Source organism: Zingiber officinale, chromosome 9B, assembly GCF_018446385.1.
Source record: "Zingiber officinale cultivar Zhangliang chromosome 9B, Zo_v1.1, whole genome shotgun sequence".
Taxonomy (NCBI): Eukaryota; Viridiplantae; Streptophyta; class Magnoliopsida; order Zingiberales; family Zingiberaceae; genus Zingiber; species Zingiber officinale.
The window spans coordinates 50,894,451-50,966,539 of NC_056003.1; the positions used below are offsets into that span (position 1 = coordinate 50,894,451).

Genomic DNA, 72,089 nt, shown 5'->3' on the forward strand with positions numbered 1-72,089 from the left:
AAAAAAAAAGAACACTATATCGAAAACAAATTCGAAACTCTAGAATTGTATGCCTCTTGTATTTAGTATTATTTCCAAAAATAACTAGTATGATGCGGAAACAAAAATTACTAGTTATACCTTTTAGAAAGACCTCTTGATCTTCTACCGTATTCCTCTTCTAACCTCGGACGTTGTGTGGGCAACGATCTTCCGAGATGAGAACCACCAAGCACCTTCTTCTTCCTTACAAGTTTCGGCCATCAAAACTTCTCCTAGGATGAAGAGGTTCGGCCACCACCACCATGCTCCAAGGGATGCTAGAAAAGAGGCTTCTTTTCTCTCCTTCTCCTTCTTAGATCCGGCCACCAAAGTTATCTCCACCATGAGAAGGTTTCGGCCACACAAAGGAGAGGAGAGGAAAGAAAGGGCCGGCCACACCCAAGGAGAAAAGAGAGGAAAAATAGAATAGAGTCGTTAGCCTTGAAGCCTCCTCTACCACCTCTTTTATAATCCTTGGTCTTGGCAAATAAGGAAAATTTAATAAAAACTTCCTTAATTCTTTTGCCATTGAAAAGGAAAATTTATTTAATTAAAATAATTTTCTCTTTTCAAATTATAATGGTCGGCCACTCTTCTCCCCAAAACAAGGAGAGTTTTAATTAAAACAAAAATTAAAACTTCCTAATTTGTTTCTAGAAATTTATAAAAAATTCTCCAATAATTTTAATCCCTTCATGATTGGTTAATAAAAATAAATTTTATAAATTAAAATCTTTCTTTTAAACATGTGGATAATTTCCAAAAAGGAAAGTTATCTCTAAAAATTAAAATCTCCTTTCAATCTACAAATAAGGAAAGATATTAAATCTTTTCTTAATCTTTTGTAGAAACTAATAAAAGAGAATTTTTAATTTTCAAACTTTCTTTTAAATCATGAATATAATTAAAAGGAAAGTTTTTACCAAAATTAAAATCAACCTTTTAATCTACAAATAAGGAAAGAGATTTTAACTCTTCTCTTAATCTTTTGTAGAATCTTATAAAAGGAAGGATTTAAATTTTTAAACTCTCTTTTAAATTATATTATCCACATAAGAAAAATTTTAAAATTAAAATTCCTTTTTATTTTAATAGGGACGGCCACATGAATTCACCCATGAACATACCCATGGTCGGCCCTAGCTTGGTCTCCAAGCTAGCTTGGCCGGCCCCTATATGATGGGTAAGAAGGTGGGTATACGTGGGTATAGTACTCTATAATTAAGAGGCTACGATAGGGACCGAGAGGAGGAATTAGTTTTGGTCTCCCGATAAAATTAAGCATCCCGTGCTCGCCCCGAACACACAACTTAATTTTATCAATAATAATTCATTCCACTAGAGAACTATTATTGAACTACCGCACCAATCCCAAATTACATTTTGGGCTCCTTCTTATCATGAGTGTGTTAGTCTCCCTGTGTTTAAGATAACAAATGTCCACTAATTAAGTAAGTTACTGACAACTCAATTAATTAATATCTAACTCCAAGAGTAGTACCACTCTTCATCGTCATGTCGGACTAAGTCCACCTGCAGGGTTTAACATGACAATCCTTATGAGCTCCTCTTGGGGACATTCTCAACCTAGATCACTAGGACACAGTTTCCTTCTATAATCAACAACACACACTATAAGTGATATCATTTCCCAACTTATCGGGCTTATTGATTTATTGAACTAAATCTCACCCATTGATAAATTAAAGAAATAAATATCAAATATATATGCTTGTTATTATATTAGGATTAAGAGCACATACTTCCATAATAACTGAGGTCTTTGTTCCTTTATAAAGTCAGTATAAAAGGAACGACCTCAAATGGTCCTACTCAATACACTCTAAGTGTACTAGTGTAATTATATAGTTAAGATAAACTAATACCTAATTACACTACGACCTTCCAATGGTTTATTCCTTTCCATCTTGGTCGTGAGCCACTGTTTATAATTTATAAGGAACCGATAACATGATCTTCTGTGTGTGACACCACACACCATGTTATCTACAATATAAATTAATTGAGCAACTACATTTATCATAAATGTAGACATTTGACCAATGTGATTCTTATTTCTAGATAAATGTTCATACCAAAAGCTAGGCTTTTAGTATACACTCTAACAATCTCCCACTTATACTAAAAGACTAAGCTGTCATATCTGCTGCCATACTTCTGATTTCCAAGCCTTTCAAAAAGCTCTTGCCTTAAGGACCTTAGGTTATCATCTGATGCAATCTAGGCGGCAACAACTTCTCCTCGTTATACAATTTCTTGTATTGGGTAGTACTTGCGCTCTATTGTGTTTTCTTGCCTTATAGACTCATGGTTTCTTCGAGTTTGTTACTGCACCATTATTATTACAATAAATTGTAATAATCTTTGGACAAACTAGAAATCATATCTAAGTCTATCTTGAGGTAATTAAGTCATTCAGCTTTTATGGCTACCTCAGAGGCTTGCCATATACTCAGCTTCTATGGTGGAGTCCAGAAAAAACACCTATGCTTATCACTCTTCCATAGTTATGACTTTTCCTCCTAAAGTAAACACAAAACCCCGAGGTCGACTTATTATTGTCCCTATCCGATTGGAAGTCAAAATCCGTGTAACCCACAGGGACCAAATTAACTGCCTTGTAAGCTAGCATATAATCTCTAGCGCCTCTAAGGTACTTTAATATATGCTTTACTGCAGTCCAATGTCCTTGTCTAGGGTTACTTTGATATCTGCTAACTATGCCCTTGGTAAAACAGATTTCTGATCTCGTGCATAGCATACATTAGGCTTACGATAGCCGAAGCATAAAGAACTGCCTTTATTTCCTTTATCTCCTTTGATGTCTACAGAAACATATCTTTAGATAAAGTTACTCCATCCTAAAAAGTAAGAAACCTTTCTTGGAGTTTTGCATGCTTAAAACGAGCAAGGATTTTTCCGATGTATGAAGCTTGGAATAAGTAAAATATTCTTTTCTTGTGATCCCTTATTACTTTGATCTCAAGAATATATACATTCTCCCAAGTCCTTTATATCGAATTGTTTGGACAACCATACCCTTACTTCTGACAACATTTTGATATTATTTCCAACTACCAAAAATGTTATCTACGTATAGTACAAGAAATACCACCACGCTTCCATCACACCTTTTGTATACACAAGACTTATCCAGTTACTAAATGAATCCAAAGGTCTGGATTACTTTGATAAACTGGATGTTCCAAGACCTTGAAGCTTTGTATCAGTCCATAGACTGATTGAGCTTGCACACAAGATGCTCTTAGCCCTTTGCAATGAACCCTTCTGGTTGCTTTATATGGATGCTTTCTTCAAGACTTCCATTAAGGAATGCTGTCTTGACATCCACTTACCAAATAGATAAAAGAATCCGGATAGACTTAAGCATGGCTACCAGTGAAAAAGTTTCCTTTTTCATCTAGCCTTGCTTTGAAAGTTTCTACCTTCCTGTCTATCCCTCTTTTCCTATTATAGACCTTTTTATACCCAAAGGCTTTTACACCATTTGGTGGTTCTACAAGCTTCCAGATTTTATTAGAATACATATATTCTAATTCTGTTATTCATTACTCTTTGCCAAGATATTGCATCTTTATCTTGGAGTGTTTCGTCATATGTCCGGAGATCAGGTTCATGTCCTCCAGGGATCGAGTCCAAAAACTCTCCCAAAACATGAATCTTTTTAGGTTGCTTAACAACTCTCCCATTACGACAAGGCACTTTCTGCAATTGTGTATCATTTGTGATACGTGTTGCAGTTTCCTTGTGATATCTCATCTTGTACAGTTGGTACTAGATTAGACATGCCTTTTAATATTTCCTTAAGAACAAATTTTCTTATGGGCACGTGGTTTATTACATAGTCTTTTTCTAAAAATCGGTTATTGATGCTAACAATGACCTTCTGATTTTTAAGACTATAAACCTACTTTCATTTCTCTAGGATAACCCACAAACAAGTGAATTCCTGTCCAACTTATCATTGTCTCTCTTCAGCATATGTGTTGGACTACTCGTATCCAAATATGCTTCGAAATAGGCTTACGCCTATTCAGCAATTCTATATGAGTAGAGAGTTCTGACTTTGGAAGGTACTATATTCACTTCCGTTTCCAGAGTATATCCTAAAAATGATTTTGGTAATATTCTAAATAACTCATCAATTTACTTATTTCCATAAGAGTCCTATACCTTCCTTTTTCTTCACCATTCTGTTGGGGTGTACCAGGTGCAGTTAGTTGGGATTGAATCTCTACTTCTGATAAGTGATTCCTAAATTCTCCCAAGAGGTACTTGCCACTATGTTCTTACCATAGTGACTTTTACTTTAACATTTCTCCGCATCAGCCTTGTACTATTTGAACTAATCAAAGTACTTAGTCTTGCGGTACATTAAGTAAATTTATTTGTATCTTGAATAGTTGTCTATAAAATAGATGAAATATTCAATACTACCTCTTGTCTGGATAGTCATAGGATCACACAAATCAGAATGAACCAATTTCAACATATCTTTGACTCCATACCCCTTAGACTTAAAAGCTTCTTGGTTATTTTTCCTTCCAAGTAAGACTCGCAGGTTGGAAAGATTTCCACTACTAATGAACCCAAAAGTTCATCAGCTACCAATGAATCCTACTCAAGTTAATATAACCTAGCCTTAGATGCCAAAGATATTAATGGTTCATTTCCGAAGGTTGCTTTCTCTTAAAATTAGAAGATGTGTTACTAATTTTCATTTGTTGTATCGTGAGAGTTATTGGATTTATAAATTGCCAACCAACGTACCAGAACAGATAACTTCCCTCTTTTTATTAATAACAACTTTGTTATTAAAAGAGGCAGAATATCAAGTTCTTTGAATAGTTTAGAAACTGAAAACTAGTTCTTTCTAAACTTGGTGCGTAAAGACAATTACTCAAAAATTCATGTTTTATTCTTATCTAAAGATAAACATCTCCCACTGCAACAACTACCATTTTTACAGTAGTGCCCATGTGGACGGTGTTTTAATTTCATTTAGTTGCCGGGTTTCCTGGAACCCTGCAATGAATTGCAGACATTATTGATGACATCTGTATCTACACTCCAGGTTCTGGTAGATAACACCACTAAACATGTTTCAACTAATGAATTAAATACACCTATATTGTTCTTAGTTCTAAGAAGACAGTCTACCTTAATGTCCAAGTACTATTTCCAATCATTACAATTGGGACTACTAAGTCTTTTCTATAGTATGACTATTAGGGATTGACAAACATTTTAAATCCTAAGAATTACAAAAATATTTGGTCAAGATCAACTCCTTAAAATTTCCATGAATTTTGTGTATACAAAATCGAAGAGGAGATTTTATTCATTAATTTTATTATCTCGTCAACTTTATTTTATGACGAATAAAATTAATAGTTGATCTGTCTTTGATCAAATATTTGGTCAAAAATTTTTGAATTTAAAAAAATATTGATTCCTCAAATAATATTATTTAAATTCACCAATACCTCAAACACCGTGAATTTTGCATGCCACGTTAGTGTGGACGTATACAAATTCAACATTTGTAAAAGGAGGGTTTTAACCCATTAATTTTATTATCTTGTCAACCTAACTTTTTGACAAATAAAATTAATAGTTGGTATCATTTAGTCACACAAATAATAGCAATGACTCCGATGGGGAGGATACTATTAGATGTGTCTAAGTGTATACCATTTCTTGACACGAAGTCCATTAATAAGATTATGCCCCTTCCGTTGGGGAAGATCACACGCTCTTAATTAACTTCCTATAGTCATCCAAAAATGGAAGTCTGTTCTAGTGATCCACAAACAAGCTCATCCGTTATGGAGGAAGGCACTCAGAGCCAACGCGCAAACTTGTTTGTATCACTTACAAACCAGTAATGGAGACCATGGGATTTACTTAAAAATCCCTCTCCCACTTAGTTATTTATAAATGAGGAATTTTAACTATGCTAGCCTACTAAATATGTAAACTAACATGCACACAGACAATATAAAAGCAATAAATAGAAAATCTAATTTTCAACTATTATGGCTTTTATCTCTTGTTATCCTCCGTGTGTTGTCATCCCAAGTCGCTGCCATATTTGCCACCGGGTCTAGCTGTCGCATCCATCTTGCTCCTAGTTTCGCTGCGCCTCTGGTCCTTAGAAGGTTCCACGCTTTGCAAGATTCGATCCGCGACATAAATAGAATTTTACATTTTGATCCTATATTCCTCGAAGGAATGTACTAGATCGAACATAAAATAAAATTTACATCCATCGATCCTATATTCCATAAAAGGAATGTACATGTAACTAGATCAAAAATAAAATCCTAATAAAACTAAATACAGCTCCTGCTGTATTTTATAATACAATCATGCACACACAATAAAATGCCCTTGACATGTCCAAGGGTCCAATCACACACATAATAACTATAAGCCATAATAGTTGGATATTGCATCCACAAAGTTAGCACATCCTACTATTAACCTGCCTAAATTATGTATGACATGTGCATAATTAAACTAATACCAAATACACAGATGTAAAACCCTAGCTCTGATACCAATTGTTGGTTGCTACTCGGAAAACCTAGAGGTTCCACTGTACAAAAATTTTGTACAAAGGTTTGAACCTTTTCCTAGCTACCATGTGTTCTTTTAAATTAAATTTTGGATCACCTGCGGAACTTAACACGTTTGATCCAAAACTTAATCTATTCGTTCTTTTAGGTTTTGGCTTGGGTCTCCTGCGGAACTTAACACGTTCGACCCAAATCACCTTAAGTTATTAATTCCATTAAATATTAATTTCCATAATTGGTTCCCAGTACTGACGTGGCGAGGCACATGACCTTCTTGGATATGGGAGCAACCACCACCGACTAGACAAAACCTTTTATGGAAAGCTAATATTTAATTTCCTAAAATAACTTTAGGTTAACCGAAAAGAACAATCAAATCACAAGGAAAAGAAAAACAAAAGAACACTATATCGAAAACAAATTTGAAACTCTAGAATCGTATGCCTCTTGTATTTAGTATTATTTCCAAAAATAACTAGTATGATGCGGAAAGAAAAATTACTAGTTATACCTTTTAGAAAGACCTCTTGATCTTCTACCGTATTCCTCTTCTAACCTCGGACGTTGTGTGGGCAACGATCTTCCGAGATGAGAACCACCAAGCACCTTCTTCTTCCTTACAAGTTTCGGCCATCAAAACTTCTCCTAGGATGAAGAGGTTCGGCCACCACCACCATGCTCCAAGGGATGCTAGAAAAGAGGCTTCTTTTCTCTCCTTCTTCTCCTTCTTAGATCCGGCCACCAAAGCTATCTCCACCATGAGAAGGTTTCGGCCACACAAAGGAGAGGAGAGGAAAGAAAGGGCCGGCCACACCCAAGGAGAAAAGAGAGGAAAAATAGAATAGAGTTGTTCACCTTGAAGCCTCCTCTACCCCCTCTTTTATAATCCTTGGTCTTGGCAAATAAGGAAAATTTAATAAAAACTTCCTTAATTCTTTTGCCATTGAAAAGGAAAATTTATTTAATTAAAATAATTTTCTCTTTTCAAATTATAATGGTCGGCCACTCTTCTCCCCAAAACAAGGAGAGTTTTAATTAAAACAAAAATTAAAACTTCCTAATTTGTTTCTAGAAATTTATAAAAATTTCTCCAATAATTTTAATCCCTTCATGATTGGTTAATAAAAATAAATTTTATAAATTAAAATCTTTCTTTTAAACATGTGGATAATTTCCAAAAAGGAAAGTTATCTCTAAAAATTAAAATCTCCTTTCAATCTACAAATAAGGAAAGATATTAAATCTTTTCTTAATCTTTTGTAGAAACTAATAAAAGAGAATTTTTAATTTTCAAACTTTCTTTTAAATCATGAATATAATTAAAAGGAAAGTTTTTACCAAAATTAAAATCAACCTTTAATCTACAAATAAGGAAAGAGATTTTAACTCTTCTCTTAATCTTTTGTAGAATCTTATAAAAGGAAGGATTTAAATTTTTAAACTCTCTTTTAAATTATATTATCCACATAAGAAAAATTTTAAAATTAAAATTCCTTTTTATTTTAATAGGGACGACCACATGAATTCACCCATGAACATACCCATGGCCGGCCCTAGCTTGGTCTCCAAGCTAGCTTGGTCGGCCCCTATAGGATGGGTAAGAAGGTGGGTATAGGTGGGTATAGTACTCTATAATTAAGAGGCTACGATAGGGACCGAGAGGAGGAATTGGTTTTGGTCTCCCGATAAAATTAAGCATCCCGTGCTCGCCCCGAACACACAACTTAATTTTATCAATAATAATTCATTCCACTAGAGAACTATTATTGAACTACCGCACCAATCCCAAATTACATTTTGGGCTCCTTCTTATCATGAGTGTGTTAGTCTCCCTGTGTTTAAGATAACAAATGTCCACTAATTAAGTTACTGACAACTCACTTAATTAATATCTAGCTCCAAGAGTAGTACCACTCAACTTCATCGTCATGTCGGACAAAGTCCACCTGCAGGGTTTAACATGACAATCCTTATGAGCTCCTCTTGGGGACATTCTCAACCTAGATCACTAGGACATAGTTTCCTTCTATAATCAACAACACACACTATAAGTGATATCATTTCCCAACTTATCGGGCTTATTGATTTATTGAACTAAATCTCACCCATTGATAAATTAAAGAAATAAATATCAAATATATGTGCTTGTTATTATATTAGGATTAAGAGCACACACTTCCATAATAACTGAGGTCTTTGTTCCTTTATAAAGTCAGTATAAAAGGAACGACCTCAAATGGTCCTACTCAATACACTCTAAGTGTACTTGTGTAATTATATAGTTAAGATAAACTAATACCTAATTACACTACGACCTTCCAATGGTTTGTTCCTTTCCATCTTGGTCGTGAGCCACTGTTTATAATTTATAAGGAACCGATAACATGATCTTCTGTGTGTGACACCACACACCATGTTATCTACAATATAAATTAATTGAGCAACTACATTTATCATAAATGTAGACATTTGACCAATGTGATTCTTATTTCTAGATAAATGTTCATACCAAAAGCTAGGCTTTTAGTATACACTCTAACAACTTCGCCACATGGAAGCACAAAATGGAGGTATTTTTTAAAACGGATTTTGATATTCTTATTACAATGAAATATGGTTTTGCAGCACCGAAAGACAAAGAAGAAAACACATGGAGCAAGAAGGAGCAAGCCGATTTCGTCGCCAACGGAAAGGCAAAGTTCCACCTACTCAGTGTGCTGGCGCCGCAGGAGGTAAATCGAATCGGAAGCTACGACTCAGCGAAAGATCTCTGGGAGAAATTCCTGGAGCTTCACGAAGGTACTTCCGAAGCGAAGCTAGCAAAGTGCGACATCCTCCGGAACCAGTTAACGAACCTCCGGATGAACCAAGGCGAGAAGGTAGCGCAACTCCAAGCGAGAATCAAGGAGTTGATAACGCAACTAACGAACCTTGGAGAAGAGGTAACCAACCGGGACTCTATGCGGTACGCGCTCAACGCCTTCTGATCCAGTAGTGAGAACAGGGGACCTCGCCTTGTGGAGTCAACGCCACGTGGAAGTCAAAGTGGCAGTTGTCCATCCGGAAAGGGCTGGGTCCGACCGGACGACCGGCCGGCCGTCCGGTGGAATCGAACGTCCGGAGAGGGATGGGTCCGATCGGCTGGCCGACCGGATGATTTTCGGCTGATGGTTAAAGGCGCCTTGTCGAAATCAGGGTTCCGGCGCTCAGTGGAAAAGGTCGCAGGGCCGAGCGGACTGCACGCTCGACCAAAGCCATAAGGTAACATACTGCTAATAGTCTCCACAAAGCACGTGAGGGAGAATCTCCCCAAGTAAACCACCGCATATGTCCGGCCGGATGTTGGGGGAGCTGTCCGCCCGAACGCCAGATCTGGAGCAAGGGGGAAAAGGACAAGGGACGTCTTTTTCTGACAGCAGGTATGTTTCACGTGTAGGCCATGCTCCAAATCTTGTGACAGGGGATTCCGCTGTCCCATCGAGGACATGCTGAGACTGTAGCAGTATGGGTTAGGGAAGCTCACTTACAAGCCCTTACTGGGGTATGGGCCATGGACACGTGTACACTTCGGTAGGTGTACACTCACTTCTTTGCTGCCCTATGTAAAGGCCCTCATTCTTCGCCGGAGGTACGCTTTCGATGAGTTTTGGAGCCACTTTTTCTCTCTTGAGCTTCGCCTGACTTGAGCGTCGGAGGGTCGCCGCCGGGAACCCCTTCCCGGCTCGACTTTTTGTGCAGGTTCACCGGAGCTTCGTGTTACCAGGCGAAGATCCACGTCAACAGTCGAAAAGCGCCCCGTGCCCAGCGTCCGTTGATTCAGCATTCGGACAGGATCACCTTCCCTAGAACTCCAGAGTGGGCTTCCTTAGTAGATGCGTATTACATCTCTAAGGACCTCGAGGTAAGTACTTTAGAACAATTATTTTCCACTTTTGAACTTCACGAATCTCGAGTTTCAGAACCCATCGGAGCAGAGAAGACAAGTCAGAACATTGCCTTAAAGGCAAAGATGAACAATTCTGACTCCGAAGCCTCAGTCGACGAATCCGAAGCGGCACTACTGGTAAGACGCTTCAATAAATTTTTTAGTACTAACAAATTTAAATCGCAGAGGCAACATCGAAAGAAGAGGACTGTTCGCTGTTACAACTGCAACGAAGAGGGGTACATCAAAGATGACTGCCCAAAGCTAAAGAGAAAGGAGAAAGAAAGGGAAAAGCCAAAATACAAGAAGCCAGAACCCTCCAAACACAAGAACCTAAAGGCAACGTGAGATGATTCGTCATCCTCCGAATCGGAAGTCGAAGAATTCTCGGGACTAGCACTGATGGCCAACCATCAGAAAGAAGAAACGTCCAGCTCAGAGATGAGCATCGATGAAGGGAGAGGAACATCAGAAGAAGAAAGCAACAGTGAAGGGGGAGCGTCACCAGACCAGGTAAGTAAGGTACGCAATCTAACCCCAACTCAATCTTTCAAATTTATCAAGTCTCTTTCTAAAGAGTTAGATCAATTAGAAAAAGAGAATGTTGAACTAAAGTTGAACTTAGCAAGAGCATGCCCGTTAGAAATGTATGATCATCTAAAATCAGAAAATGAAAATTTAAAATTAGAAATTGAAAAATTGAAAAATGATGCATGCTTAAAGAAATTTCCAAAGTCAAAAATTAGAACTTATGGTAAATTAAATTGGTATATAAGGAAGCATCAAAGTCAACTTAGAAAAATACCAAGAAACTATGTACCCCCTAGATTTTTGAATAATCCTGTAGGAAGGAACCTCTATTGGGTTCCAAAATCTGTGCTTAATTAAATTTTCAAAAATTAAAAGCTTAAAGTGAGAGAATTAAACATTGAAATTCTTTATGGAAGCTTTGTCTAAGGAAGTGGTTGTTCCTCCAATAACCAAGAAGGCCTAGTGCCTCGCCACGACCTGGAAGCTAAAATATTGGAAGAAAATGTTTAATTAACTTTTTTGAAAAAGCATTAAACTAGAATCAAATAATGCTTTAAAAGTTTTTAAATCTTTTTAAAATTCTAAAAAGTCAGATTGTGAAAATAAAAAAAAATATTGACTTAGAAATTTTTTATTGACTTAGAAAATTTTTTCTGAAAATTCAAAAATTTGACTTAGAATTTCTTTTGGGAAAAATTCATTTTGACTTAGAATTTTTTTTAATTCATATTGAGATAGAAAAATTTTTTTCTGAAAATTCAAAAATTTGACTAAGAAATTTTTTAGAAAAAATTATTTTGACTTAGAAATTTATTTTTTTATATTGACTTAGAAATTTTTTTTGGAATTCTTTATTTTTTTTTTTTTAGAAATTTTTTTTCACTTAACTTAAGTTATTTGTTTCATATTCTCTTAACCCTATTTTTGCTGTGATCAAAGGGGGAGAGAAAGGTACAAGTTCAAAGGGAAGTTAAACAAGGGGGAGATAAAATTTTAAATGTTAAGGTGTTGCAATTTTATTTATTGCAAAATTAAACTTAACCTGTTAGTCTAGTAATTTACATTTAAAATTTCTATTTATGTCTATGTTGTCCCTAACTTGTACTTGGGTTGATGCACATCAAAAAGGGGAAGATTGTTGGACCCCGTGGTAGTTTTGATGTGATCAACCAAGTTGGTTAGGTCCTGCGTTGTATTTGATCCCTGTGTCTGAGTGTGCAGGAGCTTAGGAACACAGGAAGTCGAGCGGAAGACGCAGCTAGCGAGAAGGACGGCACGGGAAGGGAGCCGACGGGCTCGGTGCGTCCGAAGGACGAGAGAGCTGCGGAAGAGTACTCCGGTGGGCGTGAAGAGCGTGCGCGACGTTCGAGGGACGTTAAGCCGGGACGGAAGGCTGCTCGAAGAAGGCCGGAAATTGGGTTCGGGTGATCCCTATTTCGGTTGGCCACAATCACCCAAAAGATCGGAGCATCGGAAGTCGCAACAAGCTGGAAACGAAGTCAAAGGAGCTGAGTTACCAGCTTGGAGGTGCCTCCAACCTGACTGGAGGCGCCTCCAGCTTGAAGGCGCCTTCAACCAGGTTGAAAGCGCCTTCAGCCAGGCTGGAGGCGTCTTCAGCCTGATTGGAGGCGCCTTCAACAGGTCAGATTTGACCATTTGCGCTGCGGATAAAGTTTTATCCGTTGACCGAGCCGGAGGCGCCTTGGACCCTCGGGATAGACTTTCCAGGAGCTATATAAAGGCCCCTGGAGCTAGGAATGAATCAACAACTCAAGCATTCAATCTGTAGTGTTGAAAGTGTAAAAGGCTTCTCCGCCTTCAGGAAAGGAGAGTTTCTTTTAGTGCGCTTCTATTGCCCTGGATTAACAACCTTCTTGGTTGTAACCAGGTTAATTTTTCTATGTTTTTTTTTACTGTTTTATTATTTTGTTAACTATTGCACTAACTGAGTTGAAAGTACGAGGAGGGTATAGTTTAAATTTTGTTTTCAGCAATTCACCCCCCTCTTGCCGGTCTCCGCAAGAAATAAGAAACATGCATTTAAATAGTTGAACCATATAATTATGTATGTTGGTCACCATGCATAGGCATTACTTTTGCTAAAGGCATCTTCCTGTGTAGTTTATTTATGCTTTCTTCTAACTTCTTGTAGGGTTAGGAAGAATGTGAAGGCCTTAGCAAAGAAAAGTAAGGAATTAAGGGTCATATTAGAGTGAAAAACAAGCAGGACACAACTGTTATCAATGATTCTCTAATTAGAATAGTGATTATTTTAATAAATTTGTAAAAAATCTCTTGTAGTTTTGAGATTATTTAATTAATAATTCATATGTAGGAATTAGTTTGGATAATATTTCTAATAACTAGGCATTTGATACTTCCCAATTTGACAATATTCTTAAAAGACTAAAAGTGGTAATATTGTTGTTCATATGATGTAGATTTGGAGCATTTTTGTTACCTTATTTTTTGAATTTTAAATACTATTGCCTTTTTTTGTTGCTCAAACTAAAAGGACCCTTACTGATGTAATTTTAACTTGTTTTACATGATCAGGATTTGTTGGTTAGGGTTTCTCAAATTTTGGTTGTTTGATAGGTATCCATGAATCTGAACAAAGTAAGCTTGTACGTGATGCAAGTGATATTACTAGGGAAGGTAACAGAGAGAGCATCCTTTGTTGCTAAAGTTGTTCTTCTAACACTTTCTTTTCTTCCAACTTCCAAGATCTTTGATGGGATGCCCTGTATTATCTTTTTGCTTGTAGTCTTTTCTTTTGAGCTATTTATAGTTAACCCTCTATTGAGATATGTACAGTTAATTTTGTAGATCTTAGTTGGTATATTTTTTATTTCTTTTACATAGCTACATTATCTTCCAATCCATATGTGTATAGTTAATTTTGAGATCTTGAACATAAGCATAGCTATGGATTGAATGTAGTAAATATTTTATTTTTGATTGATTACTTTTTTATATTTAATTATTATCTTATATATTGTAAATAGATAACGATTTTTCTTACAAAGATAACAATTTTTAACTATTGGAAAAAATGATTAAAGACAAGGATTTTAAAATATTGAGAAAACAATTCAAAGACAACAATTTTTAATTGTTGTCAAAATATTTTCTAATCAAAATAAACAACAGTTTTTAGAATGTTATGAAAAGTAATTAAAGACAACGATTTTAAATTGTTGTCGAACCATCATCTAACAATGATATCCTCAAGAAAGATTACAGTGATTAACTGTTGTCAAAAGTATCTAAAGATAATAATTTTTAAATGTTGTAAAACTACTATCTTTGATATTAAAAGATAACAATTTAAAATTGTTGCAGAACTATTATCTATCATGCTCAAGATTGATAGGCATAATAATACTCTGAAAATTCCTTAGAAGACATAGGGCCTAGTTTAGAATGAATTTGATAAACTTAAATTCATCAATAAATTTTGACTAAAACTTACTAATAACTCAACATGGCCAAACTCAAGAGAGTGTCAAAAATATATAAGTCTTGTTTTAGAGTGAATATAATAAACACAAGTCCATCAATCACTCAGGCTAAATTTTTTCAATAAAATTAGAGGAGTTTAAATAGGGTTTAGAATCAAAGTTGATGGGCAAGGCCACACTCAAGAGAATCCATAGAAGGCATGGATCCTAGTTTGGAATGAATTTGATAAACTAAATCTATACTTTTGGCCAAAATTCAATGTATTTGATATGTCTAAATCCATTAGTGAATTTTAGTTAAAATTCACTGATAGAGCTTTACATTTTAACAAGTAAAAAATTTTAACATATGAAAAAAAGTGTTGGCCGGGAGTTAGGAATGCATCTACAATGATTAAGATTGAGTACTATGCAACTTTGGACATTAAACACTTTTGTTTAATAGAGGATCAAGAAAACCTACATATGAAAAGTTTTCTTTAGTGTTACACAAATGGTAAGACAATTGACCAAGATTGTGAGTTTTAGAGATTGCCGGTGTTACAAGATTATGGATACCTATTTTAGGATGTAAATGTATTTTTCGTTCGATAGTAGGGGTGACAATTTAGTAGCTCATATGAAGAAATTCTAGTTCAATATAGATATATAGTTTCAAATCAAAGGGGTATTTTGAAAATAAATATAAATTCAGTAAATTACCAAATCATATAGACAAGTAAGAATATTTTATCATTATATAAATATCCATTGTTTGTTTTTTTTTAAAAGGCAATTGCCCTATAATTTCACTTTTTTTTGTTTCCTTTCATTCACGTGAATAAATAGTACAATTGAGCTAGAAGAAGACAAGATATCATTATATGAATTCTTAATAATTTCTGACTGTACTTTCCTCAATTAACTTACCTGCAATATGTCTTCTATCATTTTTTTAAAAAAAAAATTAAATTCTTTTTCCAAATTTTAACATAGTAAAAACTATTTAACATTTCTAATGATGATAAATATAATAGTTCTAGATAATAATCATAAATTGATTTCAATAAAAAAATTTATCATATTTTATAGATATAAGGTGCTGATCCACTGCGTACTATTTACTGTGTGACAGCGTCTGTGATTGAGACAAGCGACCATGTGGTGATGAACCCACTGTTATAAATAATCTGTTGTCGGAGATTTTAGGGGACTTAATTAAATTTAAAACTTACACGGAATTTAAATTCAACTTACAGCCCAACACAACGAAGAAGTGTTAAATATAATATTTTACCACATATATCTTTAAAATTTAATTAGTGATAAAGTCTTCATATTACACTAGCTAAAAATTATAGTTGCTACAATACCCATAATATTTTATTAGAGTCAAAATATTATTATAATATAATTAATTAATATTAATTAGAGATGAAGTACCTATATTGTAGCAGTAATGAATTCTACAACATAGTTTATTAATAATAATTAAAGTTGAAATATTTATGTTATACTGCTACGGATTCATGATTGGTATATTGACATCACAAATACGAATAATTTTGAGAAATAAAATGTGACAGACTGACAGTGATGTAGGATAAGACTGGTGGTGAAGTGGAGCATCGTTCGATTAAAAATAAAAACGATGCCTTTTTAATCGTTCCATATTTTGATATTTTTTTAAAAAAAAAATAATTAATTTTTTTCCAAATTTTAAAATTGTAAAAACTATCTTAGCGTTTCTCCTCCAGCCATTTGCCTTAGGAGGCTATAAAGCCCAAGCACTCACCACTCTCCATTAACCATGGCCAAGATCGCTTTGGGAGACCACCGGGAGGCGGTGGAGCCCGGCACCATCCGTGCCGTGCTCGCCGAGGTCGTCCTCACCTTCCTCTTTGTCTTCGCCGGAGTTGGTTCAGCAATGACCGCCGGTGAACACAACTCGCCGATCCCCCTCCTCTCTAAATCAATTAACTAATTAACTAAAAGTGCGACGTTGTTTAATTTGCTATACGAGCAGAGAAGATGTCGGGAGGGGAGTCGATCATGGGGCTGACGGCTGTGGCGATTGCGCACGCGCTGGTGGTGGCGGTGATGATCTCAGCGGGACTGCACATCTCCGGCGGCCATCTGAACCCAGCAGTGACCCTGGGGCTGGCGCTGGGGGGCAACATCAGCGTCGTCCGGTCAGTTCTTTACATGGCGGCGCAGCTGCTCGGCTCCACCGTCGCCTGCTTCCTCCTCAAATTCCTCACCGGCGGACTCGTAATACATTCTTTCAATTTATAGTATTTATTTTACCCCCAAAAAATGATTTTTCTAAATTAACTAATAGTTTTTTAGGATAAAAAAAATCAAAAGGCATTTTTTTATTATCATAAAAACTTAATAAAAATAAAAAGGGCATCTTATATTTTAAAAATATTCTTATCTAAATTAGTAAAGTTATTATGATATAATATAAAAGTCAGGATTGAAATAGTATCTTGTAATATAGAATAAAACGGTATATAAACATCATCCAATGTGATCCGATTCCTCTTAGAATCATATTAATCGAAATTTCATGTGCCATAATATCCTTTAAATAGTATTTGAATAATTTTAATCCGTATTTGAGTCCTCTTGACTAATGTTAAAATTATTAAAATATTTTTTATTTAAAACTACTACAACAATTTTGAAATTTATTTGAATAGATTTTTCATGAACCAAAAGAACTTGATAGCTGGCATTGCTGTCTCATGTCCACATTATTAAAATTATTGTACCTTCACTAGTTCTTCGCTTTACCTTTCACATCTATATATTAATTAAATTATTTTTATGTTTCATAGTCCTTTATTTATTTATTAATAATTTTTTTAAGCATGCACATGAATATCGTTGAAATGTAGGACCCACCAATCCACACTTTGGCTACCGGAATAGGTGCGCTCCAAGGAGTGATAATGGAGATTGTCCTCACTTTCTCTCTTCTCTTTTCGGTCTACGGCACCATGGTGGATCCAAAGAAGGTCATCCCGGTCGGACTTGGGGCCTTACTGGTGGGTCTAGTGGTTGGAGCCAATGTTCTTGCCGGTGGTCAATTTTCCGGTGCATCAATGAACCCAGCCAGGTCATTTGGACCGGCATTAGTTAATTGGAATTGGACGGGCCATTGGATTTATTGGGTCGGGCCGCTCGTCGGCGGTAGCCTAGCCGGGATCTTCTACGACCAAGTGTTCATGGTAAGATCGACTCATGTGCCTCTTCCAAGACACTCTGATGATTTCTAAGGAGCTGAATTAGTGAAAGCTTGAGATGAGATAGTGTGTTTTATCTAGTGAATAAATTGTTGTGTATGTTTTCCTTTATCAAATTAATGTTAGATTTATAGTTGCACTAGTAATGAAAATAAGTTGGATATATTTTTTTTTAAAAAAAAGTGCTAATTAATGGCACTTTAATTTGAATAAAATCTTAAATTTAATTTTAAAATATACATATATTTTTATTCTAATACTACAGTACTAATTTTTGCTAAATGAATATTTGTAATGACCCGACCCCTCAACTCCTTGGGCGGTCCAACTGGCGGCCCCTTATGTCGTCGACCGACGATCCTCGGTCGTACCGTTACTCACTAGGTCTTCCCACCCCTGGCCAGTGGATTCATAAACTCTAGTACTTAGCCTAGAGGTCTAGAGTTCGAATCTTGGGGAAGGCAAAAATCCACTGGCCAAGGGTGGGAAGACCTAGTGAGTAACGGCACGACCGAGGATCATCGGTCGACGACATAAGGGGCCGCCAGTTGGGCTGCCCAAAGGACCGCCAAATGGGTTGCCAGTTGGGTCGCCCAAGGGGTCCAACATAAGGAGGCCATGTGGAGGCCATACAATCGTGTCACGGGTCGTGTGGTGCCCGTGCCCTGCTCTATAAAAGGGATTTTTCTCCCCTTTTCACTCATCTTTCGCTTGGGGCTCCTCCCCAATGCATGGGGAAGGGTTCTCCCCTTTGGGGAGGTCCTAGATCTTCCATCTTCCTCGATCCGTCCTCCTCCAGGGCAAAAGAGCGCTTCCAAGGACGCTACGCCTCAAAGATGTTCTCTTCTATCTCCATGTATTAAGTTGTAGATTGTTTTACTTATTGTCTTTTGTTGTAATTCCCTTGTAATGGAGTAGATCTCCAAATCTAGGATGTAGGAAGTAGGTGTGATGTGTTATGATGTATGAACTATGTATTTGGATATTTTTCCTATACCATGAAGTGTTTATATAATATTTTATTGTGTATTGTGCCTTGTATGTGTTTGACGAAATATGTGTGAGGATAATTCATGTAGATATAAGGGATTTATCTTTATGTTAAGGTTGTTATTAGATTGGATAACCGGGGGATCCTTGTGACAGAAGGATACTCATTCAATTGGACATATTATGTCCTTTGTGATAGAGGACATTGATACTTAACTAATTTCTAGAGTCAAAAGATCTTAACATAGGGATTGATCCTTGTTAGGAAGATTAATTAGAGTTTAGAGGGTTCTCCCAAATTAATGTTAGGAAGTAATCTGTGTAATCTAGGAACGTGGACCGAAGGCCCTGGTGATAGAAGGATAGCCCTATAATCGGACTTCCTAAATTACCTCGTCTACTCAATTGCATTAATCTACTATTAGAAAGTGACTTGTGTAATCTAGGAACGTGGACCAAGGGCCCTTGTGACAAAAGGATGGTCCTATAATCGAACTTCCTAAATTACCTCTTCTACTTAATGGCGTTAGAACTTGGGTAGACTCTTCAGTGCAATCTTCATGGGGTTGTATCGAACTCTAGTTAGAACTCCTACACGAGTGTAAACATAGAGTTAGGGAGATGAACAATGCATAGGGACATTAACTAGCATCACAACGAACCCCAAATCCTAGTATCTATTCCCCTTCATTTACTTACGCTTTTTGCTGTCTCTCCTCTCTTTTCTTTCTCTCTAGCATTTGCGAACCATTTTAGATTGCCTAGATAATTCACTGTGCAAAGTTAACTAGTGCTTAATCAATAATCCCTGTGGGATCGATAATCTTTTGTATTACTGATGATGTAACCGTGCACTTGCGATGACGTAACAAGTTTTTGGCTCACACGGCCAACCACTGCTTACTCTCTGGAAGTGTTGCACGGTCGTGTGGATCTCACACACCCCTTGCATGGCCCTTCGCATGACTCTACATGGCTATGTCTCCTTACATCATCTTTTAGACTATCAAGATGGGGTTTTCTCTGGTTAAAGTTTTCAGAAAAGTTGTAGATCTTGAAGTTATCTACATTTGATATAAAGAACAACCCATAACTCCAACCGAGCACAAAGTTATGCCCATTTTAGTTTCAACCTACAGTGCTAAAAATTCCCCACGACTTTCACAGGACTGTGTGGATTCCACACAGCCTCCACACGACCCCCACATGGCCTCCACACAGCCGTGTGGATTCCACATGGCCAGAACATTGAAAAACTTGATTTTCACATACCCGTGTGAGTTCCACACGGCCCAGACACTCTGAAAGCTCTAAACTTCATTTAAGCTCCGTTTTTGCTCTAAATCGTGTCTTATCAATCAAAATAAGCAAAGAGCAGATCTCTGAATAGAATATAATGGATGTATGACATTATAATGAAATAGGGTGCAATAAACATAGATTATGCTAATGAAATAATCTATGCACATCACACCCCAGACTTAAATCTTTGTTTGCCCTCAAGCAAAACCCGCAATCTAGATTTATGTGCGTGGATAGCATGTAATAATCCCTAATGAATCAATATAAACCTATCATATAGTTTCATTGATGAGCATGATACAAAAATTATTTGAGTGTGGCCTAAATAGAAGTTCTCCTTACTCAGTGTGATAAGTGGCTTAACTTTCTCAAGTGTCAATCTCTAAGCCTAGTCAATTTTTCATTTAACTGTGTTCCTCGTACTTCCAGCGATAGGCACTTACCTGCTACACGCAAGGTTTGTTCCCCACAAAAATGTTATGCATCGTCTACACAAGGTCTCAAAGGAATACTCAGTATCAAGAGAAACATATCATTCATTTCCCCAGTAACATAACTCGGTCTCAAAGGGGTGAATTACTAGTTTCTACTCACGATAACTATTTTTTTATCCCTTATTTTTTTTTCTTTGAATGTTTGCAAAGTATCAAACTTAAACAAACCTTCATTCATCATTTTTTTTAGGGATTGATTTTTCCAAATGAGCTTGCATGATCTAAATTTATCCAGTAACCAAAATGTAGTTGAGAGGTCACCATAGAAGTAAGAGTACCAGTTTGGTTTTATGAATCATGACTATTTCAAAAATATCTACCATCAAAGTTAAGTATAATGTGAAGAGATCCTAAAACTAGGCCAACATTAAAATTCTTCTAGTAATAATAATGCTCACGTCATGCTATTTGAATAGGAAAGTATAGATCGATAGACATACTAGCATACCAAATCACACAACATAAATATCTAGATGAAATGTGCTAGAATTTTGTACTAAGGAACAAACAATCATGATGTGATGAATGATACAACTAAGAAAAATTTCAAAAAGAAATGTGTAAAAACTAAGAAATATTACAAACACTAACCTAAACTCAAACATGATGGCACTCACAAATAATCAACTGATCAATTGGGTTCAACCCTAACTAAGTCTAGGGTTCTCTTGCCCAATATCCGATCAACTGTGATCTATTGGGACTTCCTCATACCTAGCATTCAGTCAACTTTGACCTGCTGAGACTTTGTTATCAAGTATCAGGTCAATCCTTTAACCCACTTGGACTTTTCTCCTCGTGCCAAATGTTTGGTCAACTTTGACCCAGTTGGACTTACCGTCTCGTGTCAAGTGTCCAATCTTCATAATCCACTTGGACTTTCAAACATCAGATGTCCAATTAGCCTTGACCTATATGAATTTCCACATGCATGGCTTCACTTATCAAGCATTTTCACCATTTGGCTTCACTCATTAGGATTTCTCTCTGCCTACCTTCACTCACTAGGGGTTTTCACCTGGCTTCACTCACCAGGACTTCCCAGTGCCTAACTTCACTCACTAGGGCTTTTTACCTACCTTCACTCATCAGGACTTTTTCCATCTACCTAGTTTCCTTTGGATCTAGGAGGCAGTAATCGTTCAAGTCAAGCGGTGGCTCAAATAATAGAGCACGCGGTCGAGAAGGAGAGTTGTAAAAAATACTAATTGTCTAGTTAGTCAGACTTATAGCCTCCTTCAACTAGACTTGAGGAGAATTCTTGTAATACGGTGATAAAGATGGGCCTCCCAAAAAGTGAGTCAAAGTGGCGAAGATCGGCTGATGTGGCGGTCAAAATCAAATGGTCAATGTCGTTGTAACACCCGTAAAATTTCCTTAAGTTCAAAAGAGCAAAAGAAAGAAAAATAAATAGATTTATAAATGACTTTAGGTTAGGATTGAATCCAAGACCTCTTATATATGATTGGTTAAAGTTGCCATTAGGGTAGTGGTAAAGCATCACATGAGCAATATGAAATAATTCATTTTATATGGTGGTTGTGTGAAGAGATGCTTCAACTTCCACATAGTATAAAAGGGAGTTGAAGAGATGAAAACCTAGTTTTTATCTTCTTCTTCTTCTCTAGCCGAATTCTCTCCTTCCTCTCGCTCAAGTTCGGCCAGAATTTAGGGTTTTATGTTTTAATGCCTTCCAAGAGAAGAATCTAGGAGGAGGATCTCTCCCAAGGAAGGAGTACGCTTAGAAGGGCTAACCAGGGAGAGTAGAGCGTACAAGAGAAGTCGTTCTCCCTAAATTCTAGCGGTGTAAGAGTAAGAAATAGCAAAAGAAAGTAAGTACCTCTCACCTGCAGTATAAGTTGCTTCGAAGAAGTATTTAGTAATGTCTTTTAGCATGATTTAGAAGATTTATGTTGAGTTATGCTTTAGACATGTTAAGGAAGAAGCTTATTATATTATGTAAGAAGCCCTCTAAAGCTTTGGGGACTAAGAGCATGTGTAGGGAGTATCGAATTGCTTCCCATTTAGTTTGGGGCTAAGAAGCATATTCAAAGGCCCTAAAAGTGCTTCCTTATAAGTGTGAGGGGATAAAAGTGCACATCAAGTGTTTGTTGGAATGACAAGCAAGTGTAAAGTAAAAGAAAATGATATTAGAAGAAAGTATTTTACTTTGAAGTGGCATGTACTGGACCAAGGTCCTTGGGATGAGCTCCTAGATTGCCCTTAGACATAAGTTCACCTAGTAGTACCTTAATAGATTCGGGATTAGCTACCTCAGATCTTATTAAGGATATGTGTAAAGTGGTACATTGCCGGGCCCAAGAAAGTTGATTATTATGTTCACTAGTATGTATTATAAAGTTTTCAAAGTTTATTGGTTTGTTAAAGTGAAACCATCATTAAGTGGACAACTTGAGTTCTAAGTGTAGTGTTGATGAACTTTACGATATGCTGAGATTTCTGTTCTTGTTACATCACTAGCATGGTTTAAGTTGATGATTTGCATGATAAACTGGTTTAAAAATACATATCATGTGCATATTTGCAAAGCATGTGTTTTAGCGTGAACTATACTCAGGTGCATGTTTGTTGTTTTCTTTCCAAGCAGTTTTCTTTTTAAAAAGCATGATCTCTTTAATGAGTAGTTTGTGAGTAGATGATACTTACTAAGCCTTTGCTTATAGATTGCATTTCCTTATGCTACAGATAAAGGTAAAGGAAAGCTCGAGTAGGAGGGGCAGCAGGAGCAATGGTTGTTGGTGTGTGTGACGGAACAATGGGAAACGATCTTGGAGGTTGCTAGTGCTTGATTATGTTAGAGTTTGGTACTAATGGATATGTTTTATTATCTCCTCTTAGTATGAAAAATACTATTAAAAGTAGTGTATAATGAATTGTAGTTTGGTAGTGATTGGTGTGTCAAAGATTCTCCCTAAAGGTGTGGGATAAAGTGGTAAACCAAGGAGGAGAACAAAGGGGAAGAATACCCCATTTTGTGTAGCAGAGTGTGATCCCGCACGATCGTGTCATGATCGTGTGGAGTCACACGGCCACACCCCTCCTCCTCTCGACCCAAAGTGTCACGGTCATGTGAAGTCACACAGCCGAACACTTCCTCCTCTTAGCCCAAAGTGTCACGGTCATGTGGAGTCACACGGCCGGACACTTCCCCGTCTCGGCCGAGGTGACACGGCCGTGTGGAGTCACACGGTCGTGCACCTCTTCTCTGCTGTTCGGGGTGACACGGTCGTGTGGTTCCACACGACCGTGCCCCACTTCCCTTCGGTCGGGGGTCATGACTGTGTGGTTCCGCACGGCCGTGCACCCCTGGGTGACATGGCCATGTGACTTTCACACGGCTGGGCCCTGTGCTAGCCAGGAGCGCTTCACATCTTGATCAACGATCGAAACAAGTTTAGAGTAGATCTCTAAACTATACAGTAAGTTATGTGTGAAGTAAGATACAGAAAGGAAAATTAGATATGTACGGAATGTAACGTCGGTCCTTGTAAGGTAAGTTACGGTAGTAGAAGGGCGGTCGTTACAGTCGTAGAGTCAGATAGAATTGTAGACTGCGGACCGGGCAGGGTTGATCGAGCGGGCTCTCAGAGCCGGTCGAATGTGAAGGGCTGACTAGACCGTCCAAACGGCCATCCTCCGTAACTTGCAGATAAGGTTAGGAGAAAAATACTAAGTTATCCGGCTTACCGTCCTTGCTGATCAAACCTAAGGGTTGATCGAACATAGTGTGCCTCATTGACGACATGAAAGCTAAGTGAAGAACATGTTAGTAGCTGCATTCTATACGGTCGAGCTGATGATATTCGGGCCGAGTGGTGGCATGTTGGCCTATCGGCCTATAGCGGGACCCACATCCATATTATATCATACTCTTTTAGAAGTTTGTATTGCCGACAACAAAGAATATCTTATAGATAAATCATACTTAGGAAACTTCTACACTGTCACATTACAGAGATTTGCGTGTTTACTTAACGAAAGATGTTAGAGACACTTTTCGACTTGTCTTTTTTAGGAAGGCTTTGGAAAATATGTATATGCTTTGGGATGAGTACATAGGCGCTACAATGACACTATAAAAAGGGGCCTCCATTTACAGACGGAGGTATGCGATGCTCCATTATGTTGTACACTCTTTGCTACTACTTGCTTCTACTACTTTCTTCTTGAGACCGAGTACTGAATTTAGTGTCGGATGGTTAACGTCGAAACCCCTTCCTTAGCCTACACTGACGCTCTTTGTATTACAGGATAGTGCAGAGTCTTTACTAAGTTAACAACAGAGCTACATTCCTAGCTGACCGTTACTTTATAGTGCTACTTATCAATGAGAACCAAATCAAATCTTCTATTACTTGAATACTCCTACGTTTTTCTTATGTTCAACTGTGCTCAGACTATTATTCTAAATTGTTTAGTTTTCTATCAAGTATTTTAGCTTCGTAGCAACATTCTTACTTTGCCAAATCTATTAGGGCGTGCACACATGATCATGGTTTAGCTTTATGCTCATCCATATCTAACACTGTATTACGAATCTAGGTTGGTTTATATTTTCCACCAAGTCAGACAAAAAACAATTTCAAATTGTATTGCCTTTTATTATTTTCATATGTTTCATCTTCATAACATTTGGATGAATTTTCATCCCTTGATATTTTTATTGTCAAATTACATCACGTTCTCGGTACTCATTTTGGATATGTTAGAGGACTTAGAAATGAACTAAAGCCAGTTAGATGAACTTCTTTATATGCTATCTCATCCAGATTAAGTAACGCAGCATTGCGTAAAAAACTTAAATCCATCGAGCAACGACTAGAAGATACAGCAAAAGAGTTGGCAAACACCCAAGTTCAGTTAGCAAACATCCAAAATGAGTTGACAGTAGTGAGATCCGGATAAGATATGTTTGAACAAATTCTCAACCGGTTGACACTTGGAGCATTACAATCCTCCTCGATCTTAGATCTTGATGTTGCAAGCTTTTGTTGAAGTTTTGGATTTGATGTTAGATTTGTGAACTTAATGTTATGAACTTGATGATGTTAAAGTGTGTGTTATAAATTTGTGAATGTGTTGTAGATTTGTGGATGTTGTGAGTTATATTTGTGAATTTGTAAACTATTAAACAGGATACGAATACAAATAAATAAAACTGGTTTAAAAAAATGGGGTTAGCGACAATTTTATTCCAATTCGTCGCTAATAACACTGGTTAACGACGAATTGGGTTAATTTTGTTGCTAACATTGATATATTCAGTGACGTTCTGTTCAATCACGATTTAGCTTTAGCTTTTAGCGACGACATTAAGGTTTCTTAATCGATTCGATCCCGAAGATTGAGCATTAGCGACGAATTTGAGATCCACCCATCACTAATCTTAGCGATGATTAATTTCCATTCGTCGTAAATTATAGTTTACGACGAGCTTATTACGACGATAATAGTGACAAATTATTTTCTATAAAATAATTTCATCGGTTTCCTTGTAGTGGCAATTAGGTCAAATGCTTGCCATTATAATTTCGTTTTCTAACAATAAGTAACATATTAGAAACATGTTGCTTATTCTTGTCTTCTTTTTATATATATATATATAGAGAGAGAGAGAATTGTTATGCTACTGACCCTATTTTACGGATTGCTGCAGACTAAAGTCCATGTCATTTTTTTATTTTAATAAAAGCTTTTTCTCTTTCGATTTTCCTTCGTTCTCGCCACCGCGCCTCCTCGCGTCAGCCACCGCGCCTCCTCGTGCCAGCCACCCTCGCGCCTCCTTGCGCCCCGCCGCCGACCGGCCTGCCCATTGCCGGTGGCCTCCGGCCACCTGGACCCACCCACGCTATAGGCCAGGGGGTGAACCCGTCGGGGATCGCGGCATAGATTCCGGCTGCTGCCGCCTGCCCACCGCTGAGTTGAGAGCCGCCTGCCCACTGCCGAGATGAGAGGAATTCTCGCCGGCGAGGGGATATAGTCGCGCCGGATTCCGGCCACAATCGCGCCGAAATTCGGTCGCGATCTCACCGGAATCTGGCGCGATAGAAATCATGTTGAAGTTTGATCACGGCCGGAATCCGGCCGATCGCGGCTGGAATCCGACGCGATCGCGGCCGGAATCCGGTCGCTGCCAAACCCGTGTCGGTTCGCAGCTAGATTTCAACCGGAATCCGGCCAAATCCAGCCGCGATCTGGCCACCACAAAAGCGACCGCAATCGCGGCCAGATTTTGGTCGGGATTCCGGCTGTCGATGGGTGGCCGGCTGGTGGGCTGCCGGAGGCGAGGAGTCGGGGCGACCGGTGGGTGGCGGCCGGCCGGCCAGAGGCGAGGAGGCGAGGCGGGCACGCACAGACGAGAGAGGAGAGCGCGTCGAGGATGGTAAAAAAATATAAAAAAAACCAAATTACGTGGGTTGCATGTGTGGTCGCAGACAAGTACGCATGTGCATGTCCGTATTTTAACAAATCGTGTGTGTATATATATATATATATATATCAATGAGAATAGAGATAAAAATAAAAATAAATATAATAAATAGCAATAGAGACGAAAAATGGAATCCGATTATCTTAGATGGTACACTTTTTCGGCCCACAGGCCCATTTCCCATTGCCATATAAAGACTCCAACAGAGAGAGGGTTGACATCTTCTCCCATCGTCCCTTTGGAACCGTTCCTCTTTTCTTAGAATTCTCTTTTACCTCTCACGTCAAGGAAAGTTCGATCTTCTTCTTCCCTTTCATACATTCTCATTTGCCTCAACGGATAAATCCTTTTTTTTTTTCTTCCTTTTGGCCTCGTGCCCAACTCAGAAGGTTCTAATACCTCTGCGGATTTCCTCCACTCGTTGGATTTTTTTTTTTTTAATTTTTTATAATCATTGAGGTAGACGGCCTTTCCCTGATTCATCTACTAGCTAAATCCGAAGCACAGCTTATGCACAGATCAACTTATTATTGTACCTAATTGGTATTTCTTTAAGCCTTCTGTTAATTGTTCACTTTGATTGTCTTTATGTTTGCTTAGATCCTTTCTGCAATTAGGTCAAATGCTCGCATTTATAATTTTGTTTTGCAACAATAAGTAACATATTAGAAACATGTTACTTATTCTTGTCTTCTTTTGCAACCATACCTTAGTTTTCAGTGTCTAGTAATGGTAGTAATGATCGCTAATTAATTTCGGTCGGAGACTTATCATATTAAGCTTTATGATCACAACTATCATAATTCTTATTGTTTCTATAATACCATATTTGGCATGATATTTTCCATATACCACTTAGATAAGTTGGATAAATATGCATATTGGAGTATAAAGAGCAACCCAGTACATGAAACTTCCATCAGAGTATATCAAATTAATTGTACGCAGTCTTACCTTGCATTTTGTAAGAGTTGTTTCCGCAACAACCCCATGACCTCAAGGTACAATAACTTTATTAGTTGCGTCAAGACTCCCTTTCATATTGGAGTATATAGTAATAATATCATACAATGGTTTCTTTCTCTTTTCTTTTTCATTTATTGCTTAGTAATCTTGTATTGTTCCTTATTGTTGTATTTATTGTATACTTATATGTTTATCTTCTTGTTTAAAAGTTAGTTGTACTCCAGAAGCAATTTGCAAAGGTGAAAGTGTAGAGGGAATGTAGAAGTGATTCACCAACAAGTTATAGGCCGTAGAGTAGGAACCTGGTCTTCCAAACCACATAAAGGATAAATGTTTGTTTGTTTGTCTTTCGTGCTTGTATTTGATATATCTCTTGCATACTAACTCTATTATAGACAAGAGCAAACAAATTAAAGTGTTTGGCTATTCACTTCCCTCTCTAGCTTTACTATCGAACTAACAAAATGTTTTGGCATGTCCTTGAAAAATACTTCGGATGTTTCACTAACTTAATACTTGTTTCCTATTTTACTTTAGCGCCATATTGCTAATTATCAAGGAAAGAGCTAATAAAATTCTCCACAATGACTATGGAAAAGGATTTATTTGATGTAGCGGGACCGGTACATCTTACCTCTATAGATTGGTAACTATGATTTTATTTTATTTTTCTTTACGATTATATTTCATATATTTCAAGATTGTTGCATATTCTAAATATTTGAGGAAGAAATAATTATTGCTTTATTATTGTATTAATAGAAATTGGTACTTGTTTTATTATTGTATGCTTGTTACTCCTAATTCACATTAGCAAATGCTTAAATTCATACGATAATGAATATTCATCTATAAGAGTATCTAATATAAGGATGATCTTCTATTTAATATATATTATTGTTGAGATTTTCGAGCCGCAAAAACCGCTTTTTGCGTTGCGGAAACCTCGAAATCCCATGCCACCGGATCCGTGCGAAGATTAAAAGAACAAAAAAATTTCGTGTACATGTTTTTCTATCCTAGATCTACATTAGATCTACATGGTTAAGAGATTACCCTTGTAGCGAAGCCCTTCGCGAATCCCGCTCGTCCAAAAGTTGCCGAATCTCGAGTGTGTTCAAGTGGACACACCTCTATACGTATCCACACGAACAATAGAGATGGAGAAAACACTTAGAGTGTGCTAGCACTCTAAAGGTGTTCGGCCAAGGAGGAGGAAGAAGCAAGGAGGAATAATAATGATCGATCATGAAAATAAGAGTAAAAAATGGCTTAAGTATTTTCATCTAATGAAAATACGTAATGCTCATTAACATCATTAATGAGCCTCATTAATGAGCCTTAATGAGTATTTAATATTCTTCATTAAATGACCATTTTGAAACTCATTCGAAATTTGAATCTAAAATTCAAATTGAATTCCATTTATCATTGAATTCAAAATTCAATGAATATCATCATTAAGCCTCACTTGAGTCTAACTCAAGTCTAGCCTCACTTGAGTCTAACTCAAGTCTAACCTCACTTGAGTCTAACTCAAGTCTAACTCAATCGAGTCTTACTCAATTAATCTAATTTGGATTTAATCCAATTAGGTTCATCACATGAACCTAATCCTCTAGGTACATCAAATGAACCTAATCTCCATCTAATTGTCCTTTGTGTTTGACCCTATAGGTTCTTATAACGTTGGCAATGCTCCTAAACCCATTTAGAAGCATAAGTAATGAGCGGTATCTAGCAACACATCATTACTACCCAAGTTACAAGAATGTTGAGATCCAATATCACCTTGTGACTACTAATTGTGACTCTTCACAATATATGATAAGTGTCCTTCTATCCTTGACATCTAGATTGATCAATTTGAGGCATAGACGGTGGCATCCTCTGATCAATCTAAATCTTGAACTCCAAGTAGACTCATTCTAATCAAATGAGCTCAATATCTCATATTAACTCATTTGGGCATGACCATGCACTTAGTGGTCTCACTCTATCAAGAATAAGAATGTCACTCCCGTTATATAGGAGGAATAGATCTCATCTACATCACTCACATCCCTCCGCATAATTTGTTACATACCCAGTAATCGCCTTTATAGTCCACCCAGTTACGGGTGACGTTTGACGAAGTCAAAGTATGTAACTCCTTATGTAGGGAACCATGGTGACTTCAGGTCCAAGGACTAATAGCCACATGAGAAAGTATATGACACTCATATAACGATCCATGATACTTTCTCATGACGGGTCATTCAGTATACATTCTCCAATGCATACTCATGTGTCAACTTGATATCTTTATATCCATGACTTGTGAGATCAAGTCATCAAGTTGACCTACATGCTAGTCTCGTCGCATTAACATTGTCCCTGAATGTTAATACTTGACTAGGAATGATTAAGAGTAGTGTTCTCTATACCATCTCACTATCGATTCAACCAATCGATTGATATAGATAAGAACCTTCTACTCAAGGACGTTATTATACTTAGTTATTTGGCACCAATACAAGTAAGTATAATAACCAAAACAAACGTCTTTATATACATAAGAATATGATACAATGAGTCCATACAACAATCATCATATGATTGGCTCTTAGGGCTCTAACTAACAATTATAAAAAAAAAAAAGGACAACCTAGTGCACGAAACTCCAGTCATAGGAAAGGGGCTGTTTTTGAGATTTAAACCTCTAGGTCTCACGGCAACAACTTTACCATTGTGCCAAAACTCCCTTTCTATTTAATACATGTTATAGCATCTATAAATACTCTTGAATTTCATGATAAAATGTGTTCTTAAATCAATTACATTCACTTCAACTTTGCATATGTATTTTGGAGATATGAAGTTCACCATGTGACGCCTAGTTTTTAAACTAATTAAATTATATACCAACATTCTAGTATTTTTCATAGTCATTCGTTGCATTCTTATATAATGGTAGAAAAACAAGTGTCCTTTTTTATCCATATCGTCAAAAGAGCACCACTCTTTTAAAATTTATCAAAACAGTGCTCCACCCATAATTCGATTTCCAAAATACCCTTCTGTGTTCCACCTTGGAGCAACTATGACCAAAGCTACTCCACTTTAGGGTTTTAATTTCTTTGATGTGAAAAAATAGTCTTTTAACTATTTTTTTATCTAATCATTATACAGGAATTGCTTGCACCATCGGAGATCAGTCATTGCATGTTTGGTACAAGGTGCCTATGTCTTAGAGCTTGATAGGCAATACGATCGCAAAGACCATGATGCCATTGCACCTCCTTGGTGGGAGTCATTTGGTTTTGAACTAACCGGAACACTTATTGATGATGTTGATTCTTCAATATTTGGTGCCATTTACAAATATAAACCTCCTGCCTCCAAAGATTCCTCAGTCGAAGATGCTCCTAAATTTGTCATCGCGTTCAGAGGTACAGTACGTCGGAAGGAATCTTTAACTCGAGACAGCTTGTTAGACCTGAACATCATCAAAAATGGCCTTCACAAGACATCCCGTTACACAATTGCTATGCAAGCAGTACGAAATGTAGTCTCTACTGCCAGGAGTTCCAATATATGGTTAAGCGGCCACTCTCTGGGATCTGCCATTGCAATACTAGTCGGCAAGAACATGGCTAAGTTGGGGATGCTTCTCGAAACCTTTCTTTTCAACCCACCCTTTGTCTCAGCTCCGATTGAGAGCATCAAAGACAAAACCATAAAGCAGGGAATCCGTATCGCAGGCAGTTTGATCACAGCTGGTCTTTCCATCGCCTTGAAAGACAAACTCGAGGAATCTTCGCCGAAAGACTCCTTCGCCATTCTAGCAACATGGATGCCACATCTCTTTGTGAATCCAAGTGATTATATCTGCTCTGAGTACATCGGCTATTTTGAGCACCGAACTTTCATGAACAAGCTTGGATATGGGAATATTGAGAAGCTCGCGACTCAGAATTCCATCGGGTGCCTATTCGTAAGAGCATTTGGAAACGACTCTGACCCCTTACACCTGCTTCCATCGGCAAATCTAACGGTAAATCTGAGTCATTCCCCTGATTTTACAACTGCTCATGCTGTACACCAGTGGTGGCTGCCTGATCAACATTTGCAATCCAAGCAACATCATTATCTCGAGATGCATCGTTAGAATTGTTCTTGTTCTTGTTCAAGACACCGATGGATCATTCATTCATCACAACCAATTGTTCTTGTTCTTGTTGTGATAAATGCCAATTTGCTTATGTATTCAGTAATCTAACTCTCTAATTCGGTCTGTGAATATACTAAATGCATTTGTTGCTATTAAAAGTGAGAAGATCAAGTTGCAATAGGGCTTCATCTTTTGTAGCTTATGATATAGAGATTATATTGCGATTAGTATGAATCAATCATCTTACTTTCTGGCTCACAAACTCTTCTCAATTATTCATTGTTTTATACATTGTGACTTCGACTTCGGAACTTGATTGGAAACCTTGAAATGTTACAGAAACTTAGATGGTGGAACAACGATAGTTTCCGAAAGATACTAATATTTTCACCTAAACGAAGCTAGTTTTGAATTTATGGATGCGAGCACAGAACAGGCAAAATAACTTTAATTCTTTTAGGAGGACTGATACTGCCAATATCGATCTCACTGTAGGTCAGCGCGATATGTCTACGCGGCCTTAGTAAAGTTTCCGACATGAACTTAACTTCCTGAGTTCTTTATGTAGTTCTATCTCTGAAAAACTTTGTGCCACTCTGATATCCAAGTCCCCTAGCTCCTTCAAGCACTCTGACTTAATTTTAATAAGAATTATTTCAATTTAATCAAAATTAATTTAGTCATAATTATTTCAACTATCCTTAAAATTTAATTAAAGTTTCAATAAAAAATAAAATAGATCAGAATTGAATTTTTCATTAAATCAATAACACAAGGCATCTTTCTCTCTCTCTCTCTCACCCACACAAAAAAAATGCAAAAATGGAAAAAAGAAAGATTTTTTTTTTGGATTTTTTCCAAAATTCCATTTTTTTAAAAAAAGATAAATTATAGAATTTCGATAATTATCCAGAAACGACGTGGTCGATTTTTTTTTTAAATAGAACTTTCTTTAACATAAATAAATAGTATTATTTTGAAAAACCTAAAAATTTTAATTTTAAATATTTTACCAATTAAAATTAGTGCATATTAAAATTACTCTTACAATATTCAACATCAGAAAAAAAAAAATAAATAAATAACGACTGATTGAAATACATTTTTTAAGCGTTTAGTAGTGTATAGGTGTGAGCAATAGTTAAAAATCAAATAAATGAAATTGAATAAATTAAAACTGATTAAATTATTTTTTTTAACAAATCATACCGAATTTTACTATCAAAATTGAATAAAATAGAAAATCGATTAGTTGATGATAATTCAGTTTGTGGATTTTAAAATTGAAATTGAAATGAATGATTAAAAAATTAATTTCAGAATTAATTAAATTGAAGATATGTTAACTTGATTTAAAGTATCATATAATTTTATCAAGAATTTAGGAAATATTTTATTAAAAACAACAAAAATTATTAATTCTAATCCACAAATTCAACTACAGTAGAAATTTAATTATAGTTTTTAATCCTCTAAATGAAGGAAGCTGAAAAGTCGAGAATGAGGTGGCCATTGACAGAAAGAAGACTTCAATGATCTTGTTAAATAAAATCAAGATCAGAGAAGGGGTCCCTGGCGTTGGTCCTCCGACGCTCAAGTTAGGACAGAGGAAAAGAGTAAGAAAGTAGAGAATCGTAGAACTCAGAAATATTTTTCCCCTCCTGTTTTTCATACCTATGGACCCTTTTTATACCTTTCTGGATGATCTTTCGTCTTTCCTTCTTTAATGGTGTGGTTTAATGACAAATTGAAAGTATCTTTCTCTTGTCTTCTACACATTTATTAATAGATATTGTGTTCCCCTTTGCTTTTTCTTCTCCTTATTAATTGTCTTTCCCTCCTATGTAGTGTTATTCCTTGTGTCGGTCAGACGACCCGTTTATGAGTACAAAGCCAACGCCGTACTCAGAGCCGATCGGATGCCCCGATCGGCCCGTATTACAAGTCTGTTCGGCATGGGCTCCTAGCCCATTCAGCGGGTCGATTAATTAGAGTATCGGTTGCCTACTGTTTGGCCGACCGGATAGTAATCCCTCCAATCAGCCGAGGCACCCACACTGTACCTTGCTTACCCTTACGCGTTGACCTCTTTGACTTTCCTTCAACGTGACAATTGACTTGTGCCAAGTAGACTCTTCTTATCGTCGCATCACAACCCTTCCCTTTAAGTCTAGTCGAAGGAGGTTGCAAGTCCAACTGACTAGACAAAATGTGTTTTTAGTGAATTTGAGGTCTGCTCGGCCCGAATGCTCCATTGTCCGATCAGACTATGCCTGATATGTAATCATGGATCAGACTGATAGCCGACGTGGCTCAACTTCACTATGACGATGCAGGGTTCAATCCTGTGGCTCGTTCCTTGAGCCGATTAGGAGGATGAGTATGAACACTTGGAAAAAAAATTTTCCTAGAGTGAGCGCGGAGTAGGATGATGTCATCCAAATATTTTGAAGATCGTGCAAATCCTTGATTATTATAACCGAGCACGAGACCACACCTTTTGTAATTAAGCTCATTAAATGCATCCAATGACTGAATGCCACGTGTCGACTACTGCCGCCGCACGCTTGATGTGACAGGCAAATATTCGCCTATCCCGAGACGTGCACCATTTCAAAATCAATGATCGGATCTTCATCTAGGTTTTCATGAAGCTAGATCAGACGGCTGAGATCGATCAACCGCAGGCCTTATAAGCACGCTTGCTTTGCCGTTTTCCACACTTGGCATTTTCTTCTTCATTGCGGTTTCGTCTTCGCAAAGGAGCATCAGTGCCATCACCCCCTGTGTCTTCTCCGACGATCCTAGCAACCTTCCTAGTAAGCCTTCACCTTCCCTCCATCGAATTTGTCTAGTGTTCGTGACGTTTTTTGTTTCTTTCAATCGAACTCCTTGATTTCTCGCCACTGCTCTGATGGCACGCTCTTTCCAGCCTACTGCCTCCGTCCCTGGACTCTGGTATACATCCATTGAGTCCAGGTTTGATGGAGGCGATGCTGAGAGTTTAAGAGATGTTTTTGAAATTCCCTTTGGCTATCAAATTGGCCTTCCTTCAGCTTTTGATCGCCCAAATGAGCCACCTCCGGGCTTCATTTGTTTCTTCCGGGACCAATTTACCATCGGTCTGCGGTTCTCGATCCACCCTTTTTTCTCGACAGTTTGTAAATATTTTCGTATTTCCTTACATCAATTGGTGCCAACTCCTTTTGGCTGTTATGCGGGGTCATTGTTCTATTCCACCTGCACGGTATTCCCCTTACTCCTCGGCTCTTCCATTATTTCTACTATCCCAAGTTGTCCGAGTCAGGGACTTTTCTCTTCCAAGTCCGAGTGACCTTGTTTTCTTTGATAAGATGTCATCCTCCAATAAACATTGGATGGAATATTACTTTTTTGTTCACTTTCCTGAGCGTCCGGACTTCCCAATCAGATGGCAAATAGAGACGTCGAATCCTCTAGAGCTCAAGAAATATAAGAGCCACTCGGACTACCTTCACGTAGCTTCCTGTTTAGCCGATCAAAAGTATCATATACACATGTTGCTGCTAGAGGGAGTCCTATACGTATTCGGTCTGAGCCTGATCCACACAAGGCTCCCGTGCAGCCTAGATACACTCTTTCTTGGCTTAATTTTTGAATCAAACTGATTTCTTCCTTTCTTTCGTAGTCGAAGTCATGTTGCGCGCTCGTCTAGCCGTGTGATAACCATGATTTTAGCTATATTATCTTGATTCATAATGCACATTTTTAATGGTCTTTATATAGATTAATCTCACATTTACATCATATTTCATAATTGTATTTGAATTTGGACTTAATTGCATATTGGCTTATAATTATGGTATTTGATGTTAATATTTGTTTATTATTTTGTAGGCATCAAAAGGGTCATGGACCCAATCAAATAAGACCGCATTTGGGCTCAAATCAAGGGCTTAACGAGGCGATCAAACCTTGGAGCATTATAGACCGTCCATTGAAGATTAGAGAGATCTGGGCCATCCGTCAAGGATCTGGTCCATCCGACCTAATGAGGAGTAGATCTGAGCCATTGATGAAGATCCAACGACTTTGATCCAGATCTGAGTTCATCCAGCTGTTGATTGATCCCAGAAGCATGTGGACCATCCAATCAGAGAGGGACATGTTTAAAACCTGAGAAGCTACAGTGTCTTCGTTGGGCTCGGCATGTTCGCAATTTTGCTACAGTGTTCCTTCTTCTTCCTTGCGGCACCGTTGCTCCCATTCCACGTTCCAGATCCGAGAGCTTGATTTCTTCACCGACGGCGATCTCCGAGCTGCCGGCGTCCATCTTCCGAGATCAGAGAGTGCTGAGGGAGGTTTCTCGGAGTGATTTGGGTTCTGCTCACTGCCGTGATCCTGTTCGAGGGAGGTTTCCCGAACGACGATCTTCGCATCCACCAGAGCTTGAAAGGAGGTCTCCTGAGAGCTACTGGTCCTTTTCCAATCTTCATTCCGCAGCAAAACTGTGTCGATTTGGCCGTTCGATCTGATTTGCAATTCACAGAACCTGAGCTCTGTTCCTTGGCCGATGGGATTACCAGATGAATGTGAGCTTGAAAGGAGGTTTCCTGGAGCTATGATCGTTCCCTGGTAATAGCTGGAAGCTCAGAGATTATTTGTCGGGTGCTTGAAAGGAGGTTTCTGAGAGCACCTCTGTTTTGGAGGTTTCCTGGCAGATTGAGGAAGTTTTTGCCACGGGATTAGGTTTGTGGAATGCTATAGATTAGGTTTTCATTATCTTTGTCTTTGAATTGTTCATCACATTGCTCAGGTCCTCAGATCTAATTTACTTTTCTGTAATTCCATTTCTGGTTTCTTTCTTGCAATTCAATTTCCTTTAGATTTCTTGCAATCCGAATTCTACTAGTGGCTTAATATTTTTATGCAATTCCCTTATCTGAATTTCTTATTTACTCTCTAATTTTGTTGAATGTTTACAATCTGAATCTGATGTAGTAATTAACTGTAGCCAACTAATTAGTTTACAACCTAGTGTTTGCTTTGAATTTAATGTTTCGAATTTTACAAATTTGAGTTAGTTTTAATTCTTGTATTGGAAAAACTCTTGCTCTTTTCATTAAGTAAGCTGTCAATGAGATTAAATTTTGATGGTGAAAGAATTACTTGATCTATGAATGTGGATATGAGTTGAATGCTATATCGGTTCATGTAAGATTAAGATGGGTTGCAAGCCTTGAATGTAGAAACTCTTGTTCTAGCTAGAGTAGCTGTGGTTCTGTGGTTGAAAATTATGGAGATAGTAGTTGACTCATTTGATTCAATGTTGCATTGGATCTCGAATTTAATTGAGGCTCAATTGGTTAGAAGGGAGTGGATTATGTTTAGATGAGAGTTATCTTTCTTTGATGCTATTCTTGACCTAATTGAAATTAGATTTTGATTGGAAGCACTTCTAGAATTCACACACATTAACTAGTTATCTTTGGAAAAATACGACTTGGGACTCCTTACTACGACACGTGTCTTAATTTTAGTGAGTTCCAATCGTTATTAATTTGATGCGCCTCGTGACATGCAAAAAGGTTAGCACCAAATTTTGGCGCCGTTATCGGGGAAGTAACTAGCAATGTGTGTTTATTTTAGATTGATCATTGATTGGTTTTATTTTGTTAGCATCTTTCTTGATTGATTTGATTGCTTATTCTTTTTGTATTTTCATGTTGATTTGTTCTTGAATTATTAAGTGCTTTTACTGTTCATATTTTCATGTGTATGAAACTTTATGCTCTTAAGTCTTCTAATCTTGATTTTTAGTGTTGTAGTGAAGAACAGGAGATTTCTTTAGCATGGATCCATATTTTCAGAATTTTGGAGGTGGAATGGAGAGTTATCAGTGTTTTCAACCTGAGTATCAATTTTACCCAAACATGGATCAACAAAATGGGTATGAGTCATTTTCAAATGGTTTTAATGCTAATTGGGTGGATAATTCATGTTTCAGGTATGAAAGTGCACAAGGACCATTTATTGAGACATATCCAGCTTACCAGAGTTCATATGGATTCCAAGAAGTTTCAACAAATTTTATGCCACAATATTTTTCAACAAAATGACCCTCTGATGGATGAGCCAACATGGAAACTCAGAGAGATTATGCAACAAATGAGTGAGCATTAAGAGCAACAAATCTCAAGGATACATAACCTACAGTTACAGTTAGACCAAATTGCATCATCCATCAATCAGCTGCAAGCACAAAACTCCAGTGGTGAGATGGAAAGTAGTGATTCTGTCAGGCCTGACCCTACTCCCATTACTTCACATGATTTTTCTAGTATTTTTTGTGATGATTATGTGATTATGCAAATTTCTGATCCTTCTGATATTGTTGCTGAAGATGTTGTTAGTGATTCAGGTTCTGAACATTTCTTTGAAGATGATTTATGTGAAGGGGAATGCTTACTGGAAGCATTACCTCAAGAATCACCAAGAATTGAAGATGTGAGTGTAGGGACTTGTGCTATGGAGCAAAGCACCCAAGAATCACTATATGAGGATGAACATTCACCAGAACCACAGTTTGAGCCACATCATGATGAAGAGGAGGTAACAATCACCACTCCAGGTACCATTCAAGATGACAAGGTGAGTATTTCTTGTGATTTTTCAGAAAATCTAATTGAGGTACCAATTGTTGATTTTATTAGATGTGATTCATTCATTGATATATTTTATGCACACACTAATGTTCTCCTATTTTTTTCTTACCTCAGATGCATGTGGGAGGGTTTTCCTTTATTGATGTGGTAGGAGAACATAAGCTTCCAGAGTGGATGCTTACACTGAACCGCCTTAGACCTCCAGAAAAAATTTATAATGGAAAAATGATGAATAAAAAGGAATTGAGTGGAACCAAAAGTATTCCATTACCGTCATGGATTATTCTTCTCAATCTTCTTCGACCACCAGAATTTAAGGGGAGTTGGTTCTAATTTCGTTTTCTTATGCATTTTAATTCATGCTTTGTTAATAAATTCTTTTTATGCATTTCTTTAGTTACATACTTTGCACTTGTATTTTTGCTTTCATACTTTGCATTTTGTTTAGTACATAACATTTTCATTTTGAATGAAAGTCTCCATGAATTTTTCTTAAGTAATATTTTTAAGATGGTAAAAGTCTCTTAAATTTGATCATCAATTTTAGGTCATTTAACATGATTGGATGCTTTTCTTACATGATATTAGTTAAATTGGTAGTGGATTCCATTTTGATCAATTAAGTTTGATTGCATAAAAATACCTAGAGAGGACCACTTTAAGCCTATACTCTATTTTATTTTTGTGTGGCATGTTCTCATAACAATTGAACTCTAGAACTTGCTTAGTTTCTTTTCAAAGTCACAATATCATAAGTATGCATGGAAATTGAGGATTTTGTCAATTTTGTTCCCCATACTTTCCAATTCTTTTCCTCATAATTTTCTTGAAACATTCTCATCTAGCATTCTAAATCTTAATTCTCTTTGCTTGTCATATTTCTTTTATTTCATTGAGAGTTTAGATGAATTGCTTGATGAGTAAGGATGTCCAAGATTTTAAGTGTGGGGGAAGGAACATAACTGAATTTGAAATGGCAGAAATGGATCAAGATTTGGAAAATGTTTGAGCAAGGGATGATTTTAGGAGGTGTTTATGGTGCAAAATTCTAAAACTTCGTTTGTGAAAGAATGGCTCTAATGTTCTATGCTAAATGAGTCCATTTCTTGAGTCTTATCATGTCAAGAGCAAGCTATAGTTGTTTTAGATTTAGAGAGAGTTGATACTATATTGATACATTCAAAACTCTAGGAGACACATAATGGAAGAATATGTTGATGTGATTAATTCTGCAGAGATGAGAAAGAAACTAAAATTGGCAGAAGTTGATACTGTTATGGGGTTCTGAAGTTGCTTGGTTGATTCAAGAACTTAAATTGAAGACGAGAAACAGATTCAGCTAGTGAAAAAGTAGTAAAGTGTGAAAAACTTAGAAGCAGTAGCAAGAGGAAGATGCAACATCAATGGTGTGCCAATATTTAGAACTAAATAAGAAACAGTTGTGGGAAGCTGTACATGGTTCTGAGCTAGAAAGTTAATTTTGTTTCATGATGGGAATTTTAGAGACAGGAATTGTATAGAATTGCAAGAGTTAAAAGCTGCCCAGTGGAGTTGAAATGAGGAATAAAAGGAAGGGCAAACCTGCACACTCCTGTGAGCAGTAGTTGAGGCTGATAATGATGTATCAACTTGGTATTTCTGACATGTTAATCCATTAAGGAAGCAGTTGAAAGCACTGTTCTGTAGGGAAGAAATTTTTAAGTGACAACATCAACACCAACACAAATGTGGAACAAATTAAGATGCAGATTGAATTTGATTTAGAAACTCTGGAATTCAGAAGTTTCATGAGTTAGAGTTCTAAATTTGGTGATTGAGTGCTGAACTTAATGTGTAGTGGAGTCTTGGTTGCAGAGGCTAAGCAGTGACAATTGGTACAAAGACCAGAATGTGCAGAAATGGCTAAGCAGTGGCTGTGCAGAATGGAATCAAGGCCATTGGTTCATTAAAAATTTCGAAACTCAGTTGCTAATCTAGTATTAACAAAGGATTATCTTGCTTCTCTAGAGCTACAAGATTTTTAGGTGATATTAATATTGAAAACCTGAAATTCAGAGCTGGAGATACTGCAGAATTGAGTAATTTCTGGAGTTGCAGAAATCAACAATCTGTGCAGAATTGTGCCAAATTGAGAAACAGATTGTAACAAACTGGAGCTGTAGAAAATTGTAAAGTTTTGAAGGATGAATGGGTAAGGATCTTAAGAGTCTTGATGGAAAGGAATAGGAATTTTTGGAGGCTTAATGGTGGCTAGTTGATACAAAGCCAAGGAAGTTATGCAAGGATCAGCTGGATTACTGCAGAATGCAGTTTGATCCTTAATTCATTTAATGCTCTGTGTGGATTTATGAACTGAAGATTTAGAGTACATTCTTTGTAGTTTAAGCATGTAGTGCCAATGGATAAAAATTCTGAAAGCTGGATTTCAATGCTAGAAGCAGTGAAAGAGAATTCTATTACAGAGTTTGAAAATTTGAAATCTGCATTTTTGCTATACTTACTGAAGACCAAGTGAATTGTCCAGTTGCAACTTGAAATCTAAATGTCATTTTAGTCGTGACAAATGATGATAATGTTTTAGAAGAATTTATTGAACATTAGATTGAAAATTGAAGGCATATTAGAACCAGATGCTATAAAATGCAGAATGAAGCAGAACAAACTTCTGAAATCTGGAAATTACATGATTTGAGTTGAAGAAGGTTGAAAGTTGAATACAAACCAGAACAAGAACAGGGAAATCTGAAGTGTAGGAATTCTATTTAAAAAAAATCTAAAGTTTGATACCATGAACTTTTGGCAGTTGCAAACCTTCGATTTCTTGCTGAATATGGATTTGGAATCTCTGAAATTTCAAGATTTATATGGAACAAGTGAAGTGGTAAAGACTCTGCTATAAACAGAATTAAACAGAGCCTTTGATTTCTTCATCAGTAATGAGATTAACTCTTCTTTCCAATGAAGCATACAAGATGATCAAAAGGAACTAATAGCTTCATTTTTGAAAATTAGAAGACTAAGAACTGAATTATGGTACATGTTAAAGTGTTCAACAGAGTATTCTGCAGCAACAAGAAGCGTGGAAATTTTGTATCACTGCCAATGTGTGCTGATTCTGTTGGTTCAAGAACTAAGTAATGAAATTGGCTTCCTCTGGAAATGATATAGTAAGAAGAAACTGTTTGGAATTTTCAATGCCTACTGATTTTTGATCAGTTTGAAATATAAATTTCAAATAATTTGTGTGTTGATATGATAGATTAGTGATGAACATACTCAAATGCTGAATTGCTGGAATTGTTGAAGATCATATTCAGATTCGAATTCTGTCCAGAGACCATGAGAAATCAAAATGTATAAAAGGAATGGAATCAAGTAGGAAACTGGAATCTGTTGTTGCAGTAAGTGAACAACAAGGTGGAGCTAAGTCTTTGTAATTCCTGCTCAAGTGCCAAATCCCTGATTTACTTCAATCTATTGACAGCAACAGAAATTTCAGAAACCAGGGCTATCTATGCTGTTGTCACTGCCCTCCTTATGAATGACCTCAAACTCTAAACAAGCAATGAAAACAATGCAAAAGAATCAGAATTGGAACTGATTACTCTGCTGAACTACATTTGATACTGCATATCTGAAATAATCAGTAACTTGCTAGAATATTATGAGCATGCATTTCCAGAGAAGAGCTAGTGTTGCTAAAACTTGAAAATGTTACAATTGGAATCTGCTGGAGATACTAATTCTTCACAGCAACTATACTTAGGCTTAAGGAGTGTATCAAGCAAGTGGTTAGAAGAGTGCCATACTATGCTTAATTGCCCAAGACGGTCAATATTTTAAGTGTGGGGGAGGGAATTCTTCTTGACAAGTTGAAGTGAAATTATTTGAGCCTCCAAATACTAGAATTGAAGTGCAAAAACAGTGAAGAAGAAAGGAAAAATAGTGGCAAAATAAAAGAGTATCAAGTGTGAAGATAGAGTATCAAAATTTTTAGATTTCCATCAATTTGAAGAGGAGGTTAGCTTGATATTTTGAATTAGTAAAAACAAATGGTATTCATCTCTTTTCACATCAAAATGGTCAACTTACTCCAATACTCTCATCTCCTCAATTTTTCATTGAATTCTTTTCTTTTACTACTTCATTCACTTAATTTGCTCTTTTTGATTCCATTTTAATTCTTGTTGATAAATCCTTTTGATTCATGTATGCTATGTTTTATAGTGATGGAGAATTAGAAAATAAGCAAGCTTATGGTAGTGAAATGTTGTGAGTGACATTGAGTGAGCTCCACTTTTATGCATGCTTGAGTGTGAGAGTTAGAATAGGTAAATCCATTGTGAGATTCCAACTTGCTTAATTTGTCAAGTGGATTGAAACTACCATACCTACTAATTATTGTTTGGATTATATTCATGATTGTTGGTGATCTTTAAGATGACTTTAGTTAATTACCTTTTACTATCTTCTAGGTATTGCTAGGGGAATTTGTGTGGAGATGATTTTAAGTTTTCTTGACTTGAACGGGACGTCCAAGATTAAGTGTGGGGGATAGGGAATTCTTCTTGACAAGTTGAAGTGAAATTATTTGAGCCTCCAAATGCTAGAATTGAAGTGCAAAAACAGTGAAGAAGAAAGGAAAAACAGTGGCAAAATAAAAGAGTATCAAGTGTGGAGATAGAGTATCAAAATTTTTGGATTTCCATCAATTTGAAGGGGAGGTTAGCTTGATCTTTTGAATTGGTAAAAACAAATGGTATTCATTTCTTTTCACATCAAAATGATCAACTCACTCCAATACTCTTATCTCCTCAATTTTTCATTGAATTCTTTTCTTTTGCTACTTCATTCACTTAATTTGCTCTTTTTATTCCATTTTAATTCTTGTTGATAATCCTTTTGATTCATGTATGTTATGTTTTATAGTGGTGGAGAATTAGAAAATAAGCAAGCTTATGGTAGTGAAATGTTGTGAGTGATATTGAGTGAGCTCCACTTTTATGCATGCTTGAGTGTGAGAGTTAGAATAAGTAAATCCATTGTGAGATTGCAACTTGCTTAATTTGTCAAGTGGATTGAAACTACCATACCTACTAATTATTGTTTGGATTGTATTCATGATTGTTGGTGATCTTTAAGATGACTTTAGTTAATTACCTTTTACTATCTTCTAGGTATTGGTAGGGGAATTTGTGTGGAGATGATTTTAAATTTTCTTGACTTGAACGGGACGTCCAAGATTAAGTGTGGGGGATTTGATAACCATGATTTTGGCTATATTATCTTGATTCATAATGCACATTTTTAATGATCTTTTTATAGATTAATCTCACATTTACATCATATTTCATAATTACATTTGAATTTGGACTTAATTGCAAATTGACTTATAATTATGGTATTTGATGCTAATATTTGCTTATTATTTTGTAGGCATCAAAAGGGTCAAGGACCTGATCAAATCAGATCGCATTTAGGCTCAAATCAAGGGCTTAACGAGACGATCAAACCTTGGAGCATTATAGACCGTCCATCGAAGATTGGAGAGATCTGGGCCATCCGTCAAGGATATGGTCCATCCGACCTAATGAGGAGTAGATCTGAGCCATTGATGAAGATCCAGCGACTTTGATCCAGATCTGAGTTCATCCAGCCGTTGATTGAGCGCAGAAGCATGTGGACCGTCCGATCAGAGAGGGATATGTTTAAAACCTGAGAAGCTACAGTGTCTTCGTTGGGCTCGGCGTGTTCGCGATTTTGCTACAGTGTTCCTTCTTCTTCCTTGCGGCGCCGTTGCTCCCATTCCACGCTCCAGATCCGAGAGCTTGATTTCTTCACCGACGGCGATCTCCGAGCTGCCGGCGTCCATCTTCCGAGATCAGAGAGCGCTGAGGGAGGTTTCTCGGAGCGATTTGGGTTCTACTCACTGTCGCGATCCTGTTCGAGGGAGGTTTCCCGAACGACGATCTTCGCATCCACCAGAGCTTGAAAGGAGGTCTCCTGAGAGCTACTGGTCCTTTTCCAATCTTCATTCCGTAGCAAAACTGTGTCGATTTGGCCGTTCGATCTGATTTGCGATTCACAGAACCTGAGCTCTGTTCCTTGGCCGATGGGATTACCAGATGAATGTGAGCTTAAAAGGAGGTTTCCTGGAGCTATGATCGTTCCCTGGTAATAGCTAGAAGCTTAGAGATTATTTGTCGGGTGCTTGAAAGGAGGTTTCTGAGAGCACCTCTGTTTTGGAGGTTTCCTGGCAGATTGAGGAAGTTTTTGCCACGGGATTTGGTTTGTGGAATGCTATAGATTAGGTTTTCGTTATCTTTGTCTTTGAATTGTTCATCACATTGTTCAGATCCTCAGATCTGATTTACTTTTCTGTAATTCCATTTCTGGTTTCTTTCTTGCAATTCAATTTCCTTTAGATTTCTTGCAATCCGAATTCTACTAGTGGCTTAATGTTTTTTTGCAATTCCCTAATCTAAATTTATTATTTACTCTTTAATTTTGTTGAATGTTTACAATTTGAATCTGATGTAGTAATTAACTGTAGCCAACTAATTAGTTTACAACCTCGTGTTTGCTTTGAATTCAATGTTTAGAATTCTACAAATTTGAGTTAGTTTTAATTCTTGTATTGGAAAAACTCTTTCTCTTTTCATTGAGTAAGCTGTCAATGAGATTAAATTTTGATGGTTAAAGAATTACTTGATCTATGAATGTGGATATGAGTTGAATGTTATATCGGTTCATGTAAGATTAAGATGGGTTGCAAGCCTTGAATGTAGAAACTCTTGTTCTAGCTAGAGTAGCTGTGGTTCTGTGGTTGAAAATTATGGAGATAGTAGTTGACTCATTTGATTCAATGTTGCATTAGATCTCGAATTTAATTGAGGCTCAATTGGTTAGAAGGGAGTGGATTATGTTTAGATGAGAGTTATCTTTCTTTGATGCTATTCTTGACCTAATTGAAATTAGATTTTGATTGGAAGCACTTCTAGAATTCACACACATTAACTAGTTATCTTTGGAAAAATACGACTTAGGACTCCTTACTATGACACGTGTCTTAATTTTAGTGAGTTTCCAGTCTTTATTAATTTGACACACCTCGTGACATGCAAAAAGGTTAGCACCACCGTGAAAGCCAAGCTTGTAGACATTGAGATCAACGCAGTGACCGTAGCCAAGTTAGAGAGTTGTGGTCTGCCGCCGACCATCTCATTAGAAGACCCGCTCGAGGAGAGCACGGAGGTCGTAGCCTAAGGAAGCGGAGCAGCCAGCCATATGATTGACGGTGAGGCAACAGTAGTAGTGAGTCCTCCACCCGAGCATCCTCCGGTAATTGCCGTAGGCAAGGGCTCAAAATTGGCTTCTTCTGGGGAGCCATTAATAAGCCGAAAGAGACACCGAGCGGAGATGACTGCCCGCTCCACTGCGTCAGCTTCACAGACTCCGTCTAGGACCAGTCCGCGTCCTACATCCGAGAGGGGCACAACCTCCATGCCAGTGCCCGAGCAACCGATGGCCGCTACACATACATCGCCTTCGTCCGATCGCACGCCATCCTTATCCGGCCTACCCCAAGGGACAATCATTGCACCGCCCGTGTCCTTTATATCACCGAAGAGTTAGAAATCTTTCATCCGATCGGTGCAAACGCCCTAGTCAACTTGTAGGGCAACCTCGGCCCCAATTGTTCCGAGTGGCCAGCGCCACGTAACTATAGTCATCCACCTGCTCACGGATGAGTGACGCGACACTGTAAGCGCCGAGTCCCGAGCTCTGGAGCATCAAATAATCATCCCCGGGGGCGCTCGCTGATAGCCATACCCAGATGTCTACTAGAGTACTTTCTATTTATTGTTGTCGTTGCTCGGCTCAGGTCTTAATAAATGCCTTCGCTTTCTTGCAGTACTAGATGGAGAGCTTAGCCATGTGCCAACGGCTTGCCTTTTTAGAGGAGGATGTTAAAAAGTTGTGTGCTCCGAGCGGCAAGGCAGCGACTTCCCAAGCGCAGTTGGAACAATTGAACGCCGAACTGGCTCAATTAAGAGTCGATCTAGGTACAAGCTTTGAGCAGCTGAAGATCGAGAAAAAGAAAAACTCTGAGCAGGCTACCCAACTGGCTCAACTAGAGAAACAGGTTAGCTCTTCTAAGACGAAACTGAGTTTGGCTAACACCAGAAAGCTCCGGGCCATCGAGGACATAGAGACTTATCAGGGTGTTGGCCGAAAATCTAAAAGAGGCTAAGACCACACTGCAAGCCGAGCGAGATGGACGACTGGCCGAGCAGACTACAGCAAAGGCCCAACTCAACGTCATGGATGAGGAGCTGACCAAATTGAAGGAAGAACTGGTGGCCTCCCGGGCGACCCTAGAGACTTATCAGGGAGCTGAGTCGAGTAGATTTGATCTTATGAAAGAAACCTACATTCGCTCGGATACTTTTAACGACAAGGTCGCCGATCAGGCTCTTCGTCTATTCGACTTGGTGATCGAATGGACGTTCGGCCAACTCCAGGAAGGCGGTTATCTTCCTGTCGCTCTATCAAACAAGGTCATCAGTCGGGACCAGCTGACTGCGTCGCTGCCTGATGATTTATTAGACTATCTAGAGTGAGCCACTTGATCATGTTTTGTCTCTTGTAAAGTGTTGATGGATGCTTGTCCATTCGGCTAGCCTTTATTTTTTGCATTTTAATTTCGCTCGACCTTGTATTTTTTTCGATCCGATCGGCAACAATATATCTACTTGGTCGTTCTATTTTCAAGGTTAAAAGACTTCGCGTAGACGTGGGTTTAAGGTCGTCGCTCGACCATTGACGTAGATAGGGTTAAAAGATTTTACGTACATGAGGGTTTAAGGTTGTCGCTCGATTGTTGATGTCAACAAGGGTTTAAAGTCGTCGCTCGACCATTGACATAGATAGGGTTTTAAGGTCGTCGCTCGATCGCTAATGACGACAAGGGTTTAAGGTCGCCGCTCGACTGCTGATGATGACAAGGGTTTAAGGTCACCGCTCGATCGCCGATGTCGACAAGGGTTTAAGGTCGCTGCTCAAACGTTGAGGACGACAAAGGTTTAAGGTCGCCGCTCAACCATCGATGATGACAAGAGTTTAAGTTCACCGTTCGACCGTTGATGATGACAAGGGTTTAAGGTTGCCGCTCAACCACTGATAATGACAAGGATTTAAGGTTGCCGCTTGACCGCCGACAGAGGTAGGGGTTTATAGTCACCGCTCGACTTTTTGTCTTTGTCGATCGGCTAAATCATCCGGAGAACTTTGTTTTTTATTTCATGTCTATCCTGCAACCAGCACATATATGTAAAAAATACATTCATGTTTGCTTGCGCACCTCTCATTCGGGCCGATAGGATTTGAGATGAGTCACGCTCCATGGTTGATCGAGCCGTTTTCCATTTTCATCCTCCAAGTAGTATGCCCCCAAGCGGAGTTTCTGCATGATCTTGTATAGTCCAACCCATGGTGCTTCGAGCTTGGTGATATCACCGATCGACTTGATTTTCTTCCACACCAGATCACCGACCTGGAAGGACCTCAGGATCACCCTCCTATTGTAATTCTGCCTCATCCACTGTCGATAGACCATTAACCGAACGACTACTTTATCCCGCGCCTCATCCACCAGGTTGAGCTCCATTAATTTTCGCTCGCCATTTTCCTCGTTGTAGAGTCACACCCGGTCATATTCCACTCCTACCTTTACAGGAATCATTGCTTCTCCTCCGTACACCAATTGGAATGGTGTTACGTTGGTCGCCTCCTTTGGAGTCGTGCGGAGTACCCATAAGACACTTGAGAGATAATCGACCCAGCTACCCCCTGCGTGGTTCAGCCGAGTTTGTAAACCTCTGAGGATCTCCCGGTTTGCAACCTTCGCCTGGCCGTTGCTCTGGGGGTAGGTGACTAAGGTGAAGGTCTACTGGATGTCATAGCCTTCGCACCATTCCCTGACCTTTTGACCTACAAACTGCCTTTCGTTATCTGAGACGAGCCGACGAGGGATGCCGAATCGACAGAGGATGTTCTGCCAAATGAACTTGATGACCATCTGCTCACTTATCTTGTCCAAGGGCTCAACCTCCACCTATTTTGAAAAATAGTCCACAGCAACGAGCAAGAACCTTCGCTGACCTGTTGCCATGGGAAACGGTCCCACTATATCCATACCCCACTGGTCGAACGGGCAAGCTATCTTGGATGACTTCATCTCTTTGGTCGGTTGGTGCGAAAGATTGGCAGGGCAGGCAGGTGGATGTCGTCTGAGCGGCATCCTCTTGGAGAGTTGGGCAGAAGTACCCAACCAGGAGAATCTTCCGAGCTAGTGATCAATCACCCGGATGGCTTCCGCAGGAGCCTTGGTGAACTTCTTGCAAGATATACGCTGCGTCCTCTGGTCCCACACACTTGAGCAAGGGCCTAGAGAAGACTCTTTTATATAGTTGATCTCCGATCAAGGTGAACCGCCCGACTCTCTTTTTTAATAGACGCGCTGCTTCCTGGTCGGTCGGTGTACTTCACGATCGGAGAAATTCGATTAACAGGGTTCTCCAATCGCTCGGAAAGACAACTCCCTCTATCTAGTCAATATGTGCTACCAAGGAAACCTGTTCGATCGGTTGACTTATCACGACCGATAATAATGAACTCGCTAATTTAGCCAGTTCATCTACTGCTTGATTGTCTGATCCGGGGATGTTCTGTACAGTGACTTCTTGGAAATTCATCTTCAATCTCTCAAAGGTTTCTACATATAACTTGAGTCGAGGATTACTAATCTCGAATGTTCTCGATAGCTGCTGGGCGACCAACTGGGAGTCCGAGTGGATGAGGACTCTTGTGGCTCTGACATACCGCACTGCTTGCAAGCCAACTATCAAGACTTCATACTCGGCTTCGTTGTTGGTGGCACGATAATCTATCCGAACAAACAGTTGCATCCAATCTTCTCTTGGAGAAATTAGCAAGCCATCAACATATATTCTCCAGGTTGCCTCTAGCTCGTTGCTCTAGACTTCTGTGACGAAATCAGCCAAGGCCTAAGCTTTTATCGCCGTTCAGGGTTGATATTGGATGTCGAACTCACTTAACTCAGTGGTCCACTTGATCATCCGGTCGGACACTTCTGGGTTGAGGAGGACTCTTCCCAAGGTACTATTGGTCATCGCCATGATTGGATGGGAGAGGAAACAAGGGCGGAATCTCCGAGCGGCTAGTACCAACGCGTAAGCTAATTTTTCCAGAATAGTGCAGCGGGGGATTCAATGTCTTTTAATATTTGGCTTAAAAAATACACGGGTTGTTGCTCTTGCCCATTCTTCTTAACTAATGCTGAGCCGACCGCATTTTCGGTGGACAACAAATAAATCTAGAGCGGCTCTCCTGCACTATGCTCGATCTTCTCTTTCTTTTTCAATTTGCTGACCTACTGCAGAGGCGGCAGGCTCGTGCGTTGGCCGATCGACCATCATCTGTTACTGTTGCTCCGATATTTTCGTAGCACGAGCTTGTTTTAGTGCATCGAGTTCCTCTTGCATCAGTGTCACTGTTGTGAGTCGTCCAACGTCTTCCATTTTCTTATTTGGATATAGATAATGTTTCCACAGACGGTGTCAAATTGATCATGTCCAAATGAAGGAAACTGAAAGGCCGAGAATGGGGTGGCCAATGATAAGAAGAAGACTTCGATAACCCTGCAAAACAAAACCAAGACCAGGGAAGGGGTCCCTGGTGTTGGGCCTCCGACGCTCAAGTTAAGACAGGGGAAGAGAGTAAGAAAGTAGAGAATCGTAGAACTCAGAAATATTTTTCCCCTCCTATTCCTCATACCTGTAGACCCTTTTTATACATTTTTGGATGACCTTTCGTCTTTTCTTCTTTAATTGTGTGATTTAATGACAAACTGAAGGCATCTTTGTCTTGTCTTCTACACATTTATTAACAGATGTCGTGTTCCCCTTTATTTTTTCTTCCCCTTATTAATTGTCTTTCCCTCTTGCGTAGTATTATTCCTTGCACCGGTCGGACAGTCCATTTATGAGTATAATGCCAACGTCGTACTCAGAGTTGATCGGACGCTCCGATCGGCCCATATTACAAGCCTGCTTGGCATGGACTCCTGGCCCATTCAACGGGTCGATTAATTAGAGTATCGGCTGTCGACCGTCTGGTCGATCGGATAGTAATCCCTCCGATCGGCCGATGCACCCACACTGTACCTTGCTTACTCTTACGCGTTGACCTTTTGACTTTTCTTCAATGTGACAATTGACTTGCGCCAGATAGATTCTTCTTGTTGCCGCATCAATTTCAATAAGCATGAGTTTCAATAAAAAATAAAATAGATCAGAGCTGATTTTTTTTTTTTTTTTAAAAAAAACAAAAGTAGACCGTTTATAGAATTTGGATAAATATCCGGAAATGACCTGGCCGATTTTTTTTTAAAATAAAATATATTTTTCTTATGGAAAAATAAATAAATAGTATTATTTTCAAAAACCTAACAAATTTAATTTTAAATATTTTACAAATTAAAATAAGTGCATATTAAAATTACTTTTATAACATTCAACATCAAAAAAAAAGAAAGATAAGGAATAATTGAAATCTTTTTTTATGTGTCTAATAGCATATAGATATGCTCAATTTAAAATTGAATTGATCAAATTTTACCGTCAAAATTGAGCCAACTAAATTAATATAAAATTAATTAATTCTATCTATTACCGAATTAATCTATTAGTTGATTGATTATTACATTAAAAAGATAAAATTATCATCTTAAAAGTCTCTTAAGAAAAACTGATACTCTTAAAAGTTTCTTAGGACAAACTCATACTCTCTTGGGTAAACCATTGGAATATTTATCCTAATAGAATGATCCTTTATATAAGGAGGACATCCACATACCTAATGAGGCATTATTTCACACCTATTGAAAATTAATTATAAATTATATTGTATCAAGCATCCATATAAGTAACAATTATTTTAATAATGTGAATGGAAAATTAATCGATTGCTTGTGATTGAGTAGTCATATTTTAATTTTATCCATTAATTTTTTTGTGGATTTTAAAATCAAAATAGAATAAACGGAAAAATAGATATCTTTTTAAAAAACTGATTTTTAAATTAATTGAACCGAATTTTCAAAATCTATGGATTCTTTGATTTAATTTGGTTTAATACATCTTTTTATAGTCACTGGTATCATATAATTTTATCAAGAATGAGAATTTCTTTTATTAAAAACAACAAACTTATTAATTGTAACCCACAAATTCAACTACTGAAAAATTAATTAAAATTTCAATAAAAATAAAATAGATTGGAGCTGATTTTTTGTTTAAATCAATAAAACAAAGTCTTTCACACACACAAGTATTATATATATATATATATATATATATATATATATATATATATATATATATTAGATTTTTCCTTAATTCTATTTTCTAATAAAACCAATTTATAGAATTTCGATAATTATCCTGAAAGACGTGGCCATATTTTTATTTTTTTAGAAAAAATAGAATTTTCTTTTAACAAAAATAAATATATAATATTATTGTGAAAAACCTACAACTTTAATTTTAAATATTTTACAAATTAAAATGAGTGCACATTAAAATTACTCATATAATACTCAAGGTATTATAAGGTATTCAATTATCCAGCTCTTCGTCATCCAAAACTGTCAATATTTTTAGATATCTTTTTAATCATTTAAACGACCTAACTATTTCACAATTGCTCAGGGCATTTATTTTTAATGCATTTAGTAGTATTAGAGATGAGCAATCAGTTTACACTCCAACCATGAATCAAATAAATTAAAATTGATTAAATTAATTTTTTCGAATCCACTGAATTTTATCATTAAAATCGAATATTCTGAACCGATATAAAATTAATTAATTCGGTCAATTACCGAATTAACTGATTAGTCGACTACTTGTAAGATAACAATTGATTTATATAACAATCAGTTTACACTCAACTACTTATAAAATTATTTTATAATAACACTCTTCCAATTGATCAATTGAGACCTAATTCAATTTATTGTTGCGACAGGGCTTGCAAGAGGAGTTGAATTACTTATAAAAAAAATAAACTCCTTTCTCGATCCTATGATTAGATTAGACTAGCACAATAATAATAATGAATTAATTAAACCTTTGATTAGATTAGACTAGCACAATAATAATAATGAATTAATTGAACAACTAAATAAAAGAAAATAAGAGAACAATTCTATTTACTTGGTTACAACATAGGTAGTTATTAATTCAAGACGTTGAAGAAAACTCTACTAGAATTCTCCTTTGTTGCAGGTGGAGAAACTTCTTACAGAAGTTGATAGTTCAAAAGAAAGACTAGGAAAGAGTACAATACTTGTTGTTCAAGTTGTTGGATTATTCCTAACTCCAGAGGTCTTTTTATAGCCCTTGAGAAATTCTATCCGAAACTAAAAGACACCTTTAATAGGGTGGAAGGTGCTTCCAACGTGGCAAATTTTATCTCCAAAGATAAAATTTTATCTTCGGCTAACAGCTAGGGAAGACACCTTTAATAGACTGGAAGGCATCTTCACACTATTCATCAAAGGTGCTTCCAGCCATAGAAGGCACCTTCCACAGGGCAGCTCAACTCAAAGCTGATTTCTTCGCGTAGGTGATTCTCCGGCTAACCGGAGTTGAGCTCACCCGAACCCAACTCCGACCTTCTCCTCGAGCAGTCTTTTTTCTAGGCTTCTCATCCCTCGAACGTCGCGCACATCCTTCTCATCCACCGGTGTACTCTTCTACAGTATCTCGTTCCTCGGATGCACCAAGCACGTTGGCTTCTTTCCCTTGCCATCCTTCTCGCTAGTTGCGTCTTCCGCTCAACTTCTTGTGTTCCTAAGCTCCTGCACACTTAAACACAAGGATTAAATACAACAGGACATAACTTAACTTAGTTGACCACATCAAAACTACCACGGGATACTTATACAATCGATCACTTGATTGATTGACCAACCCTAACTTGCTAAACTCAAGTCTAGGGCTCCCTTGCTGAACATCCGGTCAATCATGTCTTGTCAGGACTCCTCATTGCCTAGCATCTAGTCAACCTTGACCTACTGGGACTTTATCACCAAGTGTCCAGTCAACCCTTTGACTCACTTAAACTTTTCTCTTCGTGGCAAGTATCTGGTCAGCCTTGACCCACTTGAACTTACCATCTCGTGCCAAATGTTCGGTCCTCCATAACCAACTTAGACTTCCAAACACTAGGTGTCCGGTCAACCTTAACCCACTTAGACTTTCCTTTGCCTAGCTTCACTCACCAAGACTTCTCACCACCTAGCTTTACTCACTAGAGTTTTCACCTGACTTCACTCACTAGGATTTCTTCACTGTCTAGCTGTACTCACTAGGGCTTTTCACACTGCCCGACTTCACTCATCAAGACTTTCACCTGGCTTCACTCACTAGGATTTTCATCTGTCTAGCTTCACTCACTAGGACTTTCCAATTTACCTGGCTTTATTTACCAAGACTTTCCACACCAAGTATCCAGTCATCCATGACCAACTTGGATTTTCTTCTTCTTGCCAACTTTCCCATTGGACTTGCCCTTGACAATCCTCCAGTTAGAACTTTCCAGTCAAGTATTTGGTCAACCATGACCTACTTGACTCTTCTGGTCAACCTTTGACCATCAATCTCCCATATGAATAATTGTACCTATAATCTTCATATATTGTCAAATATCAAAACTCAAACATTAAGACTCAATCTTAGTCAACCTGGTCAACCTTAACCCAGGAAAATTGTACCAACAATCTCCCTATTTTTTATATTTGATAATACGTTTAAGTTAGGCTAATGCCATAGCCTCAACTTCTTCTTCATGCCAAAGTATGAATAAAGGTTTCCTTCATTCTCCCCCTTTGAGTGATCTCCCTCGTTGCGTAAATAAAGATTTCCTAATTTAAACCCTACATTTTCCCCTTTTGGTACACGTCAAAACCCTTTCTCCTACAGAGTTATCCATATGTTGTTTACAACCTCACTTGTTGTTCACAACATCACAATAAAGGTCTCATACTCTTCATTGTCTCTAAATGCTCATCCTAGAGCATACTTCCATCAAACAATGCCCATCCTAGAGCATTCACACACCACAATGAAGATCTCCAATCTTCCATTGTTCTCCAATGCTCAATCTTGAACATTCATAATAAGGAAGGTTTACAACCTTCCATTGTTTCATTATTTTGGAATAAAATCAATACCATGTTCTTAAGGAGTAGCTGCCCCTCAAAATATACTCTAAACTTCTATAATTGTACCAACAATGATTTGAAATTTCTAAACTTTTAAAAAACCCAAAATTTGAAATTTTAAGGTTCAAAATTCAACTTTGAAACTAAACCTCATCCAACTTCAACTTAGTCTTCTTTAACCATTCCATTTTTATTTCTATTAAGAAAACTATCCTTAAATATTCATAGATGAATTTCTTAGGGTTAGGGATGGTTAACACGACTAAACATGGCTTAATGGACTGAAATTAGACGAACACAATCAAAATCATCTTTTCTAATTGATTGAAGTTGGGACTCAATCGATTAAGCCACTCAATCGATCAACTGATCGATTCCATGAGTTTTTGTTTACGGAAAACACCTAAATCGATCAACTAATCAATCCAGATATGGTCAATCGATCAGTTGATCGATTCCGAGAGCTTCTGCTTACGAAAACCCCAATTCAATCAATCAACTGATCGATTGAACATTCCCAATCGATCGGTCGATCGATTGAGTTTCTGATTTCCTGAAATTAAATTTCAACTAAAATTTAAAATTTTTTAAATAATTCTACGATTTTCAAAAACTTATAAAATTTTATGTAAACATTAATTTACGTCATATACTATCAGGAGAAAAATAGTTTTCTAAGAAAATAACTCCTTTTTTTAAAGATTGACACAAAACTTGAACCCATTGAAAACTTTAATATTTTGCTTTAATTTGTGTCTAACTATCCAATGGTGATTACTATCAAAAGATAGCCTTCACCAAGACTTTCCAAAAGTATTTTGAAATAATTTTCAACATCAATTTTCAACCATGTTCCTTGGGCTAAATGCACATGACTTATACATTAGTTTTCCCAATGATTAGATAACACATAACTATGTGTTTGGATGATACTAAAACTCAAAAAATGCACTAAATCAATATCTTGAGTTTTGTTCATCCTCTTAACATCTTACTCTTATCTAATGTGCATTAAAATACATACAAGTCAACTTATGGTCTTTATAAAATGTAGATATTAGTTTTTCTCTAATCTAAGGAATCATGCGTATCTATCTAGGTATTTTAAAATGCAATCATCCACCTAGGATGCCATTTGATAACAAATATCATTTTTCTAAATTACAAAGATTTAAACTAATGCATGATGATTTATGACATACATTAAAATGAATAATTTTCAAAAGAAAACATACTATTGTTACATGATATATGTATGACATGGTATGATATTTTTTTCATTTTTCATAACAAAAATGAATGTAAAATATGATGTCATGGCATATAATGGGCAAACAATCAGGGCAATTTAGCATAAATGATATACCTAGATTATCTATCTAAGTAACCCTAATTATTTGCTAAATTAAAATTAATCCTAGATCGCCCTCATCTCCCTAAGAAAATGTCAAAACCCAACCTGACATTTCTTTCACTTTTCCTATTTGTGCCAATTTTAATTACACCCAATTCCTCAAATTTTAGCATATTTTACTCTTTCAAAGATTAAACAATTAATCATTCTCATTTTCAAGGAGTACAACTACCTTGAAACTACCCTCCAAGTGTCAACTTCTTTAAGATTAAGTTAACTACCCTTTTAATTAAAGTTGACACTCTCTAGATCTATCTAAGATGTAAAGAACACACTCCTAAGAATCCAAAACTGATTCGTGCTCCTTGGGTGTTCTAGGTATTCACTAGGGATAACTTTCCTTGATATCTTCCTAGGCTTCTTAGAAGTCCTGGTTGATATGGGTTATAAGGAGTGGAGTTCGAGTAATAACATGAAAGGGGATATAAGAAGAAGAAAGAGGAAGTAAGGAGGAGGTTCGGTCAAGATAAATGCTCTCGGTAAGCAAATCTCGATCGCCCTCTTTATACAGGCCGGGATAAAAATAACAGAGCACATAATATAAATAGGTATGTGAGATCTGACAAACCCAAGTGGGTGAAATACTAACAGGCGCGCTTACAAGGAAGTCTCGATTGAGTAGGAAATATCGACCGAGAATGTAGGTTTGGTCGATAGTATAATCCAGACCGAATTACCTCAAACGAAGGAGTAGCACGCGTTGATACACTCGACAGTAGAAGGATGACCAAGCATAAAATATCGGCCAAGTTAAAATAATAGAGGGGTAATAAACCTAAGAGCATTTGGCAAGCAACGCTCCGTTGAGTTTAAAGACATACATCCCTAAGCAATCTTTGTAATTGGTCTAGCAAAGACCGATCGCCTGTCAAAAAGCCGAACGAGACTCGATAGGCAAAACCCGCGCGAGCACTAATACAATGCAAACATATTTTGCCCGGTGATATAATTCTGGACGGGCATACTCATAATTCGCTCGCTAGTGTAATCTTGGGTGACCGAGTAGGCATACGAACCTAAATCGCCAAAAGGGGCTTAGATTAACACGGTCGGTAGAATAAGCCTGGACGAGCATATACATAACTCGCATGGTAATGTAATCTCGGGCGACCAAGCAAGCGTACGAACCTAAATCGCCAGAAGGGGCTCAACTTAACATGGTCGGTAGAATAAGCCAGGACGAGTATATACATAACTCGCTCGGTAATGTAATCTTGGGCGACCGAGCAGGTATGTGAACCTAAATCACTATAAGGAGCTTGGCTTAACGCGGTCGGTAGAATACGCCCAGATGAGCATATACATAACTCGCTCGATAATGTAATCTCGAGCGACCGAGCATGTATGCGAACCTAAATCATCATAAGGAGCTCGGCTTAACGCGGTCGGTAGAATAAGCTCAGACGAGCATATACATAACTCGCTCGGTAATGTAATCCCGGTAAAATCTGGCAAAATTTGGTCGGGCATAAAAATACTTACATTCATTAAATCTCATGAACATAGCCAGTAAGGAGTGTTACAACCGAATATAGGTGATGCATGAATAATATACAATCATATGACAATTTGGCGGGAAATGACTTCTAGAAACTTCTATAAATATGTTAGATGACAAAGAAGGTGCATTTGGGGTATGAAAAAGATTCGTTAAACTATTATTGCAGGTGCTTACGTCATCTTATAACAAACTCTAACAAACCGATGTCTACTTCATGACTACGGAGGTTATATGAAGTGGTATAAAAAGGAGAATCCTCTCCGTTGGCCAGGTATGCTCACGCACGGTTCCACCATTGAAACCCTAAGTTCCATTTGAATTCACTGTTGTCACGCCTCGGAGGAGTCTCTGTCCGAAGAAATTTCGGCAACATCTCCCCTGTACGGCGGACAATCTGAAACTTTCTACATCACCATATACCTCAGCCACATGCAGCTGGAATAATAATAATAATAAACAACCACAACATATAGACATCCACGCAGTTTAATAAGCAATGATAATAAACTATAACAGTGAATATATGACTCAAAACCAACCCTACTCAACTACACTCATAAAGCTCAAATCCGACGATAAGATCAACTTACCTCTTCTGCCGTCTAGGCAGACATGTAGTAAACAAATTCAAATTCAAACCCATCGATAAGTAAAATAATCCATACACAAGATCCAAGTATCAAAACGTAACAAGTCTAAATACAGTCTAATAAAGAAAACCACAAGATCAACGCTCATCCTTGTGGACTGCAGGGGACTAGCAACTGGAACTCTCTCCTGACAGCATCAACCTGAAATAATAAATATCCACGGGGTGAGTCAACTCCTCAGCGGGTAACAATTGATATACATAGTAAGGAAATAACATCTAACACTAATCATGCGTACAGTCTCCTGATATAAGAAGGATAAAATGTAACTGAAGTAAACAGGAGAAGAACTGTACTAACCAGGACCTGGGTATAAGGACAAACAGTCCGAGAGGTATAGAAATCCTGTATGCATGTCAGACATAGGCATCCAAACAATATACAGCATATAAATGCAGCAAACACAAACACAAGCAATAAATGAATCATGCATATGATGCCAATGATGCGTCCTGGTCACCCCTGACACCAGTTAACCATCTCACACACAATAGTGAGGTCGAGTGGGTAGGGCTGTGACAACCGTGCACTCTATCGTCACTGCTCCTGATGAGTGATCGAGTGAACGGGATGCTGTCGGAGTACACCTATCCTCCTACCCCAAATCATAAATGGGGGAGAGCAATGCCCTCAACTCCCGGTACACGATGACGGGGAGGAATCCCTGCCGGCTACCACGTTGTGTCACACTACCCATGAGCAGACCAACGGAACCAAACAAAGTCCCTACTACAACACACTCTGCTTGAATCGACCACTAACCCATGAGTGGTGGTGTGTGTATATCCATGTAACTGGCGATGTGCTCAACAATAATGGAGCAGACTATCGCACAACATGTAATCATGCAAATGGTGCATGTCAACAGCCACAAAATATCCTGAACTAATCCATATACATACATAAGGTGCACCATAAGTCAATGAATCAAACAACGGTACACAGATCAGATAAGGTATACAACCTAGGTCCTGAACATGGTGAAGCATGGTATGTCACTACCCCCTATAAGCATGTATAAGCAGGTAAGGAATACATGAGATGCAAAACAAGCAATAAACCAAGCATGTAATAAGTATTGGGTAGTGACTAACCGAAACAAATGAGAAACATAATTATTACAATTTGTTAAAATCACTACTATGTATATCAAACGACATAAAGTCAGAAGTACCCGCCTCCAATAAGAAATGATCCAATCTGGTCCAAATCCGACGTCGAGATACTCGTCTCGCGTCAAAGTCCTGTGTCAACCGATATACATACATTTATTTAGCTAAAATTCGCATAAATAGCTAAATAAAACCTCTAACTCTAAATTAGGATAAACCCTAATCATACCATTAGATAAATTCCAAATCTAATCCATTTACTCATAACAACTTAGACTTAAATAGATTTCTGTGCCATTCATTTCTTGTCCTTTCCTACAAATTGGTGCACGCTACAACAAAAGAAACAATTACACTATACCTTACCTAAATTCTCATAGTACAGATGTTGATCCACAACTAGGGATAGTGCTGCCGGAAGGAATAGCTGCTGCTGGAAACCTGAAACACTAACAGCACAATGAATCTACAATTAGAAACCTCCATTCCCTAGTTAACATAACCTCCACCCTATACAAGGGCTGCTCACAATAGGACAAGAAGCATAGCACAAACTAGAAAACCAAACCCTAAGCCCTTACCTTCAATCACACCGCCGGATTACTACTGCTCGCTGTCACTTTCTCCAACTCTCGGCCTCCGACGATCTAGGGCACAACTCCAACAAGGGTAATGGCACACAGGGCAGAGGGTGAGGTGAAGACTCGGATGCTCAATCTCCTTTCCGACGAGTTTCTAATGTCTGCGAGGAAAGGGGCAGTGGCTGTGAACCCAAAGCTAGGGCATAGGGGGGGGGGTCGGTAGCACTGCTCCGGGTGACGACGGCTTCACAGAGAAGAGGAAGAAGGAGATAGCCGGCGCTAGGGCTGGCGTGATCTCTGCGCGTCGACGTCCAGTGGCCGCTGATCGTCGTGATGGGGGCTGAGAGCAAGGGTGTTCGGCAGTGGCTCGTCGGACCAAAGGAGGGGAGAGGAGAGGTGGTGGAGACGGCTAGGGCACAGTGGCGGTAATCGACGTCGGCAGAGGGAGAGTGGAGAAGAGGAAAACCACTCGCGAGAGAAAAGGGAGGAGAAACGGCGTCGAACGGTCGAAGGGGGTTAGGGCACGCACAGGTTCGGCGGGGAGAGGAAGGAAATAAATAAAAAGAAAAAGGAAAAGAAAAGGAAAAGAAAAATAACTTTACCTCACTTAAATGGGTAGCCTAAACAGGCTTTTCCCGAGCCCCGTTTTTATCCTCATTAACTCGTCTGTACGAGCTCCGAAAAATTCTTTAATATTTTCAAAAATTTCGGAAAATTTCCTTATTAATATTCGCCTATTTTCGGTATTTTACATTCTTCCCCATTAATAAAAATTTGGTCCCCTAATTTTATTATCTACCATCAGCAAGTACTAACAACAGATATAAAGTATAAATGCTGAATGGTAAATTAAATCACATACCTTAAGTAAAAAGATGAGGATATCGAGCTCGGATCGTATCCTCGAGCTCCCAAGTAGCCTCCTCATCCGAATGATGCTGCCATCCGACTTTAACCAGCTGGATAGTCTTGTTCCGCAACTGACGCTCTTTCCGGTCCAGAATCCGTACCAGAATCTCCTCATAAGTGACGTCAGGCTGAACTAGAACTGAGACATCTGTCAGCACATGCGTCGGGTCAGGTACGTATCTCCTCAGCATAGATACGTGGAATACATCGTGGACTCCTGCCAGGGACGGTGGTAGGGCTATCCGGTAAGCTACCGCTCCGATCCTCTCCAAGATCTCGAAAGGGCCAATGTACCGCGGAGCTAGCTTACCTCTGAGGCCAAATCTCTTCACCCCTTTCATGGGTGAAACTCGCAGAAATACATGGTCGCCAACAGAGAACTCTAGTGGTCTGCGTCTCCGATCAGCGTAACACTTCTGGCGGTCCTGCGCCTCTGACATCCTCCGTCTGATAGTACGGACCAACTCTGCATCCTGCTGAGATCTATGAGGTCCCAACATCTGGGCCTCTCCAACCTCATCCCAGAGGACGGGTGTCCGACAAGGCCTACCATACAACGCCTCAAACGGTGCCATCTGGATAGCCGAATGAAAGCTGTTGTTGTAGGCAAACTCTACCAACGGCAGATGGTCTTCCCAACTGCCTCCAAAATCCATAACACATAACCTCAACAGGTCCTCTAAAGTCTGAATGGTCCGCTCTGACTGTCCATCTGTCTGCGGATGGAAAGCTATACTAAAACGGAGTTGTGTGCCAAAGGCCTGCTGCAGACTCTGCCAGAAACGAGACGTGAACCATGGATCTCTATCCGAAATGATACTCAACGGAACACCATGTAGTCTGATGATCTCCCGACAATACAGATCTGCCAATCGATCCAGGGGATCAGTCCTCCGAATCGCTAAAAAGTGCACAGATTTGGTTAATCGATCAACGATTATCCAAATCGCGTCATGACCTCGTCGTGTCCTCGGCAACCCTACCACAAAGTCCATAGTAATGTGATCCCACTTCCACTCAGGAATAGGAATCCGCTGAAGTAATCCTGCAGGTCTCTAGTGCTCAGCCTTCACCTGCTGACAAATAAGACATCTAGCTACGAAATCCACGATGTCTTTCTTCATGCCGTTCCACCAATAGGAACGCCTCAAGTCTCGACACATACGGGTCCTGCCTGGATGGATCACAAATCGAGAGAGGTGTGCCTCCTGGAGTAGCTCCTGTAAGATCGGATGAGACTGAGGTACGCATAACCTACCTCGGATGTATATAATACCCTCCTTGTCGCGTGTAAACTCGGTCTGCTGCCTGGAAGCTATCTGACTGCTAATGAACTGCAAATGCTGATCACTAGCCTGGGCCTCTCGGATCCTCGTCCTGATCGACGACTAAGCAACCATGATAACCAGAATACCCTGCTCTGTCGATCCCTGCTCCTCAAGATCTAACTCAGAGAAACCCTGAACCAAGTTTGTAACTGAAACTCGGTGGCAAGCCAAAGTCCCTCTGGACTTCCTGCTGAGTGCATCGGCAACCACATTAGCTTTCCCCGGGTGGTAGCTAATGGTACAATCATAATCCTTTAGGAACTCCATCCATCTCCTCTGTCGGAGATTAAACTCCTTCTGAGTGAAAATATATTTGAGACTCTTATGATCAGTGAGAATCTTAAATGTAATACCGTATAAATAATGCCGCCAAAGCTTCAGAGCAAAGATGATGGCAACTAACTCCAGATCATGAACTGGGTAGTTCTTCTCATTCTCCTTCAACTGTCGAGAAGCATAGGAGACTACCCTGCTGTGCTGCATCAGAACAGCGACCAAACCCTGAAGAGACGCATCGGTGTAGAGTACAAATCCGTCCTCTCCAGAAGGTAAAACCAAAACTGGAGCCGACACTAATCTCCGCTTCAGCTCCTGAAAGCTGGTCTCGCAATCCTCAGACCACATGAACTTCACGCCTTTCCTGGTAAGGCGTGTCAGTGGCATAGCAATACGCGAGAAACCCTCGATGAACCATTTGTAATATCCTGCTAGTCCCAGAAAACTATGGATCTCCTGAACTGATTTCGGCTGCTCCCAACTGGTGACAGCCTCGATCTTCTGAGGGTCTACTGAAATACCTCTGCTCGAGACCACATGTCCCAGAAAACCGACTGAAGATAGCCAGAATGCACACTTGCTGAACTTCGCGTACAGCTGATGTCGTCTAAGAGTCTCCAAGACTATGCGAAGATGATGTGCATGCTCCTCCTTGGAATGCGAGTAGACCAATATGTCATCAATGAAAATGATAACAAACTGATTCAGATACTCAAGAAAAATGCGGTTCATCAAGTCCATAAACACCGCTGGAGCATTAATAAGCCCAAATGGCATTACCAAAAACTCATAATGACCGTATCTCGTACGGAAAGCTGTCTTCTGAATATCTGAGTCTCTGACCCTCAACTGATGATATCCGGATCGCAGATCAATCTTAGAATACACTAATGTACCTCTAAGCTGATCAAACAAATCCTCGATCCGTAGTAAAGGATATTTATTTCTGACGGTCATTGCATTCAGCTGTCTGTAGTCAATACATAACCTCATAGTGCTGTCCTTTTTCTTGACAAATAATACCGGTGAACCCCATGGAGAAACACTAGGGCGAATGAATCCCCTGTTTAAAAGCTCCTGGAGTTGAACCTTCAGCTCGTTCAACTCTTTTGGTGCCATACGATGCGGAGCTTTCGATGTCGGCGCGGTTCCCGGAATCAGCTCAATAGCGAACTCCACTGGCCTTCTGGGAGGCAAACCAGGTAGCTCCTCTGGAAACACATCAGGGTACTCACGGACCATAGGAACGTCGGAGAGCTGCGAACTACTGCTGTCTTCAGTACTAATCAGAGATAATAGGAAACCGTGACAGCCGTGAGACAGCAGCTTCTGCGCCTGGATCGCCGAAATAATCGAGATGTCGTCGTCTCTTATGCCAGTGAAACTCCACGAGGGTTGGTTCGGAGGCCAGAAGGTGACCACCCTCGTCTGGCAATCAACGGTAGCATGATATACTGACAGCCAATCTATGCCAAGTATGATATCAAACTCGACCATCTCCAATACTAGGAGATTTACCATAAGTATCATGTTACCAAAGTCTAACGGGCAACCTCTGATCTCCTGAGTGACGTCTAAAGTATCATCAGACGGTAGGGAGACAGTCAATCGCTGCAGTCTAACAGTAGGTAATCTACCAATCTCCCGCATAAAGGTACGGGATATAAAAGAATGCGAGCTACCAGTATCAATCAATATATCAACGGAAAATGCATAAATGGAAATCATACCGTGGAAAACGGATCTGTCGGCTCGCTGCGCATCCTCTCTGGTAATCGCATGAATACGTCCAGTCTCTGGCGGAGGAGGAGGTGGTAACGAAGCCTGCCACTGAGGCGGTGCTGGATAATGTGCTAGAGAAGACTGAGAGGACGGTGACTGATACTGTGTAGATGGCTGGGACTGAGTCTGGTACTGGCCTAAAGGCTGAGGCTACATCTGATACTGCCCCTGCGTCGGATAATAAGGTCCTGGAACAGAACTTTGGGGTGCTATGGAAGCACTGGAGTACTCCTGTCCAATCATGCCAAATGCCGCTGCTGCAGGTTAAGCTGCCCCCTGCTGACGATGTGAAGACTGGGCTTTCTACCCTCCTCGATATGCCCCTGTCTAACTAGACTGTCCCCTCTGACCTAACCCTCCGGAAGTCGTGTGCTGAGCCTTCAGCTGACAATCTCGGCTCTGGTGCCCAGGCAGTTTGCAATAAAAGAAAACTGGCTGTCCTGAAGACTGCCCTGACTTCTGAGGCCTACGAGATACCCTAGAAGTACCCTGACCTAGTCGACTGTGACCACCCTGCTGCTGTCCTGTCGCCTGTGTCTGCTGGATCTGCCCGGATGCCTGACCCGTATGCTTCCTCTTCCTGTCCGGAAATGCTCTCTACTGAGCTAACTCTATCATCAAGGCTCAATAGGCTCAACACTAGTAGGCATCTCTGGCAAGTCCAGAGATCCCACGGTCCTCGTACGTGGCCGTCCAGCACCACGTCTCGCAGCAATACGTGTAGACCTCCTCATATCTATTAAGTTATATCGCAAATATCATTACAAGTATCAACAATTACCAAAATAATTTCATACCTAATTGCTTTCTGGAGATGTCCCGTCGCTGTCCAGTCCCCAAATTGATCTCGGAATTCCGTACGAGAAAATCACCAGAAATCCATATAAATCCGAAATGAAAGTCCAAAACATATACGTAATAGAAAACCCGTGCAACCAAAATAACTACCCAGTTTGACTCACAAACCAGAGCTAGCACAATATATCCAGAATACTAAAAGCAGGTATCACACCCTGCTCTGATACCAATAAATTGGTATCAGATAAATCTCGAAAATCCAACACACGGAAATCAACAAGTATCGCCAAACTTTGGTGCTCTGATACCATATCATTTGGTATCAGGTTATCCCAAATATCCAAAATACGACAACAAAGATCGTAAAACTGTGCTCTGATACCACTAAATTGTCACGCCCCGGACGAGTCTCTGTCCAAAGAAATTTCAGCAACATCTCCCCTGTACGGTGGACAGTCTGAAACTTTCTACATCACCATATACCTCAGCCACATGCGGCTGGAATAATAACAATAATAAAAAACCACAACATATAGACATCCACGCAGTTTAATAAGCAATGATAATAAACTGTAACAGTGAATATATGACTCAAAACCAACCCTACTCAACTACACTCATAAAGCTCAAATCTGACGATAAGATCAACTTACCTCTTCTACCGTCTAGGCAGGCATGTAATAAACAAATTCAAATTCAAACCCATCGATAAGTAAAACAATCCATACACAAGATCCAAGTATCAAAACGTAACAAGTCTAAATACAGTCTAATAAAGAAAACCACAAGATCAACGCTCACCCTTATGGACTGCAGGGGACTAGCAACGGGAACTCTCTCCTGACAGCATCAACCTGAAATAGTAAATATCCACGGGGTGAGTCAACTCCTCAGCGGGTAACAACTGATATACATAGTAAGGAAATAACATCTAGCACTAATCATGCGTACAGTCTCCTGATATAAGAAGGATAAAATGCAACTGAAGTAAACAGGAGAGGAACTGTACTAACCAGGACCTAGGTATAAGGACAAACAGTCTGAGAGGTATAAAAATCCTGTATGTATGTCAAACATAGGCATCCAAACAATATGCAGAATATAAATGTAGCAAACACAAACAATAAATACATCATGCATATGATGCCAATGATGCGTCCTGGTCACCCCTGACACCAGTCAACCATCTCACACACAATAGTGAGGTCGAGTGGGTAGGGCTGTGACAACCGTTCACTCTGTCGTCACTGCTCTTGATGAGTGACCGAATGGACGAGATGCTGTCGGAGTACACCTATCCTCCTACCCCAAATCATAAATGGGGGAGCACAATGCCCTCAACTCCCGGTACACGATGACGGGGAGGAATCCCTGCCGGCTACCACGTTGTGTCACACTACCCATGAGCGGACCAATGGAACCAAACAAAGTCCCTGCTGCAACACACTCTGCCTGAATCGACCACTAACCCATGAGTGGTGGTGTGTGCATATCCATGTAACTGGCGATGTGCTCAACAATAATGGAGCGGACTATCGCACAGCATGCAATCATGCAAATGGTGCATGTCAACAACCACAAAATATCCTGAACTAATCCATATACATACATAAGGTGCACCATAAGTCAATGAATCAAACAACGGTACACAGATCAGATAAGGTATACAACCTAGGTCCTAAACATGGTGAAGCATGGTATGTCACTACCCCCTATAAGCATGTATAAGCAGGTAAGGAATACATGAGATGCAAAACAAGCAATCAACCAAGCATGTAATAAGTATTGGGTAGTGACTAACCAAAACAAATGAGAAACATAATTATTGCAATTTGTTAAAATCACTACTATGTATATCAAACGACATAAAGTCAGAAGTACCTGCCTCCAATAAGAAATGATCCAATCTGGTCCAAATCCGACGTCGAGATACTCGTCTCGCGTCAAAGTCCTGTGTCAACCGATATACATACATTTATTTAGCTAAAATTTGCATAAATAGCTAAATAAAACCTCTAACTCTAAATTAGGATAAACGATAATCATACCATTAGATAAATTCCAAACCTAATCCATTTACTCATAACAACTTAGACTTAAATAGATTTCTGTGCCATTCATTTCTTGTCCTTTCCTACAAATTGGTGCACGCTACAACAAAAGAAACAATTGCACTATACCTTACCTAAATTCTCACAATACAGATGTTGATCCACAACTAGGGATAGTGCTGCCGGAAGGAATAGCTGCTGCTGGAAACCTGAAACACCACCAGCACAATGAATCTACAATTAGAAACCTCCATTCCCTAGTTAACATAACCTCCACCCTATACAAGGGCTGCTCACAATAGGACAAGAAGCATAGCACAAACTTGAAAACCAAACCCTAAGCCCTTACCTTCAATCACACCGCCGGATTACTACTGCTCGCTGTCACTTTATCCAACTCTCGGCCTCCGGCGATCTAGGGCACAACTCCAACAAGGGCAACAACGCACAGGGCAGAGGGTGAGGTGAAGACTCGGATGCTCAATCTCCTTTCCGACGAGTTTCTAGTGTCCGTGAGGAAAGGGGCAGTGGCTGTGAACCCCAAAGCTAGGGCACAGGGGGGGGGGGGTCGGCGGCGCTGCTCCAGGTGACGACGGCTTCACAGAGAAGAGGAAGAAGGAGATAGCCGGCGCTAGGGCTGGCGTGATCTCTGCGCGTCGACGTCCAGTGGCTGCTGATCGTCGCGATGGGGGTCGAGAGCAAGGGTGTCCGGCAGTGGCTCGTCGGACCAGAGGAGGGGAGAGGAGAGGTGGTGGAGACGGCTAGGGCACGGTGGCGGTAATCGACATCGGCAGAGGGAGAGTGGAGAAGAGAAGAAACCACTCGCGAGAGAAAAGGGAGGAGAAACGACGTCGAAGGGGGTTAGGGCACGCACGGGTTCGGCGAGGAGAGGAAGGAAATAAATAAAAAGAAAAAGGAAAAGAAAAGGAAAAGAAAAATAACTTTTCCTCATTTAAATGGGAACAGACTTTTCCCGGGCCCCATTTTTATCCCCATTAACTCGTCCGTACGAGCTCCAAAAAATTCCCAAAAAATTTCTAAAAATTTCAGAAAATTCCCTTATTAATATTCGCCTATTTTCGATATTCTACAACTGTACTTCTTCTTCTTCTTCTTCTTCCCACCTGAAGTGGAGAGAGCTAAGTTGAGCTTTGGAGGGCCTAGCCAGGGATTCCCACTCTGGTCTTAGGTTATTGACATCTAGTTGATTGGCTACGTGGTGTGCAGGAGACAATAGCATCTGCCGGAAACGTGAGCTGGGTTTTCTTCATCACGGTGCTTTAATTCGCCGGAGTCTTCCCTAGATCGCCTTTGGGTTTCTCCGATCTAGCTTCGACATGCTATTATTTTCGTTGGAGGTATTTTCTAGTTATATTTCTTTGGGATCTTCTTTGGTTTTCTCAAATCCACTGTAATTCCTCTTCCCTGGAGCTGTCATCTACTTGCTCCTCAAAATCTTCGCTCGTCGCCTCCAGCTCTTCGTCGCATTACGCTTTCAGACAGGATCACTGGTCATGCTAGACTCTTCTAGGTCAACTCTAGGGATAACTTCCCTTATGATCTTCTTAGTGACTTTCTTAGACTTCTTAGAAGCCTTAGTCACATTGATCTTTTCAAAGTTAACTTTAGGGATGGTGGTATCGAGTTTGTCACACTCGCAAATCAAATTAACAATTTATATTCAATGAACTCCTTAACTACACAATGATATTGTAATAACGAGCCTAGAGTCGAATCTCTCGAGGAACTAATAGTAGGATGATAATGTAGGATTGTTTGTTATTAATATTTTTTGGAGTTTTTAACATGAAAATGGGGGTCTGGATTGTGATTATATACCTAACAAATTAAAAGCAAAATAAGTAGGAGACTAATCTAATGCTTGAATGAAATCTAACTAAGTGCCAACAATTAATCCACAACGCATTGTCACTCTATGCTATGGGTTTCACCATTAACACAAGTGATCTATGGTATGAAATAGAAAGACATAAATGAAATCTAATCAAAAACACTAAATAAAATGAAAGGCCAATCCAACTCGCAATCAACTCTTTAATCAACCCCCTTGTTGTCACACAAAAGAATTTGCTCTTGGGAAACACCTTTCAAGCAATCGATGAAGAAGAAGAACCCAACTCCTAGCTAAGGATAGATATACCTTTGGGAAACACCCTTTAAGCAATCAACGAAAAAGATCTGAACACCCCATCTGAGAATAGATGTTGCTCACAGCTCCTGGGAAACACCCTTCAAACTTGCAAACAACTCTGTTGGATGATGAAGACTCAAATCAAGATCAAGACAGGGAAAACTCCTCCTATCGCACTCTGATCCTTGGATGTTGGTTGCTGGTTTGAGTCTCGGGGAGTGAAGTCACAGATTGGGGAAATGCCTCCAAGTCTGACATGATTCTTAAAATATAGACCAGGAGCAAAGTCACCTTCAAAACCTCCCTTCGACGAACTTCCAGGTGGTCAAAAGATGGTCTAGAAGCTATCTTAAAACTACCTCTCTGATGGCGGTGCTTGAGGAGATGATTGGAGATGGAATCGGGAGCTACAGGCGATAAATCCTGGATGAACAGTACTGTTCATCCATGAGAAAACTACATTTTAGACTTCAATCCATCATGAATAAACTAAGAATGATATCAATAAACTAATCCTCACAAGAAAATTTTTGGTGGCTCTCAATCTAATCTCAAATGTAACCAATAGTGGAGATCACTCAAGCTACTTGTATTTCATGCACTACCATAGGCTTGCTTATCTTCTACTCTTCACCACTATCCAAAGCATTAGAATACACAATTATGAAGGTTTATCATGATTAAATAGAAAGCATGGATCAAATGACATCAAAGTATAAATGTTAAGGCAAGAAAAGGAGAAGATATGATTCGAAACATAGTGGAAGACATGGATACAATAAAATGCTATATAGATGAATGCTTAGCCATACTTCCCTGAAAAAATTAATTTCATCTTCTTTCTAAATTAACTTTCAGATGCTCAGCAATAAATTCCAAATTTCAACTTCTTTTCAGTTAATACCAATTTGATAAACCTCAAACAAAACAATTAAAAAGTGAAGTTGATTCTTCACTTAATGTTTCAGAATTTTGAATGGTGTAATGTTGGATTTGCATCTTGAATATTCCAACCTAAGTAAATGTTCATTTAGCACTCAATTGAATGAAACTTCACTTACTTCATTTTGGATCAGATTCACTCTAACATTTGGCACAAAATTCTGCACAATGTAAGCTTACAACAGGATTTCATCTCTTCACATATTTAGTCATCCTTCTAAATTCTTTTTCAACTATTTCCTTTGTATTAGTGACACATGAACATGTATTCCCTTCTAATTTTCAATTAATCATTCTCAAATTGGCACGATCGAATCAAAACTTTATTTCTGAATTTCTGTGATAGGTTACAGAAAATATATTCTGTGAATCTATAATTCCTGATCATTCAATGCAAATCCTGATCTCCCTGTCTTCTAGATGATCAAGCTTTAACAATTAAGTTCTATAGTGACAACTTATTTAACATTCAATCAATTCTAGCTTGAATCTAATTGATTTCAAATTAGGAAAATAGTCTTACATTTTGGTACAAAATTATGAAGGTTTAGCAGTTTCCAGCTTCTGACATCTTCTGTATATTTCAATTTCCCACATATATCAACTTCCAATCTAGAATTTCAATAACTATTCTTCATCTACATGTAATTCTTCTCTTTGGTTAGCTAGAAGATAATTCTGTTTTGCAATTAGAACCACACAAATTCACTGCCACATAGATTCATACTAAACTGTTTCAATTGGCTAACTTCAGAAATTTAATTCTGTTCTCACATCAGTTTAAATCCATATTCCAAAACCAAATTAAAGCTCAAGCTCGAGGAATTTCTAGAAATAAAGATCACGGATTCTATCTTAGATTTGAAACTCATAGAATTTGGAATTTTGAATTTTTGCACATCAATTCAAATTATGAAATATGATCTTACTGATTTCTGATCAAGCTTTGACATTTAATCCCTATGGATCATCTCATTTAAGACTCAATCAATAACAGTTTGAGTTTAATTGGTATTAGCTGCAAAAATCAAAATTTTCAAAGTGGCATAGCTTCCATTTTTAAAGTTTCAGCCTTTTACAATTTCTGTTTCAAAAATCAGAATCTGTCCAATCTTCATCTTCCCTTTTCAACACTTCAAATCCAAACTAGAGTGCTATTTGAATGAAATGGTGCTCGCCAAATGAAGTTCCTGTTGGATCGAGAAGCGCTAGAGGGAGGGGGGGGGGGGTGAATAGCGCTCGTGGCTATTTTGCATTTCGGAATCGACTTCGTAAAACTCAACGAGTAGTAAGAGTAATAAAGCAGCGGAAAATAAAAGGCACACAATTCGAACACAGGTCGTTTACTTGGTTTGGAGCCTGTGATGACTCCTACTCCAAGGCTCACGGTCGTTGACCGCTTTCGGTGGGCAATAACTATAGAATTGATAAAGTTTACAAGTATAACAATTACAGCTCAAATTAAAATAATGATCTTATACTGATAA

General features: G+C 38.6%; 2 protein-coding genes across 3 annotated transcripts; both read left to right on the forward strand.

Moving 5' to 3' along the window:
* Positions 1-16,318: 16,318 nt before the first annotated feature.
* Positions 16,319-17,957, forward strand: LOC122025687 (aquaporin TIP4-4-like). The gene is made up of 3 exons (XM_042584526.1): positions 16,319-16,480; positions 16,570-16,814; positions 17,447-17,957. Exons 1-3 carry the CDS (start codon positions 16,354-16,356, stop codon positions 17,825-17,827), a joined length of 753 nt encoding a protein of 250 aa, XP_042440460.1. The 5' UTR covers positions 16,319-16,353; the 3' UTR covers positions 17,828-17,957.
* A 9,296-nt stretch (positions 17,958-27,253) lies between these two features.
* Positions 27,254-32,330, forward strand: LOC122024189 (GDSL esterase/lipase At4g10955-like). Of its 2 annotated transcripts, none has more exons than XM_042582750.1 (3): positions 27,254-27,574; positions 28,535-28,643; positions 31,169-32,330. In XM_042582750.1, the coding sequence occupies exons 2-3, from the start codon at positions 28,582-28,584 to the stop codon at positions 32,145-32,147; spliced, it is 1,041 nt and encodes a 346-aa protein (XP_042438684.1). In that variant the 5' UTR covers positions 27,254-27,574; positions 28,535-28,581; the 3' UTR covers positions 32,148-32,330. The 2 variants fall into 2 exon arrangements, with proteins under 2 accessions (XP_042438684.1, XP_042438685.1); XM_042582751.1 differs by having other exon boundaries at positions 27,254-27,490.
* Positions 32,331-72,089: the final 39,759 nt, after the last annotated feature.

Coding starts and splice junctions, on each gene's coding strand:
- LOC122025687 (XM_042584526.1), top strand. CDS start 16,354: ATGGCCAAGATCGCTTTGGGAGACCACCGGGAGGCGGTGGAGCCCGGC. Junction 16,481..16,569: donor TGGTTCAGCAATGACCGCCG/GTGAACACAACT, acceptor CTATACGAGCAG/AGAAGATGTCGGGAGGGGAG. Junction 16,815..17,446: donor AATTCCTCACCGGCGGACTC/GTAATACATTCT, acceptor GTTGAAATGTAG/GACCCACCAATCCACACTTT.
- LOC122024189 (XM_042582750.1), top strand. CDS start 28,582: ATGACTATGGAAAAGGATTTATTTGATGTAGCGGGACCGGTACATCTT. Junction 28,644..31,168: donor CATCTTACCTCTATAGATTG/GTAACTATGATT, acceptor ATCATTATACAG/GAATTGCTTGCACCATCGGA.